Here is a 72,089-nt window from a genome sequence, read left to right as displayed (position 1 = left end):
AGATCCCTGGGTGGGGAGCGTGACCCTCCTGCCGGGGTCCCTGCTCCTGCCCCCCGGGGCGGTGGGAGCACAAGCAAGGCTTGCAATCCCAGTTAGGGGAGGTCAATCCTGTCCACCTGCGTCCTGGGAAACATTAACAACGATGGTGGTGGCCCAGAGCTAAATATTCAGGATGACGTTCCCTCAAATTCGCTTCGCCCAGTTCCTGCGGCCCAGAGCTGCTGTGGGCAGCGAGGTGGGAGCCCCTCGGTGCAGGGGAAGCTGCCAGGGATGTACGAGGTGTGATTACAGCTAATATTGGGAAGAAAGGAGCACAGGACAGTGGTATGGCTGCTATCTCCCAATGCAGAGCACCTCCTCTGAGGGATTCTCCAGATAACTCTCACTTAAACCAGCCGTAAGGTTTCAGCAACCGCTGCCTTGGCTCAAGACTTGTGGTAGGGTTGCAACACAGCGTAAATAACTACCCCACAGGTGCTGAGGATCCAACTGCCAGAGCGAGGTCCACTATTATTCTTAGCACCATGAAGTGGCTTTTATTTTGAGACTGAACTACTCGTGTGTCCATCCACTGAATTCCTGTTAAAAGACTAAACCTGCTAGGGGATAAAAAACCATTACAAGGGAGAAGAAATTTACAGTAGAGAATTGACCTATAAAACCAGCGCATTTCCATCGCACTAATCCAAAACATGTTTCAGAAAATAGGTCTGCACTCTGAAATAGTTCTTGTTAAAACAACCAACCTGTTAAAATTACGGGCTTAGTGCAGCAAGCCTGTATATTTTAACAGGATTTTCACGTGTTAGGCCATAGTCCTAGGAAACTTTCTAGGAAAGTGACCTCACTCCTCAAAAAGCAGTGGGAGATTTAAAAGCAAGGCACATCCCTGGGACTTCAGAGCAAGCAGCTTACAAGGCTCCCTGCCTCTCAGACTTCTTCCCCTCCTGCTTATTTCTTCATCGCTTCTCGTACTGTCCCTTGGAACATTTTGGCCTCTTCCTATCTGCCAGTTGTTTTCCCTTCTCCATTTTAAATTCCTCTTTCACTCACTAACTCACTTCCTCCTGACTTCTTGGGCCTGGGGCCCCTGTTCTCCCACGCTGAAGTTCCCTCACTCGGGGGAGAAATCCAGGCGGCCGGGGGAGCCCAGGAGATGTGCACGGATGCACGGCGGTGGGGCGGGTGACTCCCCGCAGTCAGGACAGAAGCATCTCGCATCACCCCAGAACGTGCCTCTTTTTTTTTTTTTTTTTTTTCCAGGACTGGCCCACAGTACTTGAACCGAGATCCTCCAGGACTTGCGTAGGAGAAGTCAGAGGCTCGGAGAGGGGAAGAGCAGCATCCAGCTTTTCAGGAAAGCCAACTTCAATTCCTGAGGGCTCCAGGTCCTGCTCCGGAGCCCACTGAACTCCATGGAAGGAATTCCGTGGGCTTTTGGTCACCTATGGCTGGAGGGTTGCATTTTGGCAGAGAAACAATGAGGTGCTCTTGTGTAAAATAATTCTGCCCCCGATAAACTATTTCAGTGGAAAACATCGCCATGAGCTGAAGAGGATCACAGCGACCACTGGGAAGCCACTGCATGCTTGTGCTTTTTTGTTTTCTACCAATACAGAAATACAACTTCAACTCAAGTCCACTCCTATTATTAAGTACATCTAGAGAATAAGAGCTGGAGTCAAAATAAAACTAACAAATCTTTGGGTTTTTTTCTCTTTCTATTCTCCTGCTTCCAGACGTTGCAGTCATGCGTGCAGAAGATTCTTTAAAAATGGTAAACATGAACAATTTTACAATATAACAATTCATGAGTGTGACAGATTACTTCATAGCAACATGTTTTATTATCATATGGATAGTAGCACAAGGGTCAGATTCAGCAAAGAGGCAAAGGCATCTATTTCTTCCTTGTCTGTGTCCACTGTCACTAAGCCACTTCTCCCATTCAGCAGTGGGCTCACATTTGCCTTGTTCATCATTTTACAACCAATGTAGTCATAGAAACCCTTCCCATGACCCTTGATGTCACTTGGAAACATTACCTCCAGGCAAGGTTTGTTTTCCCTGCTGCCATCCCTACATGACTGGGCCACATTTCTAAATTCTTCTTTCACAACATGTTCCTGCTTCCACCCCCTCTATGATGCTTTTTCACATTTGAGGTCTGCCATGAGCTCTGTTTTCCCAAAGGAGTCTCCTGATACGTCTCCTTGCCTTCATGAGGACCTTAATGGACTGTTCTTGTGCTTGGAGTATGCTATCCTTGAAAATTTCGTGAGGTCTTTTGCCTTTGGGAGCTGTGTTCTCTGGGACCCCCACCTACCAGTTTCCTTAAACGAGCTGCAATTTGCTCTCCTTAAGTCCAGGGTCTGTTCTCTGCTACTCTCCTTCCTCAATCCCTCCAGGATCTCCTACCTCACCATTTCACAGTGACTACAGCCAAGGCTGTTGCCAATTCCCACATCCCCCAACCTGTTCTCCCTTGTCAGTGACTAGCAGATGCGGCTGTGGGTCAACCCTGGTTGGCTCACCCAGTACCTGTTTCAAGAAGTTATCCCTGACGCACTCCATGTACCTCCTGGACTGGTGGTGTCCCACCATGCTGCCCTTCCAGCAGACATCAGGGAGGTTAAACTGCCCCATGAGAACCAGGGTCTGTGTTTCAGAGTCTTCCTCCAGTGCTTTGAAGATGGCTTCATCCACATGTTCACCCTAACAGTACATCTGTCATACCTTCCCATCATGATATCCCCCTTATGGGACTCTGCCTTGACCCACAGGCTCTCCACCAGCCCATCATCCATCCCACTGAAGAGCTGTTTGTACCCAGGCAGCTCCTTCACAAGGACAGCAAACCCCTTGCCCCCTCATCTTCCTTGCCAATCTCTACTGGAGAGCCTGTACCTGTCCATCGCAGCCGCCCCAGGTGTGCAGGCTGGCCCACCACTTCTCAGTTATTCCAACAACATTGTAGTTAAGTAGGAAAACCTCCTAGTTTCCAGTCTTGTTACAGCATCTTGGAGCCTGTCCGTTTTTAGATCTGTCCTTGCAGGCAGGGGCTCAGGAAGAAAAAAAAAAAAACAAAAACAAACCTGCATCCTTTGGGTACAACAGAAGGATGCAGCACCAGCCACAGCTTTTGTCGCAAACAGCTGCCCTCTGCCTTGCAGAACACATAGACACCGCTGAGCAAAGGCAGCAGCAGGGTCAGTTCCTGGGGCAGGGGGGGCTCTGCTGGGGTCTGCCCGTGGCTGTGCCAAGACGCGCCCATGCCCCTTGAAGCTCCCCCCACGTCTCCCTCGAGGCCTTGCTCCTGGCAAGGATGGCAGAAGTGTGCGTAAAGCCAGAGAGGTCCAGGAATTTCCAGAGGCAGCTGGAGAGGCCATTTGATGCTCGATGAGGGTCTGGGGCTGGATAATTCAAAGCTGAGCGGGCTGCTGGAGTCAGCAGAGACGTTGTGGAAAAGCGCAGGCCCCACTATCTCCTCCATGCTCCAAAGCACGTAGTATGCCTTTCTATCAAAAAGCTCTGAACTCCTCATCCATTCGAATGGCCAACAAATGTGTTTGATTATGTAGCAAAGCAGATTTTCATATGTTGACACAGCCTTGTTAATCATGAGAGCAGGGCTCTATCTACAGAGATACAGAATATACAAGGAGAAATTTCAACACCTCATTAGAAAAATAAATTAGTGTCTTTTCTGAGATTGTGGCATGGGCAAAACATGTCCTCATATGGTAGAAACACTTGGTAGAGATGAGCTTCATAACTTTACCATGATTTCACCACTGGAGAGTGAAGTGGCCATCCCAAACTGACGCAAATCAAAACTTTATGCTACCCTAGGACATGTTGTGTCTCCCCTTTCTTCTTATGATGATCTCCATCAACCATCAAATCATATAATTCAATATAACACAAAATCTGGACCTCTTGACACAGATCCCCTCCTGCATCCAAGGAGGGACAACTCTAATTTTTACCAGATGGCTTCAGACTATAAGAAATCCATTGCCAGCTGAGGGCTAGCCAAGCACAGGTGTGCCCCACCCTGTCTCAAAATGTCTTGTCCTATTCTTCTTTCCACCCAGGGAGGAACAGATGTGGGAGGGAGCTGGGAGCACTGCTCTGCACCTGCTGAGAATGATGCCAAGCCCCAGTGAATGCACCCAAGTGTCACATTCGAGACGCTCTGTACAGAGGTGAAAGGACAAAGAATCTGCTCTTCTACTTTAAGAAAGAGTCACAAACCAAGGGGAAAAAGAAAACAGCAAACTTTAGAATTAAATGCATGAGAACGTTTAATATATTGCCAGAATGTCGATGAAAATGAAGAAGTGGATTCCAAGGAGTCTAGAGAAAATGATCCCTTTGAGTCAAACATTAATAAAAGTTTGCAGTGATATAGAGATGATCTCATGCTCATGGTTATTTCCCATTTGCAACTTTTTTTCTCGGTATATTTTTTTTTTTCTCCCAGATGTTGTCAAGTTAATTACACAATCACTTGTGTATTACAAAAAAAAATGAATGAAGAATATTGGATGCACATGAGTCACTACAGTGCAGCACAAAATAAAGGAAAGTGATCTTCAGAAAAAGAAAATGTATACATAGCATCAGAGCTGAAATACTTCAGTATTCTTCAGCCAGATCCTTCTTTTTGCAAGGGAGAAATTTTCAGATCGGGTTGAAAATTGCTGGGGGACTCCTCTGTGCATGAGCTGCGAGAGCAGCACAACCCCAGCTGGAAAGTAGTGCTTGCCAGTGAAGGCTGGTAAAAATACAAACACATCTAGAGGAAAGTCTTTTCTAGACCAATATGTCATAAACCCTCTATTCACCGTGTTTCGTTGTGCCACGTGCAAGGCGAGATGTAGGGAGCCATGTCCTTTAGGGCCCACTTTTTTGGGGAAGCACAAGCGCTCTAAGTACCGTTGGCATTCACACAACTCGTCTCTGCAGTGCAGAGCTCTGCCATCAGCCTGGGGCTGGTGATACATCGAGTGACCCAGCGTGACTGCAATTTTGGAGGAACCGTGCATGTAAATATGGGTGTGCAGGCTCACAGTAATGTTTGGAAAGGGTAGACATTCCTCCTCCTTTCAAAAAAAGCGACGCATTAAAAGTTATTTAAATAGTACTTAGAGCTTGCTTCAAAACATGAATTGAGCTGCTTAGCCAGCTCTTCCGAAAACATCCAAAAATATTCTGGTCCATTTCCTCACTGGAAAGAGTATACCTGTGGGCAGAGACCAAAGAGATCAGCCACTAATACATTTACTTTAAAGAAAACACCATGCTTGTTGAAAGGCAAGCAGCCACCCTGGTTTGGGCTATTCTGTACACCAACTTTTTAGCTGTAGCACATGACCAAGACTCTTTCACAAAGATCTCAACTACACAGGTCCTTAATATCTGTCAGAGCAGGGAGGGGACGATTCTCATGCTGGAATGTGGTATCACCTGCCATCGATGGTAAAGGCACTTGGGTGTAAACTCCAAGAGAGAGGACTGACTTAATTTAAGGCAAATTCTGGAGGTAGATAACATGAATCTGACAGTAGTATCTGGCCTTCGGTGACTGCATTAAAATTAGGAGATACTTTGTCTAGTAAGTACTGGTGAAAGCCAAGAGGTTTATAGAAAAATAATTTATAGATTCAGAGAACAGGAGGCACAGAGTTTCTCTTGTCATTCAATTTCTCAACAACCATTTTCTCAGCTTTTTCCTCACTTTCTTCTGAAGGCTAATGGGTCATCTTTTAGTACAGAGGATGACAGTTCACTACTTCAGACTATTTAAAGTTAACTCTTTGACTATGTCATAAGGGCTTGGGGGATTACTTAGTAAAAGATATTTTTAAAAATACTTCCTACTAGATTTGTCAGGTGACAAGACATTTTATTAACTTTGTTGCTACAAATTTTTATCAGGCCAATGAGGAATATTCATTCCTAAGGGGTCTGAACTAATAAAATTGTAAAATGAAAAGCCCTAACAAGTGCTTCATCTCTTGATTGCTGTTTTTAAAACAGAATCTCATCCTAGTATTTCTTCTTCTGAAAATAATTATATTTGCTTTTGTTGCACTGTGGTTTTTAAAGCCCTGACACCTGGAATCCTGCGAATATGTAGGAAACCAAATTTCATCACAAAACCAAAATGAAATTCTCAAAGTGTTATACAAACAAACATACAAACCCGTGATTGATGTATGTTCCTAAACTGACCAGTTTTAGAGCCAAGAGGGACTGTTGTGATTGTCTCACTACTTTCCATATAATCGAGCCCCTAGAACTTCCCTCTATTAATTCATGCTTCAAGATTAAAAGCAGTGCTTGCAGCAGAGAGGCTCTTTTTAAAAAGTGTTTCGTTTTGATTTAAAAATCTCCGTTAATGGAGAATCCAGCACAATTCTGAGTAAATCATTCCAAATTATTATTTGCCCTTGCTGTTAAGAATATGCACCTTTTTTTCTGGTCCGAATTTGCCTCACTTCAGTTTCCAGCCATTGGTCTTATTAGTCACTGTACCTTTGTCTGCCAGTCTGAAAAACCCTGCGTTACCTACATCTTTTCCTTGTGGAGGTACTTACAGGTTATGACAAAGTCATTTTAACCTTCTCTCTTGGAAGTTACCTAAATCTTTTCCTATTAGTCATCCTTTAATCATTCTCAGAGCTCCTCTATGAACTCAAGACAGTTTTTTTACATTCTTCTTGAATTTTGGGCACCAGATCTGGACATGCGACCCCAACGAGCACACTGAGAACAGTGGAAATACCCCCTCTCCCTATTCCTTTTTTCATACTGGCAGGAACTGATTTAGCCGTTCTGGCCATAGTTCCGTGCTGGGAGCTTGTGCTCAGGTGATTTTCATCCTGACCACAAATACCATTTCCAAAATTTTCTACTTCCCCAAGCAGATCTCCCCTGGAAGGTCAACCTGCACTGTGTTGTTCCCAGACCCATCATTTCACATTCATCCACCCCAAAACACTTCTCATTTGACCAGGTTCTGCATTTTCTTTCTGTATCAGTGACTGTCCCCAGATTGCTGTCTCAGCTGTGAGGAGCGTCAGCCTGACCCTTAAGCTATGCTAAAAGGGGGAAACAGCAAGAAAACCAAAAAACAAGGAATGCAGCTTCTTGATGGAGGCTCCCTGTCTACAGTCAGATTTGGATGCACCATTGAACTCTGCTTCAGTCTATTTAATGTGTGACATTGATTTTGTAACATTCTGCTTTGTTACTCAAGATGTGCGGTCCCATATGCAATAACATTGGAATTTTATTACATTGCAAATACTATTACTTCTATCAACCAATGTTGTAATCACATTAAAATTTATTCTGAGCTAGTCTGACAAGATTATTCTATAAATAATTATTAATGATATTTCTTCCTTTAAATAATTATTAATCCGGTCCCATATCTGTTATTCCACTACTTTGTCAGGGAGTTATATCAGTCAGTTTTGATTATTTGAGGTATTTCTTCTGCTTTTTCTGAATATGGGTGCATCTGTATTTTTTTCTGAAGTCTTCCTGTTTCCCAGAATTTACTGAAACTCAGCATTAATGATCCACTATGTTTCTCAGCTCACGACCTGAAACTCTTGGACATGATGATCTGAAAAGGCCCTATTTTGGTATCTGTAATTTAACACCATCTTCTGTCACAGAGGAAGGGGGATGTATTTTATCATTATTGCATGACTTAAACACACTATCTGTTTTCTCCTTCTCTCTTTTTCCAGCCAGGGTATAGAAAGACTTATTGAATATTTCAGCCTCTTATTGACAGTTCTGCCATGTCTAATTAGTTAGTGAAACAACACTTTTATTGAGATTCCTTTCACTCTTTAGATACTCAAAAACTCCTCTACTGCCTTACATTCCGCTGGCTATAGCTTTCTCTTTGTGTCCTTTTTCTCCCCTTACCAATTTTCTTAATTTCATAATTTAGCCTTACTGCTATCCACTTTCCTTTTTTCCATATACTGGTTTTTAATTGCCATGCATTCTTTCTCTTCACATATGCACCTGCCTGGTTTTAAGCCTTCTTTCTTGCCTTTAGGTTTTTAGTTCTTAGATAATTCATAAAACATTTAAAAGCGCTCAGTCGTTCATATTTTACCATTTCAGTTCTTCCAAGCTAACTCATCTCTTAATTATTCCAGTTGTGTAAAACTGGACTCTTAGGAATTCTAAGTAAATATAATACTGGTATGAACTTTATATGGTTTTCATAAACAGACATAGTCAATCTAAGTTTAAACAACCACTGGCTTCTAGTTCTCAGCTCAGCTTCTATCTGTCAAGATGAGGCCCAATCCCAAATTGTCCTGTGCTGGTTGCCACCCTTTCTGAGCTAGAAATTTGTCATCTATAATTTTACAAAATTCCGAGGGTGTTTTAATACTTGGCAGCGTGAAACTTCCAAAATATGTCATTCAGACTGAAATCCTCCATGATAGCACAGCTTTTCTTTTTCTACACCTGATAGATGGGTGTTTAAGTAGCCATCCTGCTCTCTGGTGTGATTTGGTGAGCAGTAATAGGCACCAGCAGCCCCCCAACTTCTGCTTTATGTTTTGGAGCAGGAACACATAAGCATTTAAGAGCACCTGGCAATGATTCAGAGACAGTTGATGCCATTTTCAATGCAGACGGCCATTCTCTGTCCTTTTATGCTAATTTGATCAGTCCTTGAAGAAAAAAAGTTTTGTACCACTGATTTTAATGTTCCAGTCACACCAATTTTCCTTTCAGCTGCTTATAATACCAAGTGGAGTGTGTGTGCACTAATCAGTGAGTAAGTCCCTTTCCTTTTGCTTATCACCGGGCTCCTTGCAATCCTTGAAGGCAATCAGAGACTTTTCCTCAGGTCTCTGGCACCTTGATTAATTTTGTTCTGGGTATCTTGATTTTTCTGCTTTTTCTCTCCTTTGTCACTGTGTCCACAGAGGTCATTCCTTCCCAAGCACGCTCCCCATCTGGCTGCTCACCAGCGGGATCCCTGGCTCCTCAGTGGAGTCTCTGGGAACACCACGTGCAGGGATGCCGGGTTGCCCTCTAGGATTTAGGCAGCCCAAGTCCTCCCTGAAAAGTACGGCGCAAGTTCAGGCAAACATAGCTGGAAAATAGACTCCATTCCCTCACTCTCCTCCTGGAGCTATAGAAGATATTGAATCACAGAAAGACAGAAAGGTTTGTGTGTGTCCAGGCAGCCTCATGGCCCAGCTTCTGTAGGACCAAAGGTTGAAATCTTGTTGCTTTTGCAGCCTGACAGGTCATACTGGAGCAATGGGTATTCCTTGGGAGGTATGTCTGCAGCACAGCAGCTCCAAGTGAGACCTTCCTTAGCATGCAGGAAATTTTCTTCCTTGTTTGTTCACCTACACAACAGACAGCTTGTACCTTAAGATCATTCTTCCACTTTTATTTGTTTTCATTCTGCTATTTATCTGCTTAACATCATACCATACCACCTTCTATGTGCCTCCCTGAGAATTGCTGGGCTTTGCTGGTTGTCACTGACTTTCCTGCCAAGCAGAGTTGAATCCTAGATTCTTTTTGCCTTCTCTGTTTTTTTTTTTTTGTTTTTTTTTTTTTTTTGTTTGTTTGTTTTTTTTGTTTGTTTGTTTGTTTTTGTTTTGTTTTGTTTTGTTTTGTTTTGTTTTGTTTTGTTTTTTCATACATTGATTATATCAGTAGAGTGAAAGAAAGAATTACAGGGAGAGACAGTGTGGTAAGAGAGGCATTGGAAGGGAAGTCAGCATATATTTGTGCTGTCAGTTTTAATGCATCATTTGTTGACTCCGTATATTTTATGTGGTCCAGAAATAGTTTCTGCATATCTTGTCCAGCTTCTGTTTTATCCTGCAATTGGGATGTTAGTGTTCCATGTTCTTTATTGAGTTTAGATTCTTTTGATTCTTGGGATAGATACTAGTTTCCCAGGTCTGACAATTGCAGAGGCTCTGTGGAATGGCTAATTCCTTCTCCTGACAGGACTTTTTCTATAGTATTTTGAGATTATCATAATGTTGTTTCAACTTCCCAATTGTGTTTAGTAATTTCTTTCCAGAAACTGCATAGCACAACCAGCTCCAGAGCAGAGAAGGGGTGATTTTGCAGCCTAAAGACTGACAAACCCTACTTGTCACACACACGGATAGATCCCTTTAGTCATTAAAAACTGCTGCTCTGTCTCTTTTTAAATAGGGAATAAGGACTGGGACAGGAGGAGGCTTCAGGAAGTGAAACCATGAAAGTGGTTCTTCCCAAATAATGTTAAATCCTCAGCAAAAATATATTGGGGGGAAAAAAAAAAATAAATCAGACCAAGCAAACAAAAAAATTTTCCTCCTTCAACTCTTTGGAGAGCAGCTAGAGCTATTACTGGGAGAAAAATAATCACAGTGCATCCTGTTAACACAACTTGTTGACCACTGCTAGCAACGGCAAATATTCTCTGTGTGAGCCTTACCCAGCAGCAGCAGACAGATCCAACCCTCCGAGCTGCTGGCACCACGTCTTTTAACGCCAGTGTGCGACAGCCCATGGCAAGAGGGACCAAGATCCCCTCACACACAGGTTGACAGCAATGCTGTAAGACCCTTGTCTTATGTACACTTTCACCTGCCTTTTCAAGAGAGCCTATTCAGCGTTTTCTTGTAATCGTTTTACAGAGAGAGAAACCGAGGCAAGGAGAAGATACAGGATTTTTCTACACTTTATACAACAGAACCAAAAATAGAACTTTAATTTCCCAAGTTCCCTATAAGGCGGTCAAATTGCACTCCTTAATATTTCTGCTATTCGAATACCAAAAAAACTGCTCTGCACATGGGCAATGGGACAGAGCTGCACAGGTTGTCTTAAAAACACCAGCCCAGACACCCCTGTTAAATGCCTCTTTCTGTGTTTGCCGGTAGTCATGATGCTTCGACATGAGCATCACACCCAGCCCAGGTAACAGAAATACATTCCAGTTCCTGGAAAACCAGGCAAGCATTTGTAAAAGAAATGGTGGGGGCAAATTAGGTTTACCAGATACCTATAAGGATTTTTTTGGAATTATTTTGGAATTTTTTTTGGAATTGATGGAAAAATTATGTGTTTATTCTAATGGGCTGAGTGTTTCAAATGCAGCAAAACCAACAAAACAAGAAACTCTTGGGTGATGCAGCTCGCAAAATTACCATATGAGACTGAAATTCAGAAAAGCTGCTTCTACTGTACTTACAGTGCCCCAGTGGAGAGCTGTTGACTGGGGTAACACAGCTTAACAGATGTTCTGTAAGGGACTGGTTTGTAAGCCATCATGGGCGGAGCAAATATATTTGTCCCTCTCAGGGAAGGGCTAGAAGAAGAGGAATGATGTTTTACCTTTGCATTTCAGACAAACTAGTCACATCAGTCAGGTGTTGCTATGCAGCTTCTGTTGGCTGAATCCTGTGCAAGCACATGAAGGGGAAGCTGCCTGCAGGATAGATATACTGGTGGCAGAGAAGAATTTCAGAATTTTATTTCCTTTTGTTTTGTCCTGCTTTCTGAGAGGTAGATCTTGCAAAGATAGCTTGAAATGTTCACAGGCTGAAGTGGAAAGGAGGAGCGAGGTGGGTAGCATTTATGCCTGCAGAGGAAAACCAAGAGAATAATAGATGTCAGCTGTGGAAGTTGCAGACTGCCTTTGTCATCCTTTGAAATACATGACTAGCTGCTACACGAATGGACATCCAGGTAACCCAGCGAAGGAAACTGTGCAGGAAGGGAATGAACTCAGTAGAAACCCATCTCCAGGAAAAGCTGGAGAAAAAGAGTTGGAGCCAAGGCTACTGGTCCCTAGTCCCTCCTCTCCTTTTGATGCACCGTCTGACCCTGTAGAGATTAGTGCCAGAACCCCACAGACACCTAAGTGCTCACTTCCACTGATTCAGTAATCTGGAATCTGGTAAAGCCTCGCAGATCCATGTTTGTTTTTTTTTTTTTTTTCTGCTGTATTTAATAGGAGCACAAAGAAGCTCAGCATGAGTATTGTGGGTGTTGTTCAGAATTTAGAAAGAGCTTCCAGATATGGTAGATTTCCTCAGCAGAAGAAAAATAAAAAAGTCCCAAATTACCAACATGCCACTTTAAAATTATGTAATTAGGAGGCTTTCTTGATTTTTACAATCCTTTGGAGCAACTAAGCAAGATGTGCATTATCAACAAAACAAGAAACGAAGTGGGAGGAAGGAAAATATAGTATCTATATACACAATAAAAAGAAAGAATACAACACTGATATGACCATCCATTATAGTTCACTATTTGCAAATACACTTATGGAATAAATTCTCATTAAAGTTAAAAAAAAAAAAAAAAAAAGAGGAGGGAGAAGTGGAATAATTGCCATTATGTGTCTGAGAGAGTGTTTTTCCATTAGCTGCAATTAATACAGTAATGGTAAATGAAAATAATTTCCCATTTTGCACTTATTGTGAGGAAACATTAAAGAGGAAAAAAAAAAAAAAAAAAAAAAGAGAGAGAAGTGAAATGAAAGAAAAACAAAGCATAATAATTATTATATTGATGATTTGGCATCATCTCTGACCTGATCGATCATCATGAGGTTTTGGTTTTATTTAATTAACGTATGGTAATTCCATACAGAATCCCAGTGTGCCGACGAAAACTGGCGAGTGAAAACATTGACCTTCTGCTCACATATGCAACGTCTTCTCACAGTGCTAACAGCCTATATGCATCAATGCTAAAAGGCTCCCGTCTCACAGGAGAGCCCCTGCATCAGGGGGATGTCATTACCGCCTACAGCGAGATCAGAGTTTGGCTCTTGGTGCATAGGAGCCTGGGGAACGAAAGGGACATCGGGTTTAGCCAGAATAATAATTGGGTGCTATGAGATTATGGAGTGCTGCCATAAACCGAAAATGAACAGACAAGTTTCTTTCTGTTTGTTTTATTAAATGCTATTATTGTTATTTATTACGCTCTTGGTCATCAATTTTCTTGGAGTTGCTAACAAAGTGCTGCATAAATCCAGCCTGTCCCTTTCTGACCCTTAAAACATCATGCAATTCTCCTCATTCACCTTTAATTTGAGATCTAAACTACTGTGAAAGCATGCGTTTTATTAAATGGCAAGTTTTCTACAAAATACATTTCTTTTGCAGTAGGAAGCAACTGCATTAGAAATAAATATCTCAGCCAGACCTCCTGCATACTTCTCCCAATACATAAGCAAAAAAATATGTTGTGGTCAAACCTACATTGTTCCATTTGCCAGTTGCAAAATAATAATAATGTTTGATGGGCAAAAACTCAGCTGTCAGGAGAGAAGACAGACGATTCTGCTTATTGAATGCTATTGACTTCATGGGGCCAATAAAACAACTTGCAAATAAAAGAAAGAGGAACCGATTCATGTCCTAAGATTGTGTGACGTAGCCTTTTTCTGTTTGTATAATGTTGTGATTAAATATGGTGGGGCCCTAGGGAGTGAATTTTTTATTTGAAGGTTAAGCCAATATTAGCAAAAAATAAAATAAAATTAATCAAATGGCCCAGAGCATCACAGCCACAGTTGATTCCAAGAATGTTTGGTTACAAAATGAGCAACTGACTAATTGTGTAAATGCTGTTAATTAGCTGTGCAGAGCCCCTAACTGGGCTTTTCCCTGTAACTAATAAGAAATCAATTAGCTAATGAAGTGGCCATTAAATGCTATGCTAATCTTAGCTGGGATATTTTTAATGTTTCTTCTTCTTCTTCTTTTTTTTTTCTTCTTTATGATCCTTCCTAATTGCCATTGCCATACGGAGCTCACAGCTTTCAGCATGTCTAATGAAACATCATTATATCATAACTGGCATTCTTGGAAGAGTTAGTGGCAAACCTGCTTCCCAATTATTTTTAATTGCCAGACATACTCATAACTGGGCCTTTTACCAAGTAGTTCAGATCCCTGCACTGTCATGTAATATACCCAAAGACTGTGTTTCCTTTCCTTTGCATATGGAGAGTAGCGGTAGCGTTGGCCGCAGCAAGGGATGCGCGTAACACCCTAAACAAGGAACCCAAGTGGTTGCCTTTGCTCTTCCTTTGATTGGAGCCCGGGGAGACTCAGCATCGCCTTCCCACTGAACTGTTAAAACCAGACAAATCTCGAGGAGGTTCTACTTTCGTCTGAAAAATTCTTGTGCCCGGTAAATATTATTTGCCGCCAACTATTCCAAGCGAAAAAGGTAACTGTAGCTTCTGGGCGCTAATGCCAAAATACTGCGATTTATCAAGTATTAGTAGGATTAGCAATTGAGGAGTGTGAACGTCTTCAGTAATTCCCACAGATTTTGTCACTTTCTAAAAGAGTTCATGATCACCATTTATTTAGGCCTATAAATTCCGACTTAGAGAAGGCATAAAATGTATCTTTTCTTTAGGTAACATGGCTGCAAAATCAGCATCTCCTCTTTAACAGAGGTCACTGTAAGAGAATGGAGACATGACTGAATCCTGGTTTTTAAAACGCTCCTGTAGCTGAGAGTTTTTATTTACCAACCTGGCATCTATCTGGTAATGGCATCATATTTAAACCCTGAATCTCAATGAACTTCTCTAAATCTACTAGCGCTGAAGTAGGTTATGTGTCAGGATTAGGCTGGCTCCTCCCTGCCCCCCACAATACAATAGTCCTCAGGACATCTGTGCACAAAATACGTGCTTTTTAAAAGATTGTTTTCAAAAGGGAGACTTGTCTCTCTCCTCTCTTTTTTTTTTTTTTTTTTTTTTTTTTTTTTTTTTTTTTCCCCCTCCTCCCTCCTTTTTTGGATAACATGCAAATTGAATTGGTTAATTCTGCACCCCAGTTTCAGGAAATCTGCCACCAGCAGCTGCCACTGTTTCAGATGTCAGGAGGATGCAGATACACTGTGACATTTTGTTCATTAAATAAACAAACCAGGTTCAGGCTAACAACATTAGGTAGAAAGCCCCATCAATTCTTGTACATTTAGTTCACATAATGGGAAGTGACAATTGTTCCTTAGCTTCATAAGCACTATATTGAAGAACAAAAGGAAAAAGCATACATAATGTGGCAACAGCAACAACAGTTGCCATAAAATCCTGCAAGGTTGATTTAGATTAATGAGGCACATAACTTTTTGCCCAAGGCTACTTAAAATAAATATGGCTACAAACGTGGCTACTAGGGGAGAGAAAAAAAATGTCAGGATTTTTTTTCTCTACGTATGGTTTTGGTCTTATTTATTTGATTTGACTATCAAATAAGAAGACTACTCCAACAATAGCCCCTCTGTAGGTGAATGAAAAATATTTGCACAGTGTAATAGTGTAAAAACAAACAAACAAAAAACCCACAAAAAATCCCATTTCTGTACCTTTCAGTGGCCTGACATTTTATTAAAAATAAAAGTTAACTAATATGCTGACCATAGTTTAAAATGGTAGAGATATTAAAAACTCAAATTAAAAACCATACGTCTTTGCCATTGTGACAAATCAATCTATCTGAAATACCAACATTTCTGTCTTTTGCATCAATTGAATCTATTCTAGCTTTTACATCTAGGAAACATTAAATAGCCAAGACAACAAGTACAATTTGTCAGCTCTACATCATATAACATAAAAGTCACTAAACCAGGAAATTCAGTAATACAAAAAAAAAAAAAAAAAAGGATGATGCCAAAGAGGGAGAAGAGTGGCCAATCTAAAAATCAGATCATCCTAAGGCTTGGATATCATAGATAAGGCTGTCAGTCAGACTTAGACTGAAAGGTACAGACAATAGAAAAAAATCCTTGCACATTAATATGTATAGCACCATGATGTGGCTTTTAATATTCCAAAGGGACTTCAGCAACTCCATGGGAAAAAAAAAAAAAAAAAAAAAAAGCCAAACCTGCGAGTGGCTGGTGTAAATCCTCGCCGCCGGCGGCAGCCCCTCTGGAAGATGGTCTGAGTGGGCACGCCAAGGTCAGCCCTTCGCACCACCAGTGTTTTTTCAGGTCCCTTCCCCTCGCACGCCCACCCACCCCGGAGGCGGCTGCAGCCGGGCGCTCGGGGTGGCTGCCCACGCGGAGGCTCGCCCCGTCACGGGCAGGGGCTGCCGACCCAACAGTAACACCAAAAACCCCCTCCACACGCTACCTCCAGGATTTTTCAGGGAGTTCCTGTCCCTGTCCTCCGTGCCCTGGTCCCTGTCCTCCACGTTACCAAAACTCTGGAGCATCTCCCAAAGCCCACCCCACGCCTGGGAAGCCCGTGGGGAGATGGAGGCGCCGTCCTTAGCGTCTCCCTCCCACGGTACACGTGGGATGCCCTGTCCCACACAACCGGATTTGGTGCTGGCACCGCATTCAGCTGGTGGGTTCCAAAACACACATTCATCCAGACCACTGCCCAGTGCCTCCACCGGTGCAGAGGCTGGAAACATCACGTCGTTACAGGGCAGGCTGGTGTCAGTTTAAACGCGGGGATTTTTCGGCCCTTTGATTTCTTGCCAGCGTGTTCCTGCATAGCATCAGGGATCCCAGACTCCTCCACTTGCCATTTGGGCATCCCCTCCCCGCACGGGACGTGTCAAGCAGAAGGCCCACCTTTTCTGGAGGAGGGTGATACCTGGTGCAAGATGAGGAGGGGAGAAGTTCAGCAGCAGAAGTGCAGATCTCACGGTGCCCTGGGGGCTTGGAGGGCTCTTGGGTGCCAGCAGAACCCCAAACCAAGTGCTGCTGAGAACAGGCAGTGCATTTTCAGTGTCAGCTTCCTAATGACCTCAGGGTCAAGCAGAAGCCAAGGTGAGGTCCCTCTTAAACCTGCAAGTGGAGGACAAGCAGATGCAGTGGCTCAGAAATGGTGAACGCAGCACCTGTAATCTTGCCTCTACTTTCTTCCTCACTCACTTGCACGAAGGGTCCCCCTAGGTGAGGTGTGAGTCACAGATGAAGAACAGACAATTTGAAGAATGAGGTGGTGGGATTGGCAGCATAATAATCCCCCCACCTTGGACTAGCTGCTGCTGGGGAACCATGGAAGTTGTTTTTGAGGGTTTTCCATCGCCACAGACTGTAAACCAGCCTGAATCCTAAGATGATCTGTATTTTAACTGAAGAATGTCACGCATCCAAAATTTAAAAAGAAAAAAGCTAACAGTTATTCATTGGATCATTCTAGATTACATTGACTTTAGCAGTGATGGAAGGCTCAGACCGCATCAGAAGCAAGCCATTTCTTCATTTCTGTAGAATATTTTTCTTCGTGACAAGATAAACATGTTCTTAACTTTATGTATTCCCACCTCTTGGAATAATTGTTAAAAGGTTCCCCCTCTCCGTTCCCCGCCCCCCCCTTCCCGATTTTAGGATGGTGGGTATTCTGCAGCAGATGAGTTTTTTTCCTTTTAGATGAGCCAATTAATTTCCCTTGTGCCGCACTGCCCGAAAACACACAGTTTGTGTAAATATCATTCCCATAACAGTGACATGCCTATTTCCCATAAAAATATGAAGATAATTTTCATTTCCTTGACATGCTTTTTAAGTGAAGAAGTGCGATAGATGATATTATGCAAACTGAAATAAGTGCTTCAAAACCTATGAAAAAGGTCAGATACAATGACAGAAGAAATGGATCAAATTTGGAAGACCTCCTATTAGAAAAGTAACCATCATTCTGAGTGGCATTTCCAACAGACAATAAACTAGCACTAATTTTGCAGATATTCTCTTGGGTAGGTTCTTTAATTAACTGGTACTTCAGTAACAGATAGATGGACCTTCTTTCCCCTCTCTTTTCCTCCTCCCTTTTAACTTCCCCTTCCTCTTCCAGCATCAGGGGGTTTGCCAGGTTGAAGTCATACACCCAACCCTTGAATTTTCTCTGGCACCAAAATCTGAAATTTGCAAACCTTCATGAGCTTTTAGATCTAGACATACTTTTTAAATGTGGTGTTTTAAAAAGTCCCATTGGGAATCAGTATCGTAGGGACAAGGAACAATTTTGAACGCTACCTGTTTGGGAAGCCAAGTACCACAGAGTGGGTGAGGAACAAAGAAGGGAAATATAAAGGGGAGAAATTTCATCTGGAGAATCTGTGGAGTTTACAAAGTATGACTGAATGTCCCAGTCACTGTGGATAAAAAGCTGCCTAAGTATGTAAGGTCTCAGAGTGGAATTTATATAGATTTATCTGAAACTGGCAAAATACCAAATCAAAATAAACTTATTTAAGCAAGGTTCAAAACTAGTTTACATATGCCTACGTGAGGGATTTGCTCCAGTACCACCAACTGGATATAAAGTCATCTTAGTTGACAGCACTGCAGCTTTTCTAATGTAGATGGGTGTGTTCATCAAAAAGCATTGTGAACACAAACAAGTTAAATGAAAGTTAATTATTAATTTCAGAAACAGTTTTCACACTATGGGCTATGCGTCACTAGGAAAAAAAGAGATAAAACAGGAATACATGTAACCAACGATTTGTTAATTATTATTTCTTTTTACTATTAAAGTCCAGTCTTTGAAAAGTGCTGAAATTACCTCCAGAACAAAAGAAGGAGGAAAATTCACACTGGACCTGTCGTCGCCTCCCAGCAGACCCAGGCCACCGCGTTTCTCGCAAGAATTGCAGAGCTCAGCAGAGGAGACCTGGGACCTTTGAGACACGGCTAGTGTCTTCCCCGGCAGGAGGGTACCCCCTTCCCCACAGTGACTGCAAGTTTCACAGCCAGGTGTCTCCTTGATTCCTGGAGATCTATCCCATCCTCATTTCTCGAGAACCAATTAAACATATCCCTACTCTTTGTGCCTGTAAGATTTTTAGCTATAAAAGCTGCCTTGTGGTACTTTGCCTCAGCCAGCCTCTAATACTGCTCTTTCAGCAAGAATTTTTTTTCAACAGATCTGTGCTGGTGCTGTGTGCCTAGCTAACAGCTTCCCCCGAGCAGCTACGGAGATTGCCACAAACTCCTGGGGCTCGTGTGTACATGGGAAACACAGTCAGGAAATTAAATTTTCCCTCCCCATAATTAATAAGAGCTAAACATTTGTGGGTTTGTTGTCACTTTTTAAAGTACTGGAGCCAAGTCGAAAAAATACGAGCATTTCCAAATAAAAAGTAAATATTTCTTACTAAAGGAGCTAAAAAAATCAAATGCTGTGCTATCACGCAATCAAAAAAACACCCGTTTTTTTTTTTTTTTGGAAGTTTGGTTAAGGAATTCTTTAATAGTTGCTGTGGGCATATTTTATTGCCAAGGCTGATTCACTACAGTATGTAAGCATGCATTAAATGTTAAGCACATGAGTTATCTCACTGACTTCAACGTGCCTGTTTTCATTCTGAAAGCGAGCACAAGCTTCGGAGCTCTGCGGAGCGAGAGGCTAAGTTCGTTCTCCTCCTGCTAGGCATATTGCTAGGAATTGCACATTTTGCAGAGGTCATTACACAGAGTACCGTACTTATGAATAAACCGTGATTTTTACGAGAACTACTCTTACTCTGGAAATTCTGGGACCGTACAAATGCTTGGCAAAGCTGGAGAAACAATATGCAACTGATCTGCTTGACAGCATATTGCCAGCACATTTTTAGGTGAAATGCACTGAGCCCTGAAAACAGATAATCGACATTCTTTCTCTGAAATATCCAGAGCATCTCTCAGAGCGTGGCTTGGGCTATGCTGTGGAAGCAAATTCTGAGGACCTTTTCAGTTCACGTCTCATGTTGCTTCTCTGCAAAATCTTGCATAATATTCAGACTCTTTCAGGGAGAAAAAAAAAAAAAATCAAGTGTTTTTTTCATAAAGAAACTTGATTAGAGATTGGGGTGTACCTCATTCTAGCCACTCTTTCCATCATCTTAAACAACTGTGCACTAGAAGTTCCAAGTTTCTTTTATAGATTTCATTTTCTAAATCAAAATCTTCCTATTTTAGTTCCTATTAAGCCTCCATTTTGAAATGATACTATTTGTTCTCTGTTTTAAGCAAAATGAATGCTGGATCCTGCATGAAGAATTTGTAAAATCAAGTCTAATATTCATCTTTAACATCAGCTGCCATATCATTATGATTAAAATATGTAACCTACGGAAAGATGGACTATCAATTTGAACAATTCTGTCTGAACTCACTTAAAGGAGACAAATATCAGAACTGATAACTAAGATGTGTCAAGGGATGCATTTTAAAAAATTATTTAAAGCTATATTACACCATTGAGAGCTGTAGAGAACCCATCTAAAATTTTGGATAAACAGCCCATTATATGTCGCAAACATCATTTCTGTAACACACTGAGAAGAAAAAGTACGTTTTGTGCTTATCCTATTGATCCAATAAATTAATACAAAATTATTTTAATTACCGTTATTGAAGCACAGTGTACACCTAAGTCAGTGTGTATATTATAAACAATAAATAATAAGTATTAGAATTAGTTGAATTATTCACTGAGGATAAATTATCTGACAAATACAGACTTTTTCTCTGCTTGTGACTTGTTTATGAGCAATCTTGTCTTCTCTGAATCTATTCCTTCTTACATGTTTTTTGAATGAAGGATATTCAGCCAAGGACTGCCAACTGCTTGCTTAGATTGCCCCCGATCTGATTACGTGTGATTATTTGTGAGACGTGACTACGTCAGTCACGCGGGTCTGGTTCTGGATGAGTGGCTGGTGGGTTAGAAGAAGGTCCCCAGGATTTGGGGAGGGGGCCAGGCATGGCAAAGGCACAGAGGCACCTCTCTCGGAGCTACACCTCCACTGCTGCTCACCCAGCCTGTCGTCTGCGTTCGCAGAGTGTCATGTACAGTCTCCCTAGAAAGCTGATAACGCGACAGGGATCACAAGCTTAACGGAATCAATGTATAATTAATAGCTCATAAAATCTTCAAGGAGTGAATGAGGATCCCCACCTGGGGATGAGAGGGATGAAATGAACAATTAAGATGGGACATGGAACCCTTCACAGCCAGTGGATTTGGAGTGAAGGGAAAATAACCCAGCAGCACCCTGGGTGACACGTCCCTTGTAGAGTTGACGTGGGTGTTTAGACAGGTCACAAACTTGTTGGCTATTTATCCAGAGCTCATAAACACCCAAGGCTCCAGATTGATTGATCCCTATAACCAAATCCCTAACCCCATAAAAAAGGATATGGGGCCGGGGAGGAGGAGGATGTGAGGGTCCAGACCTCAGAGAGCTTGTGAGGACTCAGCCTGCCTCCATCCCCAGATGTCCCTGCTGGGATGTAACGTGCACTGGCCCTGGTGGGGCTCGGGGGAGCCCCTCTGCTAGGGCCTGGCGTGGATCTGATCCCCGGGCAGGATGTGCAAGCTGGTGGGCAACCCTCTCCCTGGGTCTCTCGCTTGCTAAACCCTCAGGTGGGCTGGTTGGGGTGGGTGAAGGGAGTCAGGGCGCAGATATCCGCCACAGCCGCCAGCCTAAAGCCGCGTGTGCAGGCTTGACGGGGGACCCCAAAACTGGGCAGCTTGAGGGTCTGCTGCCAAGGTGGCGACCGAGTGGCTGGGAAGGAGGTCCCTCTGGTGGGCATCGCCCAGCCCGGGGCAGGCTGCAGAAGGACATCCCACAGCTCTGGGCAGTCCCAGAGTGTCACAAAGACAAATGTTGGAAGGCGAACACTCAGCCAAGCGAAAGACAACAATGAGTGCTTCAGTTCGCTTGCAGATGCCTTTGTCTTGGCTGCTAACACGGAAGTTCACTGTAAGAAAGGCTATTGTGCTGACAAAAATGTGTGTGAGCAAATGTTTACACAAAGCAAGTAGAGGAGGGCAGGCAAACAGCAAAGGGAAGGCTCCCCTGGAACCGGGAGGGTTTTCAGGAACACCACCATTTCCTGCGAGTTTGCTCGCTTCTGATTTTACTGCACTGAACCAGTTCTCGTAGTGGCAGCGTGGCTCCATGCCACCCAGCCACAAAGCCGCCGCTCTCCGGAGACGTGGGGTGCAGGTGGCATGAGGGTGGCCCCAGCCCCCCCCCCCCCCCAGAGCCCTCTGGCGCGGTGTCAGATGTGCAGTCTGTGGGATGGAGGGAATACACCCCCATCCTGCACCCTACTGCCAAGGCCCCTGAAATTAAAAGCAGTGGGTCAAACCCTGCCTCTAGGTCCGCCTCTGATTTTAAGCAAAGCTGGATGCACGTGGATTTGTGCCAGATTTGGCCCTGCCGCCTGCTTGCTCCTGACGCGGCAGGAGGGATTTGCTGCCTTTTACAGCAGCTCCGGAGTGCCACGGGTCCGAGGGATGGGGAATGCAGCACAGGTGAAAACCTGCCAGTTCCCAGTATGTCAGGTAGCCAAAACCTTGAAAGCCACGTTTTGCTGATGTTCTCTTTCATTGAAGATTAAGCCTCCATTTGTTTTCCAGCATTTGATGTTTCATTCCTAATGATCTCTAGACTCGGTACCAAAGTTGTCTTCCTGACAGCAAATGCCAAGTGCGATTACTCGCCCGGCTACGGATCCTCACCTCCATCCGATGGCTGTGCTCAGGGAATGCATCCCGCCAGCCCCCACGCTCCCCTTGCTCCTTCCCTCCCTCCCTCCCTCACTGCTTCTCCTTTTTTTTTTTTTTTTTTTTTCTTTTTTTTCTTTGGCTTAATATAACTGCACAAAGGCAACACTAAATAAGGAAAATATGCTTCCCAGTAACCAAAACTGACAAAAACAAAGATGACATGTTTATATAATTACTTACACATCTAACTTTTTTCAGATTTTCTTCCTTTCAAATATCCCACAACAACTGCGCAGTCCAGGCTATGAGTGAAGCTGAAATAGATGTGGAGCAAAGAAATCGGTCTTTTTTTTTTTTTTTTTTTTTTTTTTTTTTTTTTTCCCCCCTAAAAACCATTATAGACCTTGGGTAACTCCTGAATCTTGGAGTCCCTCTGTGACTGCTTTCTTCTCTGAGAGCAATTCATTAAAAGTTAATTAAAAGGTGAAGTTCAATATGCAGTTTCCTTTAGCTAATCCTCCTAAGGCAGCTTCATATGGCACTAATGTATCCATTTTGTTGATGTTAGAAAACAAAAAGGCAAGATTGTCTAATTAAGAGGTTGGTGTTTACAAGAGAGAGGTTTTCTAATTGGTGACTCTGAGTCCAAATTAATCTTAACGCTGCTCATTTAAGCATTCTCAATCTAACTTGGACTTTTCCCCAACAAGAGCTTGCAAAACATGAATCATTTCCAGGACCTCTGATATAATAGTATTCAGCCCACTTACTCCTTCTGTGTTCATACCCCTTTGGGGCCCAATTCTGACCCCCCCTCACTGCCTGAGCTGCTTTCCTCTGGCGCCGGTGCCCGAACCTTCTTAAGGGCTTTGCTGGGCAGCCTGACTCCTAAAGGTGGAGTTTTATCTCTGTCTTTTAACATGTTTTCACTCAAATATCTAAGAATGTGTTTTATTTCCACACACATCAGTCATTTTTCTGGTAATACATTTTAAATGTTTTACAGAAATGAACATGCTCCATCTGATTATGTTAGTGCCAAACATATTTTTTGTGTCTAATAAAAGACAAAAGCATAATAATTGTATTCCTACTAATTCTGGTTTCTTTTGACAGTAGCTGCTGACTTCCTGTCCTTGCAGTGAGAATACAGAAAAAGAACACTGCCCCCCCCCTTAAAAAATATTAATTTACACTGCTCAGACACACTTATGAGAAACGGCAAAAATATCCTAAGCTGCTATCACTCAGCCAGTTTTGGCCACCTAAACTTTAATTTTGGAGACCATGCTTGTAGCAATACGTGGAAGAAATCTACAGACCATCACAAAAATAAAACAACTACCTCAGGAAAGAAACAATTCTAAAATATAGGCTGTCCAGGATAATTATTTCCTTTTCAAAAAAAAATGGAGATACTAACCAGGATGAAACTTGATATGTTCATCAAGGGCTGTCACAAAACCAAATTAAAATTGTAACTTGCTCAGAAAAAGAAAGTGCCATCTCAGGGCTAAAGAAGGTGCCTTTTTTTTTTTTTACAGTGTTTTACATTGATTTTTGTTTCTGCAGTCATCACTGGTTACTCTGTCCTCCAGTGAGCCAGTGTTTTTCTCTGCATATAAGACAATCTGCTTTTCCTTTAAAAGAAGTCATGTAGGCAGAACACTTTACGCTTTTATCTCAATGTACCTTATGTGGTAATCTTATGCTTGACAATAGCATCTAAAAGGTAAAAAAATACCTCTTGCCAACATGACGCTTTTCCTCGACATCTCTACCTCCTCTTGTTTCTTCCTTCTCCTTTGTTAATTTAAATTTCTGGGCAATGATAGCAAAAAAAAAAGAAAGAGAAAAGGGTGAAAAAAGCAAGAGAAAGGCCTAATTTCTTCGTAAAACCATGGAAGCCCTCGTATGTCGGTTTGCGCTGCTCGGAAGCTGCAGACATGTCGCGCCGGATTGAGAGTTGTGTGGTTGGAAACTATTTGCCGCCCGCTAAAAAAACTCTACTGGATACGCCCTTGCATTCAAGGTATGGAAGCTAAAAGTGGGACTGGCCCTCCACAATTCTAGCTTGCAAAGTACACCCAAACAAAATAAAATAACAAAAAATTAAAAAAAAAAAAAAAAAAAGGGAAAGAAAAATCCTTGATTCCCATGCAGGAACGCCCAAGTCTTCCGGTTTGTCCTCAGCGCACAAAAACTAGATGTACTACAGTATTTCTGGGAGCTGGAATAGAATTCTGGGTATACTGAAATTAAGAGGGCTGGGCATGTTTGTGAGCCTGCCGCATTCCTCGCTGTATGTTTTCCAAGACAGAAATGTGAAAGAGTTTCCCAGTTATAGCTCCCATACCTTTGCTGAGAAGGGATGCCACAAATCACGTGAATAATTAGTGACACTCTTAAGCGTCTAGCACTGTGCCCATTTATTTTCTTGGCACAAAATGTATTAGTTCTACACTATTCATTTAGTCTGCATTTAGCAAGAGATAAATTTTAGTCGGAAGCTGTACTGAAAGACAATATATACTGTATGTTGCAGAAAAATCTATTTTCTCTAGGACCATAGATTTCTCTAAAAAAAAAAAAATTCAGTAGACATAGCATGGAGTTAATTTATATGAAAACCTAGTTTTTGCATAGCTTTTGATTGTTCAAATCTCCTAACTAAATGGCCTGCAGTGACCTTTTCAGGAATGCCGTACTCAGAGTTAAATTCTCACCAAAAAATGCACATTTCTGTGATCCCCTCATTTGGATAATAGCTCTGTGCCTTTTGCTATAAATGTGGAGTGAAGGGAGGGAAGAAAAGAGAAAGTTTTTCTTTCTCCACAAATGTTAATGAGACTTTTGAACTATGCTGTTGAGTGGGGGAACTTAAGCCTCTCTAGGTGTTTCTGTTTTTCAGGCTTTGAGCTCTTGCTGTGCCTGGCTCTCTCCATCCCGCCTCTGAAAGGCCCTCAACAACCCATGGCTTTGTCTCTCTGCATTTTTCAGTTTAAGCTACATTCTACCAGGGCCACTTTTAGCTTCCATATTTCAGCAGAAAAACAAACAGAAGCAGAACCCGTTTAATGTATTTAAAGTAGAGAAGGCCAGTCAAATATTTTTTAATGGGGATACGAAGCCTTTCAGCCAACAGAATACTGGTTCAGTTCCAGCCCAGATGAGGAACAACTAAAAGTTGATACCTTCTAAAGGCTGTTAAAGCCTTTGTAAAGCAAGTAGCCTCCTAAGTACCGTTCCCAGTGCCCACATCACAAAAACACACTAACAAGTAAGTCTGTCTTCAGCTTCTTTCCTGCTGGTTTCCCAGGAAGAAGACAAGGAGTGAACAGCCAGGAGGACCAGTCAGCCTTTCAAGCAGGTTATCAACACTCCTGGAGGTTCATGCACCAAGCTGAAATCTGCCCAGAGCCTCTATCACAGCCTGGTATGACGTGCTGGCAGGTTAAATTGCATGAACAGATTGATATAAGTAGTCTCTTCTCTCTCGCAAGCCCTCTCTGACAAGTTAACGGGTGTAAATCCAATAAGAGACAGGTTCAGAAAGCCAGGCTCTAAGCGTGCCCCCAAGCCCACAAGAGAAGAGATGGCTAGACTTGTAGGAGGCGTGTGGTCCCGTCTACCCACGCAGGTACCAGCAGCAGGCGTGGGCAGTGCCACATCCCGGCACGGTGGACACAGCACCACCCCAGCAGGCCGGGAGCCGCTCTGCAAAAAACAGTGTTAGCCCCAGAAAGAAAAGGGTTGTGCCCAGGGAAGGCACGTGGCCCTGTACGGAAACCCTCCTCCCCAACATCAGCACGTGCTTCCCTCCCGCAGCTAAAGCTTCGTGTGCTGACAGGAAGGTAGGCAGGATTTTTCCTTCAAGGACTACAAGTTCAACTGGGTAAACTCCGTTTTACCCACACGCCTCTCTGTAGTGCAAAATGAGTGAGAAGGGAAAAAGCATGGAGCAGGAGGCTGATTCGGGAATATAGGAATACAAACTATGTTTTCATGCATACACACAGGCTTGTTTGCTGAAAGTTTCACAGACATCAAATTAAAACAGATAAAGCAACAAACCCAGACATCGTTTACCCATAGGGAATGCACTCAGCCTTTATTTAGCCACTGAAAATTTACTCCTGCTTGTCTGTATCGCTAACCTGCTTGGGTAGACTGATGTTTTGATGCCAGAATACCCGTAGGGTTTCCAGAGAACATATCATAAGATTCACAGCTACAGACACATCCTTGTAACAAAGCAAATTGGACTTAGATGGGAGCCTTGTGCAGAGCTGCTCAGCCTACAGAGGACTGAGGGCATTGGCAGAAGAAAGCTTTAGCACCTCAAGAAGTTTGCTGTCAAAACGTGGATACCTGAGGTCATGCAGTACTTCTAGAGCTCGGAAGAGAGAGGAGAGTTCGGGATTACATTCTGTGGTTTTAGGGCAGAATTCAGGGGCTACAAGTCACACCTGAGGCTTTTAATCCTTTTATGAATATGGCCCTGTATCTTTCAGTGCCTTTGACGTGTCACTGAAGGCGTTTTCCTGCCTCCCAGCAGTGTTATAAAAACAAAAATAAATGGAAGGTTGCAAAGCACATGCTAATCACAGGGCCAGGCTTTGGACCCCATTTCTGCATAGCTTGTTTTGTGCAGGGTAGTGGCTGTAAGATCCAAGGTGTAAAGGTCCCACGTTGTCTCTGTTCTTGTATGGTTATAAGGGTCTGAAAACATGCAAGTAAATAAACTCCAGCCACATAAGTGGTCCTGGAGAGCTTAGAGGATAATGTTCTTCCTACTGTGTCTGCACAATAAGACACTCAATAAAGTTGCCTCAGTGCTGAATGACCTGAGCAAGCACGACCTATAGAGGGATACACATGGCAAAGATGCTTTTAAGTTCTTTTATTTGAGACTTAGGATTGCTTTAAAGTTCTCCATTTTTTTTTTTTTCGTAATGTAGAACGAAACTTAAAAGTGGCCCCAACTTGTAATGAAATCTGCAATGAATTTTAGCAAATAAAAAGCCACTTAAAGAAAAAAAACACTACTGTCCTGGCTGGGAATTTTAATAGTGCTGCACTCACAGCCAGACTGCTTGTAACTTTTCTATTAAAATGTTAAATCGAGAGCATTAAACAGCTTCCAATTAAGGGGTATATTATCACCTCGATGCACAGGGAGTTTCACACGTAAATCCCTACGTATTAAGAAGAGAATATACCCTGTGGCTTTTTAAATAACAAATAAAAGTTAAAAGAGATTTTGCAGGAGGTAGAAGAGCCATGAAATGGCTTATATTTTAACACACTCTGAGTGGAAGAAAACTAATGTTTAAAACTCTATAGAAAAAATATTTATTTTCATTTTTTCCCCTACTATTCCCAAATATTTCCACTGGGACCTACTTACTAGGTATTCATATGACTGGAAGTAATGATTTTTGAAGAATTTTCATATGAACAGGCTGGAGGTGCTATTGGTCACGTCTTTTTAACACTGAGGGCATCCTTCTCATTGCCACAGTGCCTACTCTATGAGTCAAAACTAATTTCTCTAAAGCAAAGGCAAATCTGTTAATTAATTTGAGTTAAATTCATGGTTTGAGCTCAGAGGGCAACTGATCACCACACAGCCTCTCACTCCTCCCTTCCCTCCCAGCGATGAGAAGGGACAAATAAGTCAGGCTTGGGATTTGAGACAGGACCAGGAGGGGCAAATCACCCGTTATGGTCACGAGCAAAAGGCAGACTTGTTAGGGTAAGAAAAAACCCCACACATTTATTACAGACACTAACAACAACACTTAACAGAGTAAGAGAGTGAGAAACATTGCCACATCTTGAGAACACCTTCCCCCCACCCCTCCCTTCTTCCCGGGCTCAGCTCTGCTTCCGATATCTCTACCTCCTCCCCCAGTGGCGCAGGGGCAGGGAATGGGGGGTGCAGTCAGTGCTGCCTCTTCTTCCATCTTCAGTGGGGGGAGCTTCTGGAACTTCTTCCTCCTGCTCCAGTGTGGTCCCCCTCTCACAGGAGACAGTCCTCCACAAACTTTCTCCGACATGAGTCCCTCCCACGGCTGCAGCCCTTCCCGAGCTGCTCCAGCGTGGGACACCCCCGCATGCTGCAATCCTCCCAGCACTGAATTACAGCAGCAGGGCTGCCTTTTCCCATGAGACTCCGGCCTTCTTCGGGTACATAACCTTGATCATCTGAGCAGAAGCAACAGGCCATAATTCAGTGTCTGCTCCACCGTAGATCTTCATGGGTGGCAGGGGGGGCGCCCTGCCGTCTCCCCACAGGATACAGGGGGGTCTCTGCTCCGGCACACCTCCCCCCTCCTTTCTTCCTCCGTTCCTCCACTGACCTTGGTGTTCACGCAGCTGCAGCAACTCCTCCTCACCAGTCCCACTGCTCCTCACCACGTCCCTTCTTAAATACGTTATCGCAGAGGCGCAGCTGATGGGCTCAGTTTTGGTGCAGAGGTGGAGCTGACGTGGAGCTGGGGGAGCTTCGAGAAGCTTCTCACAGGGGGCCGCCCCTAGAGCCCCCTCCCCTTCTACCAAAATTCCCCACCACTCACTCAAACCCAGGACAGTTATATTACTAAAAAAAATCAGAAGCAATTAAGAAATCCCCCCTTATAATTTCTCATGTTCCTCAGGGTATTTTGAAGTCATATGTGAAGAGCTGCAAGCCTGCCAGGCTATACACATGCTTAATTTTTTTTACTTTAAACTCAGGGAATAATACACCCTTGGAAAAATCAGACAGTACTGACAAAGTTTGTGAACAATTGTTCATGATTAAAGCCAGAGGCAGTTCAACCACGATTGTTCACTATGATCATAGTGATACCAAAAGCAAGTCCATCAGCCACTTTGTCTCTTGATCTGTCGGTGTAGCTCAGTTGGCTTGGTCGGGTCGAGGCAGGGAGGACACAACATACCAGTGAGAAGAATTTTCAGACAATTTGCTCACAGATGTTGAAGCAAGAGAGACATCGTGCACTGACGCTAGGTCCAGTGAATCTGAGTGGCCACTCATTCCTGCTGGCCATATCACCTTGGTGAAGTCACCTCAAATGACTGCACCCTGATAGTGTCTGTAGTGAAAAATCCTAGCAGGAGCTGATGTTTGTGGACTTCTGCTAAGGAGCTATGGCAGTAGCTGCAATGTATGGGGTTCTCAGCTGTTTGAAGGAGACTTCAAATTCATGTAAGGTAATTTAAAATGTCATACGGCCTTCTGTTGCCAGACTAGATAGATGCACCTCTACTGGACCAGCAGGAGAAAGTTTGGTCAATGCTTTGAGCTCCTTGCTCTTCAGTTAGGCATTGCAGACAGTCAGGGTCCATGACACCTTGTCAGGTACCACCTCAGAAGTTCTAGGTGCAATCCCATTTCTGTTCTTCTCTGCTTCACTCGTGCCACAGTACAACATGTGAAGGACTCAGGCACCTACATGAAGGCCACTGAAACGAATGGTCTCTCCCAGCTGATGCAGGGGTATAAGTATTTTATGCAGAAAAACTGAAGTGTCCTTGGGCCACAGAGCTTCTAGGATGCTACAGAATAGGTGCCCATGGTATCCCACAGTGTGGTAGGGATAGTTGTGGGTTCCCAAAAGAAAAGCTTTCTTATTTACACCAACCTGGGGCTGGTCATGAGTGAAACCTTGTTGGCCTCTAACCACTGACAGAAACTACTGCTCCAACACTGGACAAATACGTGTAAGTGGAGGAGCCCACAGTACATTTTGCTCAATGCATGGACTCTTTTTAGTTCAGAGAAGTCAGTAACCTCCTGCACCTATTTGAAAGAGGCTTCCCCACTTTTCTGGAGTTTAGAGTTCTTCTAAAAGCTTTGATAAAAGAGTTTTAGGAAAGAGCAGTTGATGGAAAAATAGGCTGACAGAAGTTCACTCCTCGTTGGGGTAGACATATGACAACATTTGGCTTATTAAGGCCAGGTGGTGACCCCAAGTTTTCTTTCAGCTCTTGCCAGAAGGAACGGCTTGGATGCACGAGGGACGCAGCACTGAGACATCTGAGAGAGCTTACTGGGATGCACTGAGATGTGCTGAGATGATGCAGCTTGCTGGGAGGAGGGAGGTGGTGGCAGATGGCTGTCTCCCCTTGAATCCAGGCCCAGCTATGCTGCTGCACTATGGGAGAGGAAGAAGCATGGCTCCTTACTGCTGTAGTTGCTCTCCTCACTGCCCCGTGTTGTTCCCCCAACCTCGCTCTGCTCTGACTACACATCTCTTGCAGAAGTCAGTAGGAAGGAGCTACCACAAGCACTTTCCCTGCAACTCTTCAGCATCCCCTGCAGACAGATGGTCTGGATGAACAAAGGTAGGAGGATGACCACCTTCTGTGGCAGCATGAACACTCTCTCTGAAAGCCACTGCCTTCAAAGGGGATAGGGAGAGGAGGAGCAGCCTCTCCTCTTCTGACCCTTTCACCCCTAACAAGTGCCCTCCGAGCAGCTTCTGCACAGGAGCCCGTATTACAGAGCTGGCACATCTTCCTCTGCTTTGCCAAAGGCAGTATCCATCTGGTCCTTCTCCTCCCCTTCATGGGACCATTGAGTTTGGAGGTTGCATCCATGTTCCACCAAACAAACACAGCTATTGTTTCCATGTTAATGTGGTATTTCAGCAAATGGTATGACAAAATTAAAAAATAGCATTCAGGTGTAGGTCTCAGATGGAAGCAAAGGAGGCTACCTGATTTCATATTTGAGTACCATATACTTGGGAGTAAAAAGACCTGGAAGTTCCCCCACTCTGTTCCACTACAGACACCCAAGGAATATGACACCTCTAAAAGCTTTGGCATAAATCCTTGGGATTGCCTATATTATTCATTAAGAGTCATCGTTTATTCAACAGTCTTGAAAAACAAGATACACCAACACAGACTAAGGTAGATAACTTCAGATGCTCAGTTTTTCAAATCATGGCTTCAGTTTGTTTCCTTGAGATTTTTACTAAACTAGGCTTTTCCTTTCTTCCTTTTCTCTTTTCTCATTTCTCCTCCTCCTCCTCTCCTCTCCTCTCCTCTCCTCTCCTCTCCTCTCCTCTCCTCTCCTCTCCTCTCCTCTCCTCTCCTCTCCTCTCCTCTCCTCTCCTCTCCTCTCCTCTCCTCTCCTCTCCTCTCCTCTCCTCTCCTCTCCTCTCCTCTCCTCTCCTCTCCTCTCCTCTCCTCTCCTCTCCTCTCCTCTCCTCTCCTCTCCTCTCCTCTCCTCTCCTCTCCTCTCCTCTCCTCTCCTCTCCTCTCCTCTCCTCTCCTCTCCTCTCCTCTCCTCTCCTCTCTTCTTTCTCCTTATGTTGTTTCTTTAACAAGTAAATGCTGGCTATATCCTGTGAGTTTAGGGTGGACTGTTGGTAAACCTGTTATCCATCAGAGTAATTCACAGAATCTGGCATGTACCAGATGGACAATATTCCATTGTTTAAAGTGAGCTCTGTCAATCTTTGCCATTGATATTAAACAAAAGTCAGGATTATTAAAGCATATGGGTACATGGCCTCATACACTGGTTAAGCCTTTGCTTTGAGAATGTGACTGCTGTTGTTGAGCATTCTGAAAATATATATAGTGTGCTATGGTACACAGGGAATCACAGATGTCAAGGGGAAATCATATGTGAAAGCAGCGTACGTTTAAAAATGCAGCAATACTGTACCTTCTTAAAAGAAAAAGAAACTTTCCTCCTTCTCCCTCCTTCCCCCTGTTGCCAGTTAAAATGAACTGTCAGAGCCTGGATAAAGATACAAACAGGATTGCATACCTTACCAAGCCTACAGTGACTCTTAGACTTTGATCTAATTCTATTTGCTGCTTTATGATGCATGAAGCTGTCAGATAAAGAGGTGTTCAAAAAAATCCACTCGAGCTGTCAGGGCTGACAAACCCTGTGATGGATTACAGAGAAAACAAAAGGGTTATCACCTTAACCACAAACATTTATATCTTTTTTTCATAAGGGTGCTTCAATCAACATGTAGTTACCAGGGTGCAGGTTGTTGTGAGCCTGTAGGAACACAGATCCAATGACACATGTTGAAACAGCATTTAAAAAGTACAACACACATGCATTGGCACTAATATGCTGCTGACATGGTACAGTTGTGCTTACTTAGATCAAAGATAAGAACCCTATAGTTTCCTATATAAAAAGGATTCTTTTCTGAAGAACAGATTTCCCCCTCCCCACCCGTCTTTCAAAGATTAAACACAGTCATAACAGTCTGAATGGGGTTTAACTCAAAAAAGCCCAGTACTTAAATATGCCCATATGATTACTTACACAATAGAAACTTCAGCACAGAATGAAGAGCAGTTAGCATTTGGCTCATGTAGAAGAAACAAAAAAAAAAATTGCACTCGCTCTTTTTTCAACATCAGAAAGCAATCTCATGGCCCATTCATCTACCATCTCTTCCCCCCTCCCTCACAAAAGTCTATCAATTCTTAAAAGGCCACCGCAACAAACAATATTGGACCTGAAATTTGTCAAACAAAGCTCATATTTTACCTCTAGCACTGCATCTTTGACACTTTAGGGGAAAGAAGACAAGAAAATACATCAAGATTCTTACCTGAGCTGGTAATACAGGCATTTTACCTGTGGTTTACGCTCTGGATCAAGACCAGATATATTCCCTTTCAGTCAGTATATTCCATATGCAGAGAGTGACCAGAGGCTAATCTATAGGCTATTATGACCATGTTTATTTTTTCAGTGGTTGTTTTCCCCCCTATTTAGTGATTGTGATAACAAACTTGGCTTAACACTAGCCCTAACTGAATGGGATGAAAAAGGAATTTGACATTTTATGGTAGCTACAGAACAAGACGATCCTTGTCTGGGAAGTCCGGTAAATATCCAGTTACAGATTTCTTAAACCTGGGAATAATGTCAGGGAAAAAAATTGTTCTGTGATTGTCCTACTTCCTTATCTTTTCCCCCAAACCTGTTACTGGTTACCACCTAAGAAAGGAACTAGGTGGACCTTTGGTCCAACTCTTTATATCTCCCTAGTTCTAAACAAGGGAACTTGTATCTCCAGCAGGAAAGATTTTTGCCAGGATATATATGTATCTTATGTATATCATGTACACATATATATGTATGTATATAGCCTAGATGAAGTCTGTGAAATTAGTAATGAGCTATGGAAGTTAATTTCATGCCTTGTATATGGAAAGAAGGTTAAAGATGAGACATCTTCACACATCATCTTATGCACAGGTGAATTCCTGATGTTCTGGGTGGGAGAGGAGGTGTCATTTTACTTGGCAGGGCACGTCTAACCTGAGAAAATCACTTGGGTTTGGAGTCTGGGGCAACAACAAAACCATTCTGAAGCTCCTCAAAAGGTGGATTGTAAGATTATAATCAGCATGCACAGGCTGTTAGAAGGTAGAAGGAAAGAAAACAGAGAATCCCAATAATAACAGCACAGGGGCAAGTTCTGTGTTTCTGTACAAGACTATTGCTCCACAGTGCATCAACCTGGGCTATGTCCTCTGTGAAACAGAGCAGAATCTAACACTGGAACGGGTGTATCAGAGCAAGACAGAAGCAAAGAAAGATCTCACAGAGAAGTGTTTGGGACAAGATGAAGAGCTGAGAGGAAAGGACTGCCAGAAGGACTGAAAAAAGTTCTCTCACACCAATGTGGACTACATGACAATCCCAATAAATCACACCAGTATTAAAGTTCTCCTTTCTGATGGATTTCCCGTTAACACCTACTGCCTAAAGAGAGGGAAAAAAAAAAAAAAGAAAGAAACAGAAAAAGCTCCAAACTCATTGCTTGCAAACCAAAATTTAGAGGCACTCTTAAGCCTTTTCAACTACACCAAGATTGGACATGATCTTGGTTAGCAGCTGGTGGGGGGAGGGAGGAGACCACTTCTTCAGTAACTCTAGCAGGCTTTTAAGGCTGTTTCTCTTCTCAGCTCTACCTCTCTGGCACGACTTGCCAAGCATTAATAGACACAAGCGTTACTATCATTCATTAAACTATATTCCTATGCCATAGCCGTCTAACAAACCAATAAAATTCCTTTTCAAAAAGTTGAAAGGCAAGCTGGTTCAGATAGGCCATTATTAGTATGCATGGAGTGTACGTTCACAGGCAATAATACAGTGGGAATTCAGCTAGCCTGAGCATAGGCTGATGTGAAGCATATGATATTACTTATGTAGGCATGAAAGCAATCTGCTTTAATATCAGACACTTTAGTGCAAAGAATGTCAGGGTTACCAAAGGTTAAAGACAGGCCGCTGGATTTTTTCGTTGCCTTTTTTTTTTTTTTTTTTTTTTTTTTTCTTTTCAGTATAAGCTGAAAAAATGTGGGACAACTCTTTCCATTTTCAGTTTTCGGGGGCTGCCGAGTAAAACGGTAATAAATGATGCGAGTGAAAAGCAACAACAAAGTAAAAACCAAAAGGCGGAATGTGCCACAAAGCATGATATCCAGGGAAAAAAGGAGAGTGTGAGAAATGGCTGGCTGCCATTCAGCTAATGTTGGGAAGTGTTGCCCCAGCCCTGACGTCTCCTGCAGGGTTTGAGCACCGTCCCGTTGAGCCAGAGACTTCAGGGAGCGTTGGGTGGAGGCACAGAGCTTCAGGGGCCAGATTCCCACCCCACCGTGCCACCTGGAACCCCTTGGTGATGCTGGGAGCCGCCGATTTCCACGTCGCCCTGCCGTCACACACCCCACGAGCGTCTGGCCTGGCAGGGTGGGGGACAGTTTGCTGCGTTTCCCTTCCCGGGAGTTTGACACTCTGCCACACGGCTCGGCCACGGTGCCAGCCAGTGCACCCCACGAGGCTGGCAGGCTGCAGGATCAGGCCCTCCCCCCCCCCCCCCCCGGGTACCCCGCTGGCCCCTGGTCCCTGCAAGCCCTTGCTTGCATTCCACTGCAAACAGCTGCTGCAGCGCTTTGAACTTTCACTTTTCCTTTACTAAAATTAAAAACCAGGCACAAAACCAAGCTGAGAGCTCCCAGAATCTCAGGTGGGAAGTATTACTGAGAACAGAAGCCAGGTGGACCGTTTTTCAGAGGCTGATTGCTTTTTCAGAGTGTATTAGCATCTATTTTTCTCCCCAGCACTGGAATCCTTGGGTATTGGGGAGCCTGAGAAAAGAGGGAACTGTCATGCTGGAGGATAAGGAGCCAAGACAAAGAACAAAAAAGGAACAGAAAATGAAGATGTTTCTCACATTTTTCTCAAAAACACCGTTCTGTTTCTATTTGATTCCATGTATTACGGAAGATTAAAATTATAAATATTGAGGAGAAATAACGCAAGCCATTATGAAACCATTTGCTTTCACAACCTACTGTGAAGTGACTAAATCCCCTTTCTATACTGGTAGCCTCCTCTCAGGCTGCTGCTACCTGTCTGTTAGTCCTCATGCAGGACTGTGCGTATAGTTGACAGTTTATGACACATGCAGAGAAAGAAAGAAAGAAAGAGAGAGAGAAAGAAAGAGAAGGAAGGGGGGAGCATGCAGTGAAAGGAAGACAGATGGGCCTATCAGTTATGTATATTGTGACCCACCTGCCAGTCACAGCCCCATGGGAATGTGGCATAATAAATACTGAAAAATGGAAAGTAGGAATTAAACTTAAAAAAAAACCCCAAACCCAACAACCAAACATATTGAACAAAGTAAATTGTCTGAAAGGGAGAAGTGTAATAAAGATTTTTTAGGAGCATATAAATCAAAATTTCAAAAGAAATTTGCCAAACAGGGTCTCAGCTCATGTGCAGTCAGTGGTAGGAGGGTGTAAATTGTGGATGATTGCCAGCACGCCTAGGTATGAGGGGGTTGATTCAATAAATATTCATGATGGCAGCACGTATGCTCTAAGCACACACCCTACCCCAGCAAAACCAGCTCGACTGAAGTTCACCCCTCACACCCCAGGAGCCTCTGCATGTTCTTGCCTAGCCCTCAGTTGAGTCTCACTGCTTTTTGTGGTTGTGGTCGTGTGTGTACATGTGTGTGTGTGTGCAGATCTATGAGCCCAGAGCCTGCAGACCAGACCCTACTTATTCCTCCCAGCCTTATCTTATTACCTGCTCCCACAGAGCTCGGTAATAAATTCAGTTGTGAGACCCTCAGCTCATCATGACCCTCTAAAACATTCTCACCAAGCGAAAAATCCTTCTTGCTAAGATCAGGAGTAATCAAAACCCATTCTTCCTATGCTGAGTAAGTGTTTCATGAAAAACCTTGTTTCCCTCCTCAAACAATGTGAAGTCCCGAGGATCATCTCTTGCTTCTGTTACACATTTCCTTCACTCCAGGCCCGAAGGAGTTTCTACAGCTTCATGGAAATCCCATCCACTCTCATGCCAAGTACATGCTTCTCCAGACTCCAGAGTCTCCCTGATAATTCTGCATTTTGTGGGTATTTGCTTCACAGAGAATCCCTAGCCTGCACATAGACCTGTGAAAAAATGTGTTTCCCCCTTGGTAAGAGACTATTGTACATTCAGAGACACCAGCACCTGCCTACCTGTTTGTTGCAAAATCTCACATCGGTCCGTGGAGGTGACTCTTTCCTGCAAAATTCTTTCACCTATTTAACAAGGATGGGTGTACAGTGGCAGAAACACTGTTTTCCTTTTCCTTCTCTGCTCCCCTTTGCCATCTCTGAATTCATACTCATCCTCTGCTTTCTGTCCCCCTCCTGTCACTGAAGTCCTTCTCCCTCTCCTCCTTTCGTCTCTCATCCATTCATTCCCCCGTCAGGGAGATATGCAAATGAACTCTAATTCTAATTTAAGGGCCTCTTTGATGTAGGCTCTGTCTAACCAGAAAAAAACCCCTAGCAGTATCTGAGTTAGTTTCTGCTCTGACCTTTTCACTACTTTTAACCTTAAGAATTCTTTGTCTTCACATCACAGGCAGGGAGGCAGGGCTGTGATTATTTAACTGTTTTTAACAATAGCTAATTACCTAAGAGAAAATATTAGCAGAAAGGGTTTTTTACCTTTCTGAGTAAAGGAAACCGCCAAACCTTCCGAAGGAAGAGAAGTGTGTGGTTGGAGAATGCTTTTGTCATTACTGGGCATTCCCACCACGTGTGGGGGGACCGCTGATGGCTCACAACATTTAATGGAGCTCAGGAATCATCCAAATAAAGGTGGTCTCTCAGCGTGATTCTCCACCTGGGCAAGTATCACCTGGCTGAGCAGCCGTGGGCAAACCCACCTCTGATGACATCCTGTCAAGGTTTTCTTCCTGAGATCTAAGTCCCCACATAGAAATAAATACCTACTCTGGTGCTCGTGCTCATTCAGCATCTCTTTCCTCACAGTCTTTGCCATTACATTTGCAAAATAACATGTCTAGTTACTTTTGGCCCCAAATGTTACCGATACGTGAACATTAAATTTCAAGGGTTTTCAGTAACTCTGTACAAATCTTTGATCCAAACTCAGTAGCACAAAACCAGCTGAGTCAAATATATCTCTGAACTACTGTAGAATATGCCCACACACGAAGGCAGTTCCCACTTCCAACAACACATTGGGGTCCTTTGTCACACATTGGGGACTTTGTCTTGTGGCTTGAAGAGTCAGATCAGAAATTTGCCTAGTTGGCTTTTCGGAATGGTCCCTCCACAGGCCTCCACCATTAAATACAAGGACCTAAATATCAACTGTTCCATATCAGTGATGTTTCATACATATGAAATCTGAGGCTCAAAAGCATCCTACAGCAAACACATGAGATGACCACAGGAAGCATTTTCCCCTGCAAAAGGAATAGCTCAAACCTCATGGAAATCAATGGTCTTGGAGAAGATTGACAGAGCCAAATATGGAAACTGGAGAATTTTACTGGAAAGTGATTGCAGAAGCATGAATATAAAGGATATACAAACCTCTGCACGCTGTAAACAGAGAGAATGAAATTATATAAAGGCTACTTGAGTGAGGTGTGTTTTCTAATGAGATATAAACAGATACTGAATAGTGTTTCAACAAACACAGTTGAAAGCACTGAGGCTGTGGAATAGCTTTTCAAAGGAATTAAAAGAAAAAAAAAAAAAAAAACAAAACATGAAGTTAAGGCATGGAAAAAGCTCTGCTTTTGTGAAGGATGAATTAAACCAGCTGATGTTTCTCCTGTACACATTGCTCAAGCTTCAGGGGTCGAAGTTGTATGGGATGCACACTATCTTTTCAAAACATGAATTCTGTGGTGTACTTTGAAAGTAAAGTTACAAATATTGCTGTGTTTGTCACCAACGTGTGGCTCTCCCTTGTTTCATGTGGTTCGTGAATTATCGTTCCTCTTTGCTTGATCTTTTATACATAATCAGACATTGCAACAGGTAGTGAGACCTCCTCAGCTGGCAGAGAGGGTGCGCGCTCCCGTCTTCCCCCTGCCTTGTAGCAGCCCTTTCTTGATCAGCCACTTCAGTGTATGTCAGTTATGCCAGTGTGCCCCTGATGAGACAGGCAGATTATTGCATCTAGGGAAAAGGCGGCCCATAAAAAATACTCACCAGTGCTCCACAAGCCAATGGTTTCCCTATTGAGGCAGAGTGATTTACGGGTGATGTGTGCAGCCTGGAAGATTAATCTAAGTATCAGCCTGACAGTTTTCACACTGGATAAGAATAAAATTGATGGATGAAAAAATATAAAAATATGTGCTGCATGTTTAATATATTTTCAATCTTTCCAAAAATATATGTAGGAAATCTATATGCTCCTTCCTTGGAAGAAAAATATGATTTGATCCTTCTCTAAACTACCAGTGCTGCAAGCAGACATCAAGATGGACACGGTAGATGTGCAACGATTAATTAATGCTACCACTGGGACCTAAGGGACGAATGCAGGAGGCGAGGTCACATCCAATCCCACATCTCTATGATTCTACAATTAAATCCTGGCGTTCAGGAGACAGTGCCATGTGTGATCCTCCAAAGATATTTAAAATACAAAGTCTTAGGACTTAGGAAACAATCGCAGGGAAAAAAAAGGAAAGGGAAAAAAAAAAAATGGCTTGTCAGTTTTCAAACTTTTACATTAAGAAATTGTTTCAGTGAAGGAGGGTGTGAAAGTAACAGAGGAACAGGAAAGAACATTTACAGTGCTAATACAGCAAACCCAGTGACACCAAGGGCCGAAGATGAAAAAGTACAAGGCAATAGATCTTGGGACAAATAAGTCACTCTGTCACATCTACACTTCATTCTCAGGAAACAAGAGGAAAGGACTACATTTCAGATTTTATTGACTCTGCAGTCCACGCGCTGCCTCTGCTTCACAGAGGAACAATTCCTTTTGCAGGTCCATGCCGCTGCCATGCACTGAAGAGCGTGGATGGAGGCAGAGGTTATCCCAGCTGAGGAGCGCGGCCATCCCACGCTGGGTTTGTCTACAGTCAGCCCGGAGGCTGCCTGTAAATCCCACCGTGAAGGGTGAACAGCCAGCCAGTTAAGATACAAGAGCTCAAGCATGGCTGGAGCACACTTTTTGGAGCGCAGAGGGTTCTGCAGCTACAGGTCTAGCAATAGAACTTCACGCTACCCAGGCCTCAGGTCGTCCACAATTATGTCTCTGCAACCATAAAGCTGTTATTTGGGTGGGAAGCAGGGCAAGTGGGAGCCAGGTTATCCCATGTTCACAGTCACTTCTGAACCCACTTTTTCCCAGTAGTACAGACAGTCCTCAAGAACACCCAGCGAAAGATCCACTGGGCAAAAATTGCCTTGGGATCTTTTTGTGGGTTGTGGGTTGGTTATCATTTGGTGTTTTGGGGTTTATTTTCTGCAAAGCTAATTATTCATTTTTAACTTCCAGAAATCAGATTGGACAAGCCACAGATTGCTGCAGGAACCAAGGGCAACGCAGTTTGCATTCTCCATCGCAAAGACAATATTAGGCTGAAATAGCAGTGAGTCAAAATGTAGAAATATTCACACAACCTTCCGTGTGTTATTTGAATGTTTGTATTATTTTTGCAAAGTCAATGAGAAGAAAATGCACTTCCTCAGAAAGTAAATCAATATTGTGTGAAAGTTAATATTTCTATGCAAAAAAACCCTGAAAAATTATGAAAAATATCTTGAAAAATATTCTTGGAGTAAATATTACTCACATTTTTACAATTTAGACAGTAGTCAAAATTAAGGTTGAACAGGTCATTTGTAATTTTATTCCTCCTCTCTCCCCTTTTTCCTTTTTCTCTTTCTCTTTTCTTCTTTTCCCCTCCGTCCTTCATCCTTCACAAAACACCACCCATTCTGTTGATTGTAGAATAATAAAGAAAACAAGAGTTAAGAGGGGTAAGTACTGGTCAGCTGAGGGAAACACTGAACACCTCATTTCATTAAAATGGGAAACGTTAAAACCTAATTTTCATCATTTTAATTTCTGTCCTCTTTTCAGGCCTGATTCTGCAATTTTCCTCACATGCATCAGGTTTAAACTGCTTGTCCTTGACTCAAAAGCCCTGTGAGATGCCAACCCAGCCTTTATCTCAGTTCCTTGGAGGAGCTGGGCACTGTTCTGTAGAGAAAGCTCAAAAAAAAAGAAAAAAATGAGAGATCTCACCAAAAACATTTTAGCTGCATCAAGGCAGAACTTATGTAGGCTTGTTTATGCCCTTAATGAACTTCCCTCCTCTGTCAGTGGTGTTAACTTTATTCCTGGTTTGCTTTATTCTTTCATTCCCTCTTCCATGTTTTTTTCAGTGCAATCCCTTATGCGTGAAATAGTCTCCCTCGCTCTGACAAGATACTGTAAATTGCTCTGATCAATTACTGTACCTTCCTCCTTTGCTTCTTCCTAATGTTATAAGTGAACTAATCAAAACTTCAGGAACCCAAGTTTTTTCCATTGTTAAATAACTAAGTTACTTTTTCCTTCTCTACCTTCTTCTACGCCTTTGTCTTCACAGCCCTTCTCAGTTGAGTCTCCCATGCAGCTTGCTGATTTGCCTTTTGCTATTGATCCATGCATCCTCTTGGTGGCTGGACAAGGAAAATTTGTAAGGCCTTGGAGATTCACTTCAGTATTGCACAGAGCCAATTACATCCTGTGTAATTAAAAGAACCCCAACAAGTTCATATGTGGGGGTTATTATTAATATGACTGTCCTAAGAGGTTGAAGTGAAAGATCAAAAGAAAGATAAAAAATATGTTTTTTCCCAGCTTGCTTACTCTGTTTATCTCAGCTTTATGGCGCTGTTGGCAGCAGCCTTCCCTTCCCTAGGTTCAGCAAAAAGAGTTTTAAATGAAACATCAGTAGCAGAGCTAAAACAGAAAGAAAACAGGCTGTGGGCAGCACACAGTGTGTACAAAGAAACACACAGGAAAAAAGAAACCTGCACCACTGTGGTCAAGGTTTCTGGAAAAACAGAAGTTCTGTTACTCTGCAAATAAGTAAATCTGAAAGAAAAAGGTGCTTGATTTAGACAACTGGTTGGTTCAAAAATCGCCCTAATCTAGTTGGCACATTTCTTTTCATAAATTCTGTGACAACTCTCAGCACCAGCAGCACGCAGGTAACTTCAGCGGACCTGCTAGACGTGATAGGCTTCGTATTCCCCGAGTTGCTGGCACCTGGAAAGGGTAAGGAATTAATCATCAGGCACAGAGCCATACCAGTTGTGGTTTGCTTGGTTTTGTGAAGCCAGATCAGAGTGATGGGAGCTTCAGTTGTCTTTGCTCTTTTCCCATCCAGCAAAGCTCCCTCAGTTCACAGCTTATGGAGTATGACAGAAGTATGCCTTAAGTCTCTAGCTGAAGGATTAAAGCTTTGCAAACCTCTTAAAATCATCCAGATGGCTATAGCACTCATTAAAGCTTTTACCTCATTTCAAGCCTGGGTGCTCCCCAAAACTGGACTAGCAAAAACATGCATAAAAGAAATCTCTTCATCTCACTGTAATAGAGGGGAGGCCTGTTCTGCCTAAAGAAATTACTGGCACTACCTTGAAAAGTACAGGAGAAATGTAATGGGACGTTTGCAGCAACTTGCACGAGGAAGGTACCGAGGTGATTGCTATGTCCTGTACTGCACGCTAGGGAAATAACAGAAAAGGCTCTGAGCTTGTAAAGCTGAGCTGGTTTCCTAGTGAAAAAAAAAACAAATATAGCACTTCAACTGCAGCTAGCACCATAGCCAGGTACCTACAGACCGATTGCACCGCGCCTCCTCCAAACACTTCCTCCCTGCAGACCTCTCCCAGCTTGATGCAAATTGCTGAGTGCTTTCTTCTAACAGCTTTTATTGGTCTGATTCGTGTGCCACCACCTCCTGACTTGCAACACGGAGCTGGTTAGTGCATGGCTTCGTTTAAGGTGAGCCTGTAATTCCTGGCGTGGTGGGCCTGGCAGAGCCCCTGAGGCTTGGCACGTGCCGTGGAGCTGCCACGGAGCCCTGTCCTTTCCTTGGAAATCCAAGTGTCCCCCGATGCGACAACAGATGTGGGCGCAGCACTTCCAATACACCGGGTCCCTTGATCTATTTCCTTGGCTCCATTGAGCTTGAGCTGACAGTAGGGAATTTCTTTCCGACCTTTTGCCAAATTCATCACTGGAGGGTGGGGAGATTGCCCCGAGACTTGGTGTTGCTCCTGCCTTTAGTGCCGGCCACAGCACACCAGCACCCTGAGGTTTCTGGGGCGCTGCTTGCTTTTCACCGCCCTTTGTTCGTGTTTGGTTCTACTTCGGCAGCTCTCCCGTTGTTACCTGATGTCACCCACATCCCGCAGAAGGTGGAAAGGCTGCTGTTGGTCCTCTCCTTGGGCTTTTAACCAGGGCTGCTCCTCAGGGCTTCTCCCTGCTGCCGAAGCAAGCCGCCGGTTTAGCTGGTTGTTTTTCTTGTCTGCCTCCACCCTCGTTCATCTCCCCCATGCTGGTTTACAGCAAATCATCCTTATACCAGGCAGGTGCTTTCCACACTATGCTAGGCCAAAGCCCAGGCTGTTCACCTTCCAAAAACTAATCATCTACCATCATGTTTTCACCCTTTAAAGAGAACGAAAAAGATAGAAGGACAGTTTTTAGCTTTTCTCAGAGCCAAAGAAGCATCTCAGAGAGTCTTGCACCACTCCAGGTACATTCTCGTCTGGACATTTACTCCCTGACCCACAAACACAGACCTTGCTTATTTGAAATATGCCTCTGTCTTCAAGAGGGGAAGGAATCAGTCTAGCTCTTAAGGTCAGGTGTTTGGGGTCCCTTTTTACTGCCCCGTCCACTGTAAAAATACTACATCTTGTAGACACTTCTTATCTGCTGCCTGGTAGCAAGATTGGTTTAAAAACATGTATGAAAACAACCACTTTTGTTTTAATTGCATTTAAAAGACTCAGCATTTTGTTCCTCTCAATCAACCTGTTTACAATTAAAGTTGAAATTGTCCCCAGTTATCTTTAGCCCTAAATATAATATATGTAAACAATCAAATGTAATTAACATAGTCCTTAAACAAGCACACACTTGTTGCTGTGTTAAAGTCAGGTGTGTGAAATTAAGGAAGTCTCTGTCTGAGCATCAAAACCCAGCTGTTGTTGAAGCAGTAAACCAGTTCTTGGCAGGGCTAGTCTTTTCTGCAAGTGCCAAGAGAAGAGTTTCTTCATTTCGGCTTACTTCAACATCAATTCCAAATAACTGGCTCGTGCAAACTTGAGAAATGACGGAGAGCTGAAAACCAGGAAATCTAGTTTTCCTTTTCCCATTGAAGAATACAAGTAATATATAGAAGAGTATGAATTGTTATTTCTAAAATCTTAAAGGCCATGGATAAGCATAAACAATCAGTTCCAGAGTTTGAAATGCAAGACTTGCTGGCTAAGTTACCTTTTTTCCTCCTAGCTGTGAAATGTTTCATTGGCCGTAACACGGTCCGACAACCAGTCACCTTGATGGCTACAGCCTGGCTGGAATCACACCGATCCCTGACACTGTTTTCATCCCCTCCCTCGGCACTTCCATCACCTTTGCTGTTTAGAGGCATGTGTCCAGGGTAAGATGTGTTTCTTACTACAGTTCCGCGAAGAAGCACATCCCACATAACACTCATTTCTGACCAGGAAGCTTTTGACTTACACCCCCAGAGTTACAGGCAGACGTCAGAATCCACCACAATAACTCCTGGCATCGTGGGCCCTCGATGGTACCACAAGTGGAGTCAAAACATATCCAGAATAACAACGTAGTCTGTAGATTTATGGTATTTGAAAGGAGGCCAAAACCTGATATTGGAAATCTGTGTTGGACTAGGTTTCGATACACCATATTTGAGGAGACAGAGAAAATTTTTTAAGTCTGAATTTGTCCTAAAGGAGAGCCTTTAGTGGTTTATTTTTCACAGTTTCATGTGGAAAAAAAAACAAAAACAAAAAACAAAACAAAACAAAACAAAATTTGCTGATTATTTTATATTTTAGCTGAAAAAAACCTGCAAATCCATTTACTGAAGATGCTGAATGCTTTCCTGATGGTAAGAACTAAAGAATTTTAAGGGATTTCTTTCAAGGAAGACTTGAATGCTTTTTTTTTTAACAAAAATGTCCATAAAAAATTACATGTTCAAAAGAACATTTAATAACAGCAATCTTAGAAACTACCTGTTTCTGGCACCTCACCCTTAAATCCTCTTAAAACTTGCAAGACTTACTTCTGTAGTGGACCCGCCATGCTAGGAGGCCAAATTAAGAAGGTCTCAGTCAAGAAACTATAGTTTGGATGTTGTTGCAAGTAATTACTGACACAGTCAAAACAGCAAATTATTTCACACTGTGAATTAATTATCCTCAGCATCACTGGCAGCTCTCTTTGACTTTATATTTATGTCATTACCATTATTATTACTCTTTCCCATCTGAACTCTTCTTTGACTGAATTTGACTTCTAAGGAACATCTTTCCATGTTGCTAAAAATCCATCACTAAGTGAATCCCCAAGCAATGAATGGCACTTGCTCATATAAATCTCAGTGTTATCAGCCCTTGAGAGCTTATTTCAAGCCTTCTGGCAGTTAACACTTTTCTTAAAGGTTCAGTTCCAGGAATCAATTACTTATATGAAAATTTCAGCTTCAATTTAAAGAAAAGAAGCTTCTAGCCCTCCGGATTGTATGGAGAAGCTTGAAAGCAACACAAAGAAAAAGGATTAGTTATCATAAGGCAAATAAAAATATCCATGAATGATTACTTTTAAAAATGATATGTTTACGTCAGTCTCTTGATTTTAAGGGTCTTGGTAGGTGACATCTGGAAGGACATTTGTGCTGGAAGCTGTCTGTCACCATCTTCCAGGATACTCTGTGTCTGCTATTAAAGGGGATGTTATGAATAATGCACTCACCTATTTTTGCATTTGTAAAATTTTTATCAATGCCCTACAGTGTTTAGTAACCAAAACCAGAAGTTAAACCCACCACATTTTGTTCCACAACAGTCTTGCTTTTATTATTCTTGGAGTCAGCAATGTAAACCAAAGCTTCTCTCTTTTTTAAAATATACCCTGTCCCTAATATCAATTGATTCTTCTGTTCTTCATCTTCTTTAAATTATCTGTGCAGAAATGTGTTGTATTTGAGCATGGAAGATCAACAGACAGCAGAAATGTCCCAGGACTTTGGCTAGTAAGACTGCAAGGATTCATTTTTCTCCCTCCTTAACTGTCTCTTTATTGTCCCAATTAATTCCCTCTGTATGTTCTGCAGCAGTGAAGTATCTTTAGTGTCATTTATGGCCTTTGTCCATCTTGGAAGTGCCTGCTTTTCTTTTAGGAAAAAAAAAAAATAGTTAATCTCTGCTCATTATGTGCGATAATTGTTTATTTCTTGGTTATTGTTCACCCAATGGTAATACTGAACAAAAATCAGGTCTTTATTTAGCAGAAATCGTAAGTCAAACCAGTGACATATTTAGCTTCCAGGTGTCAGTTTGTCATTTAGTGAAACAAAACTGCTCTTTTCAAATATCGTCCTTCTGCATTATGCACTTTTAGTGCTTTAAAGTATTAGATTTCTGCCTAACACTGCAAATATGGATGTGCCTTGAATGCCAATGCATTCAGACATCTACATCAGCAGTAAAATTTGAATTCACGGTCCTTAAAACTACACTGCATAATTTGAATTTGTATACAGCTTCCATCTTCTATCTTGTGCACAATTTACCATGTATATCTGAAAGTAAAATGTAAATCCAAAATAGCTCTCAGGCTGCTTAGAGGTTTTAAGACTTGCCAGCACTGTTTTAGATAACAACAAATGGTTTTCTGCCACTTTTTAACATATGGGGCATATTCTGGATAGAGCTGAGTTCACTAGATAAGAAAAACCCTTGTGACTTACTATCTGTATTTCTTGCCTCTTTTCAGCTTCTTGAAATTAGGTATCAGCCAAACCAAAACTAATGTGGTGACTTCAGAAACCTCTGCCATTATATGTTTAATTTCCAGCTGAAAGTTCTGCGATTTCATTTTCATTCCAACAGGAAATCTCCAGCATTTGTCTACATTACTTTGTTCTTATTACTAAATTGCTTAAGTTTATCCTTGAAAATACTATTTTCACCACTGAAGAGAACAACATCAAAGTAGTAGTATTGTTACTAAGACCCTAAAAAGATCACTTACCACTTTCGGTCCAGTGCCCCCTTGACAGATCTATTAAAGGCATCAACTGGCAACACATCACTTTTCTGAATTCTGCTTTAAGGTTAATATTTAATGCTCTTGGCACTGATGTTTTTCCTCAACAAAAATCAGAATGAAGCTCTCAGATCATGTAAACTAACAGCACTATTGCCAGATCTGACTACAGATCCATCTGAAGATCTGTCCCTCTTTTATTGGATGTTCCTCATAAGAAATCCACTCTGTATATCGTTACATACATTTCTTTATACTATACTGTTTATAGCTCAAAAAAAAGATACCAAAGCAATGCCAAAAATCATCCTGTTACCACATGCGATGAGTCACCATCTGTAAACTTTTAATGTGGCCAGTGCATCTTCGTATCTGAACAATCTCAACCAGTTGCTTTTTCATTATCAGTAAATCAAAGACCCGCGGTAAACCTTCCAGCCTACGTGCACTGTTCGTTTTTTCCTAGGAGAAGCAAATGATGTGGAGATCGGTGCGTCACAGCAACAAATGGAGCAAGGCATCCAGCAATCAAGCCTGCTGGGTTGGGTAGCTGGCTCCTGCCTGGGCTGGCGAGCGCCGACCCTCCTTCTGCCCTGGCCCGCTTAGTCACTGCTCTCCGGGGCTCCAAGTCTCCCTGCCCCAAAGTCTGAACTGGGGTGCACTGGGCAGCGTGTTAATGTGAACTCACAGACGTGGCTGTGGCCACCTAGTCACAGGCCCGCAGCGTTCATCCCACGGGTTGCCCTAAAACTTCATCCAGCAAGCGTGAAAAGCAGCTCAATCCGCTGTTCCATTTGGATAAGGATCGGTGCTTGCAGCGACGGTTTGCAGCTGCGACGGTGCCATCGTTTCTTTAGCACGTCTTCGTTTCCATCAGACATACCACGATTTGTGGAAGCTGTGAGCTCACAGGCATCTTTGCTTTGGAAGGAAATGACTGAAGCTGATTTCAAGCTGTCTTTTAGCATAGAACGCAAGAACAACTATTATAGCAGTCTCAAACAAATTTATTTTGCACAAAGAATCTAAGATGGACCTTTTCTCCCTCTACCAAGGGGATTTCTTCATAAAGCTTAGAATTAACTTAGAAAGATTCATGAACTCATGAGACAATGTAATCAAAAAAGGAATTACCTGAACATTTACATGCAATATAAATATTTATCAAAAAACACCCATTGGACCAATATTAAACATGGATACTGGAGATCTGGAGAATAAAGGATTTAGGCTACCACATGAAAGAAAAACATTTGGAGCAATGCTAGCCTAGCCTCTCAAGGGGTAATACACAATCTGTTCTTGGTCCAAAAGGTGTGAGAAATGCACTTGTCATTTTGTCATACGTACTTTGACAGAAAGGTCAAAGGAAGAATTTATGGGAATAGTACAGTCATTAATGTGTGCTACAGAGAAAAAGTGATCAATCAAACCACAACCCACTGAAAACTCCTGAGCTCTGTGTTCTTCTTCTGTTTCAAATCACAAAGCCTTATATAATGCAGTACCTTCCCATCTTCATCATCTGAAGCAAAGTGGCAAAAATAACAAATTTTTTCAACTCCAAAGATCCCAGCTAACATTCTGATGACATTCTCAATCCAAAAGAATACCTTTTCCTGTTTTTCTCTGAACCATGACATATTGCCACTTTTAAAAGGTCATTTCAACTGACGTTCATGAGTACAAGAGAGACTTGTTCCCTTGTAAAACATTGCAGAGACTTGATTATTGTTTCACCTCTCAGCATTTTTTGTTGAAGATGGACCCACCAAGCCAGCTAGGTTTTCCTCTCAGGTCTTCTTATCCCAGCCATTTTTCAGCAGTGGCCTGTCTGTCAGAAGTTGCAAGGGATCTGATGCATGGATGAGCTGAAAGTCATTTTGTGTCGATAATCCTAATGACCTTTTGCAAGCCAAAGAAACCCTTGGTTCTGGGAGTCTGTGAAGAGCGAAGAGAATGAGCCTTTATCCAAAATGTAGAGTATCAGCAGAATTACACCCCTTTTCCTTCCTTTGGGAAGCAGCCATTTCCCAGGGAGAAGCCTTTAACAAAAGAAGAGAGGGATTCTGGTTGCTAGAAATGTAAACTAATCAGTTTAAAAAGCTCTGAACAAACAGAACTGTCGTGAGAATGGTAAAGATTACCTGCAGTAAAAAAGAAGCCATATTTTAAAAGTTTCTAACTAAGGAACACGTTAATATTTGCTGCTAAACGTTTTTCCTCTAACCTTTAAGCTATTAATTAAAAAAAAAAAAAAAAAAGAGTTGAAGCCTGCTTCACAGCCACCCTCTGGACTCTAAGCATGAGAAGTCCAGTGGCTTTTTACCCAGAGCTGCCCTCCATTCAGAAATACCAGATGCAATTGCCTTGCTATGCCAGACACACTAATGATGACAAGCGCTTATCTGGGAGTCTTTTGGGTGACATACAGTCCCCACCAAAGAGCAGCACAAAGCGTCAGTGCCACTGGTTTCCTTCGGGTTTGTACGGGAGGTTGTGGATGCCAGCAGCTCCCGTGACAGAGAGGAAAGGCAACGTGTCTCACCCGCCCTGCATTTCCAGGCAGGTATCATAATAAGTGCGTGAGTCTGGGAAGGGAGGTGAGGAGGAACAGAAACCTTTTTTCTTTCCCATCTTTGATGCCACACTTCAAGTGGTGAGGAAAGGGGAAGACCGAGCTGCTGTGTCTAACAGATTACTTTGTCTCTCCTGCAAACTCTGCTGCGCTGGGGAGCTCACAGTCTCTCTCCTTTCTCAAGGGAGCATAACTCTATCCAGCCAGTCAGTCTGTGAGGAGATCACAGTGACATTCGGTCAGTGACATGCATATGGAGAATGAATAACTCGAGCCAGATTTATAAATGCAGCATTTTTTAAAAAAAAAAATATACCTGTGCTGTTGGAAGTAAATTCAGTGGATGGGTCAGATGGAGATGATGACTATTCAAGCATAACTCAAATGAATAAAAGCCTTGTCATAAGGTATTTCAGATAGGCAGGTAAGGAAGAAACTATAACAGAGACACCAATGTTTCAGAAGAGGGCTTGTGTTTTGAATCCTCGTGGCTTACACCAGCACAAAAATACATAGCTTACCTTCAAGAGTAAGAAGAAACCAGGATTAATATGGGGAATTGGCCTGGGGTTTCAAAAAGGCTATTTACTGACATTGGAAGATGTGATGAAAAAGGACAGCTCCGCATAAGCTGGGAGTGAAAAACATGGGAGCACGGGACTGTTCACGCATCGGCAAGTGGGCCAGGAATGACTTCTGAGGAGCAGCTCTGCTGGAAAGAACTGGAGAACCCCGGTGGGAAGCAAACTCAGCTTAGTACCCACAGTGCATCTTAGTAGATGTGAAGCTTGACAGCACTCTGGACTGTATGAACAGCAGCATTAGAATGCATCTACGTACTTGCATCCAGGTTTGGTCCTCCCAGAACACGACAGACATGGTGCCGTGGTTTGGGCCTGGTTGGCAGCCAACCACAATGCAGCAGGTCTCTCTCCCTTCCCCTCCGGCAATGAGAAGGGACAGAGAGCCAGGCTTGGGGTTCGAGATAGGACTGGGATGGGGAAAAATCCCCCTTTATGATCACGAGCAAAAGGCAGACTCGTTAGGGGAGGAAAAAAAAGAACATACATTTATTACAGACACTAACAACACCTAACAGAGTAGGACAGTGAGAAGCATTGCCACATCTTGAGAACACCTTCCCCCCACCCCTCCCTCCTTCCCGGGCTCAGCTCTGCTCCCGATATCTCTGCCTCCTCCCCCAGTGGCGCAGGGGCAGGGAATGGGAGGTGCAGGCAGCGCTGCCACTTCCTTCATCTTCGGTGAGGGGAGTGTCCGAAACTTGTTCCCCCTGCTCCATCGTGGTCCCCCTCTCACAGCAGACAGTCCTCCACAAACTTTCTCTGACTTGAATCCCTCCCACAGGCCGCAGCGTTCCCCACACTGCTCCGTCATGGGTCACTAACTTCCTCCGACTGGATTCCCTCCCACGGCTGCAGCCCTTCCCGAGCTGCTCCGGCGTGGGACTCCCCCACATGCTGCAATCCTCCCAGCGCTGAATTACAGCAGCGGGGCTGCCTTTTCCCATGAGACCCCGGCCTTCTTCGGGCACAGAGCCTTGATTATACCAAGCAGAAGCCACAGGCCATAAATCAATGTCTGCTCCACCGTAGATCTCCATGGGTGGTGGGGGGGGCTGCCCTGACGTCTCCCCACAGGATACAGGGGGGTCTCTGCTCCAGCACACCTCCCCCCTCCTTTCTTCCTCCGTTCCTCCACTGACCTTGGTGTTCATGCAGCTGCAGCAACTCCTCCTCACCAGTCCCACTGCTCCTCACCACGTCCCTTCTTAAATACGTTATCGCAGAGGCGCAGCCAATTGGCTCAATTTCCCAAACAGAGGTGGAGCTGGCTTGGAGCTGGGGGAGCTTCGAGAAGCTTCTCACAGGGGGCCACCCCGATAGCCCCCTCCCCTGCCACCAAAAAACTCCACCACTCACTCAACCCAGGACACATGGACAAACAGGAGAGGGCTCAGAGGAGTGGGTGCTGGGGAGTGGAGTACTTGTCCTGTGAGGAGCTGGGCTGGGTCAGCCTGGAGAAGGAGTGGTTTTGTGGGCACCTAATAGTAGCACTGCCTACCAGTGCCTACAAAGGGTCACCAAGAAGATGGAGCTGAGCTCTTTGTAATGGTGTATGGGGAGTGGACAAAAGGCAGCGCGCAAAATTGCAACGAGAGAGATTTAGCCAGGGTATAAGGAGAAGTTTTTTCCCTATGAGGACAGCCAGGCAGCAGAGCAAGTTGCCCCAAAAGGCTGTGCCATCCACATCCCTGGAGGTTTTCAAAACCAAAGCAGACACAGCCCTGAGAAGTCTGGTCTGGCCCCAGAGCTGGCCTTGCTTTGGGCAGAGGTTTGGAGTAGGGACCTCCAAGGCCCAAAGTGAATTATTCTGTAATTCTTTGAAAGTTAATGGATCAGTGAATCATTCCAAAGTTTCATCTTGAGCAATATCAAAATGTTTTAGCGAAGGTTATATTAGAGTAAAAAGCTCTTGAGTGCAAAAAAGAAACTAGGCTCTCATTTCAGGACTATATATGCAAACTTCAATTTGAATTGAATATACTAAGGAGCAAAAAGTGAACAGAAATAAACAATAGCTGCTGCCTCTTTCCCTTCAGTTTAAACTTTCCCAGATGTTTAGGTTAGAGGCTACAAGCAGGTACCTTCACTACAGGGAGAATGCCTTCTGCTTTTATTCCCTTTGAAAACACCTCCATCAAAGCTTCTTCAAAGCCCCAAAATGCAAAAAAGAGATTTGACAGGGAAATGTGAAGATGTCTTTGCTTTCCTAGAGAAAGAAAATACCTGGCTTCTCTGGTCTCTATAGCAACAATCTGTAAATATGATTAGCATTAGCAAGAAAGCATATCATCTTGGGTGAATCTTTAATCCTAACTTACTCTTATAACTCATTTTAAAAGCCATTCCTGGTATTATTATATATAAGACCTTTATTGCACTTTTGGAAAACTCTGTGATTCACACTCATTCCTGGTATAAATCTACTGATTCACACTAACAAGAATAAATATGCCTCTAAGTCTATGACCAAAGAGACAAAAAGATTTGCTTTAGAGTTGCACAGCAAGGGCTGCATGTTTATGAGAATATTCGGCTTTGAGGGTTATTTATCACAAGCAACAGACTTCCCAGACTGCTGAGCAACTTTATTACAAGCGAGTACACACCAGTCTATTTCGGTTCTACACATTTCTCCCACATCGTAACAAGACTAAAATGATGTGATAAACCTGGGTTTGGCACGCTGAGCCATCAGGAAAATCCACAGCACTGTGGTGCAACATCTCTTTTAGATGCACTCCTGTGACTGTGTGGTTCCTCCCTGGTTTTTTAACTGCCTTTCCACAGAAGCGGCTGGGTCAAGCTCTAGGGGTGAATTTCAGGGCCAGGCAATGGGGTGTGTAAAGGCTCTTAATACCCCAGGATACAAATCCAGTCACCATCTTCCCTATGCAAACACAAAGGCACTTTCCATGGGAAAAGAGGATTTTCATCCTGCATTCAGGTGGACAATCTTTTAGAAGGACACGTGCTGGATTGTCAGAGATCTCCAGTGGGAAGGAAAGCATCACACACTTTCCACTTTAGAGAGATTGCAACGCAGTTGGATGCCTTCCCCTCTCTGTTACAATAAGTGTGGTTTAATTACACACGCACAAGTATGGATGAGCAAATAGATCCTCTTGTTTATTTTCTAGGAATTTATACTATTACAGGTGTTCCCAGTGGAAAGCCATTTAAGTCTCGCTGTTTGTGAATTTGAGTCATTAAATCCTTATTTATACAAAAAGATCTGCTAAAACACAATGGGAGCTGCCTGTGTGAAGGGGGCTGGCGAGATCGCTGCCTCTACATGTCTTGAGAAGTGCAGCTTACATTGCAGTTGCTCAGACTGAAGCACTGGTCTTTTCAGTTTGTATTAGGCTGTGCACTGTTACGCATCGTCAAAAAGAAGGGCAACAGACAGGGCAGACTTCACCAAGTCTGATTGGCATTGCACTTTGTGTTCTGACCACTCTTAATAGAGAAACATCACAAATTACCAGTTAAGCTGGCAGCATATTAAAGTCACATGCAAATAGCTACATCCACTTCAAGGCTGTAAAGAATCGGGCCCTCGTGTTTCCTACTAATCAGGCTATGTATCAGGTATCCTCTTGGCAGCAAATGGATCATGTAACAAAGAGAGAACATGCCTAGTATCTGAGATTAAAAAAAAAAAAAAAAAAAGTAAGAAAGCTCCATTTATAACATGCATTGGCCCTTTTGGACAGTCTTTGGAGCATTACTGATGTCAGTCCCATGTGCTAGTTGCCTTTTGAAGACCTTCATCTATTTGAAGCTTTTCAAACACTTTTGAAAGAATGTCTACAAAGTCCTGCAAATGCCAAGAGCAGTTGATTTAACACGACTCTAACTAAGGCAAAATGAACTGAAGCAATTTCTCCTGTCCCTGCAGGTACTGTGTTGAAATATTTTATCTGAAGTCTTCAGAACTATCCCATTGAAAATATCTTTTAAGAAGCTTCAGTCTCTTCACACATCAAAAAAGTGTGCGGTGTATTTGGAGGGAGGGGAAAATCCCTAAAATCAATGTTGTTATTGCGGTCCTAATAGGCTCTGCCATATTCTAGGCAGTCTAGTTTTGATAGCGGCAAATTTCATTAAGATCTGTCTTGAGACACCACACAGTTTCAGAACTCTTTAGAAGTCAGGGTTTTCCTTCAAAAAACATTTCAAGTAAAGGCTATAAAAATAGTACTAGGGGTCTTTTCCTTGATCGCAGTAGTACCTCTGGGAAAGCAGTTATTACTCCCTTTGTAGTTCAGTAATAAGGGGCTACTGTCCGTCCTTTAAAGTGATTTGAGTCAGACCCTCATTTGTTGCATTATAATGTGGTGCGTGGGATGTCTGTTTATTGTCTCTATCTCCTCCCACATACACCTCTGTTGTTTCTGCTGATACTGTATTTTGTTCATTTTTAAAGAATCCTGTCAGGTAAGGATGTAAAAAATAGAGAAAGATATAGTCACAAATGTGGAATCTTCATGAGAACTAAGCAATTTGCGATTCACATGATTGAATATATATAACATAGTCTAAAGAACAGTATGTGCATTTCTGTGAAGTGTGTAGTGTGTAGGGAATGGGAATTGCTGAGAAAACTTTGGAAAGTCACATTAAAAATGACAGCTTCTAGGCAGAATAGGAGCAGTCTGCAAAAAGTATGTTCTCATCCTGGAGGGGCGAGAGGGGTTGTTATTAATTTACATCAGCTTAGCAAGATGAAGGGTCCCATAGAGGAAACAGACCAGAAACCACTCCTTTCCAAAGGGCTGTTATTCAAAGCACACTCCAGGATATTCCAGAATAGTTTTGAAAACTTTTTACTAAAGCAGGTAACTTTCAGTCAGACTGTTGACCAATTGTTGTTGTATTGTGCTTTCATAACACTGCAGTAACTATGCAACTTGGGAAGATTGCATTATGTCCTCAATTTACTATTAAAAAATATTTCTCTACTAACTCATTACTCCTTTCCTTAATGACGAAAACCCCTCTCAGTTAACCTCTGCATATCCTATTTTCCAACGAGGATAAAACCATCTTCCCACCTGAGCTCAGTCCTTAATTTCTTTGCTGTTGGTCTAGTATGTCTTAGAACTATGCTACTTCCAGGGAATCACAGCCTGCCTGTAGCTAATGCTCCACTACTGAATACTAGCCCTCATCTTTTTCCAAATGAACTCTCACGCATACATCTTCTCCCAATATTTATCATTTGCAGGTGTGACAGTAGCTTTAAGGGGTCAACTGCTGCAGATGAAGGCAAGGTCAAGGAAGGTAAGGTTAAAAAAAAAAAAAAATCATCACAGTAAAACACCTTGCCAAAATTTCTGGTGGAGAAACAAAATATCATATTAAGTCCACACTCAGCATGGGATGCAGGCCAGCTTTGGCCACAGATGCTAGCCAAGAGCCCCCGTAACATTGTTATTTGCCATGAAGAGGCAAAAATGAAAAGGCATTTGCCAAGGAAGATTTATGGTCATAGTGATGCAGTGAGTTGGGAAACGTGCACCAGGTTGCTGTTTTGTGCCACCCTCATCCCCAAGGCAGTGCCATCACAGAGATTCAAAAAAAGAGCAGGCATCCCGTGTGGGGTTCAGCTCAGTAAAGGCGAGGTTTGAACGGATGCTGTACAAATAGAAAGTAGAGAAACGAGGAAGCACGCAGCATCGATGACTCCTTCATAACAGATACTCCCCCTCTGATCTCAAATGAGATGCTAACGTGATTCAGATGGAAAACCAGAAATTTTGTCAGAGGGGCCCGCGAAGTCTTTATGGGATGCAATAGACAGCATCACTAGCTTACCTTTTTCTGTTAACTGTGGGGAAGAGAGCAAAATAATGCCCAGTTTTTCTTGCGGCAGACTTTAGAGTACCTCAATATTAACATCTAGATGAAATGACTTTAGAGAAATTGTTGTTTTATGCAGGTTGAATTGTCAGAAAATCTGTATTAAAATCCTAAGAACCTGTTGTTGGGTTTGTATCTGTTGTTTCAGAGGCATAGGGTGTCTATAGGAATAGATGCTGAGAAATGGCTCTCAGTGAGCTGACTGGAACAGAAACTGTTGCATTAATGAGCTGCAATTTTTTAAGACGTGCCTTGAGTTGTCTTGTCATACAATTTTGCTGATATCATTTGCTATCTACCTAGATGAAAATTATTACAGTGCGTACTTCATTTTTTTCATTCAACTTCTTTCACATGTTCTTTTCTATATCTGTTACATAGTCAATTACAAGTTGGAAGCTGTATTTCTCCTTTTTTTAACCGGTTCTAAAAAGTGAAGTCATGAACTACATAAACAACTGAAGAGCTGCATTGTGCATGTAATTGAAAAATTATTTTAAAGTCAACTTGCTGTGGTAAATGGCAAGTCTATAGATTGAGAGCAAGAAAAGCTCATTCCACTTTCAGATCCTCTTTAATTTTACTTATGAAAATTGCCTCGTAGCAGTTCTTTAGTAATTTATCTAATTAGATATATCGATTTATTTTTTTTGGTGGCAAGGAAGAGAAATCATGCTCTTATGAAGTAATAATGAGCTCAGCAGAAAGTCTTAGCTATGGTTATGTCAACAGTTTAGAAGTAATCTGTATCCAAACTCAATAGAGGGTTTCATTTACCTAGAAAATATCCGAGTGGAAAACAGCTTGGTGAGGGCATTAGTGAACACCCAAATCTAGGGTGGATTTGCATACAGTTGAGACAATTAGAAAAGTGGGTCCTTATCACTTTTATGAAATCGAGCCGAATCACCAGAGTACCCCAAATACACAGGCTGGCACTGGGCACCCTCTGTTCTCATACTTCACAGGGTTTGAAGTAGGTTTCCATTTCGTTTTGCTTATATTGCATCAGACAGCTTTGGAAAACCAGAGAGAAATAAACCACAATGCCACAGTAGTGGAGAATATTTTGCTGCATTTTTTTTTTTTCAAAAGACAGTCTCCTGAGCCAGGCATTTGAATCATAAGGACTTCTGGGATGGGATTTTCACTCGGAGATCTCCATTCTTACGTGGATTAAGAGGATTAAAAACCATTAAATGACCATCCTCCAAGTCCCTAAAGCAGATTTGCCTTTTTCTATCCTCCTTCAACCGGGGCAGATTTGGGGGTAACAAAGTACTGCACAAAAGACTCCCTTAGCATGACAAAAGGTGAAACAATCCACTGAACTGCCAATGTACCAGACAATGAAGTCGGTGCAGTCTACTCAGCTCATTTTCATCAGAACAAATGGTATCAAACTTGGCAATGGCATTGTTCTTAAACTTGAACATGGGGCTCTTTTTTTCCCCCTCTTCTTTTTTTTTTTTTATTTTTTATTTTCCCATCCGAAGCTCAAGGTGTCATATTAATTATTTAAATCTTCAGAAGATTTCAACTGTATCCTCCAAGGCTCTGCTCAGTGCCAGAAGGTCTCCAATCTGCATTAGCTTTTGTTAATTAGAGCTGAAACAAGGACTTTGATCTCAATGAATATAATAACAAAAAAAAAGCAAAACTTCCTGTGTGATTTATCTTTTACCTATTTTCTGCCTTTACTGTTTTTCCACTCTATTAGACTTTGATTTACCTTGTCTGAGTAACATTAAACAACTAGGGTACAAAAGAACTTAAACAGCTTCAAAAGCCTGACTGAAATGATAGATAAATGCTACATGAAGTAATCCCAAGCCTTTAAACTTTGAAAGAAAATGACACAATTTTACTTTATTTTATTTTATTTTTTGTAAGCAGGGGCTGGCATGGGGGGGGGGGGGGGGCGGGGTGGTGGTGGTTTGTACAGCATGGATGCTTGTCTACTGATGTCAGATATCACAGGTTTTCCTGTTGGGATTGATCTTTCCTCATTAAGAGCCTTGTTTCTAGAGCTATAGCACCGATAGAACAGAAGGCCAGTGATATTCTGCAAGATGTTCCTCATGCATCAGACTTGCCCTGAGTTTGTAGCGCTGCTTAGATCCGAGGGGGTCACTGCCAGGGCTTGCCTTGTTAAAATTTTTCTCATTAACATTTATCTTATTGAATAGCTCTGAAAGGCAAATTTTTTGAGCCCAAAAAGAAAAACTAGCAAATTTTAGTGTCAGATGAGGTCTAGTTGTATATTCACTTGAGCGGGGACTTATCGTTATGGCCCCCTAATATGAAAAAAATAATCAAAGAATATCCAAAAATGCTGCAAGTGAAATCTACATCTGAGTTTTAGGAGATACGTGAGGGTAAATTTTCATTGTGACGGACAAAGAGTTGCGCACACAGCCTTCATTAATAACAACGCACAGTGCTGAAAATGTGCCCTGTGTCTTTTACATAAGGCTCACTACAGAACGACGCAGCCCCAGGAGACTGGTCACTCGTGGTTTATCTCATTTTAGGGAGAATAAATTAAAGGATATCTTGTGAATTCTGGACAGAAAGTAAGAGAGCTGAAGTGAATAGTCTTAAAAATAATAGCTAAGAATTATGATAGCCTGATGGAGGTACCAAATGAGACAAAGGAAGTTTGTCTAGAAAGGAACAGGATTTTTTGGGGAAGTTTAAAATGGATTCAGTGCCTGAGACAGATGCTGCAATGCCAAGCTCTGGCTTCATCCATGGGACCAGGACAGCCTGGGCAATGGTAGCACAGACCCCCTCTGTTCACAGCTTCAATGTTCTTCAGCTACAGGTCTGTAAACAGGTTTGGAACTGAATCATAGTCTGATCCACCCACTTCCAAAATCTATGGCAGACTTTAAACCAGCTTCAAGAGTCTCCCCGCCAGGCCCTGCCTCACTAGGGATGCTCCCACTGAGTCCTGGTGGATTTGTGATGTGAACATCCATCCCCTGGTTGACTAAGACAACTTTTTCCTTATTTCCATGCCTTTTTTTCTCTCTTGCCAGCCCATTTTGCATAGGTTGGTGGTGGCAAGTAACAGGCATGTTTCTGGTCACACGTTTCGGCGGGATATCATAAAGCTGCGCTGAGCAACAGTTTTGGTTAATGATGTAAACCACGAGCCCCATTGGTTTTCATTCCTGCACCTTTTGGAGTAGAATTGAGGTTTTTGACAAAGCCAAAGAATGCTACCAGTCAACTGAAGGCAAAGTTTTATATAAAGGCAAAAGCTTCAGGTCTGGACCATATCTTTGTTTCCCATGTGGAGGTGTGCCTGGGACAGGGAGGGTCCTCGTGGATCAGTTAAAAGGGATGTGAGAGTAATGATGTTGCTTCGCTATTCCTCTTCCATCTAGAATCTGGCCAGGGAAAAGGGAGGAGCAACAGATTGCCTACAAACACGGATATTCTGTTAAACCAGGATTTTTCATCCCACCATGCTGACCTGCTACGACCACTCAGCACACATGCCTTGAAAATCCAGACGAAACCTGGTAATGCCCAGCATCTTCTCAGCTGCCTTCCTCCACCCTTCATACCATCAAAGGTTCATGAGTTCTGGAGCTTCTTTAAAAGTGGGGGATACTTCAAAGTAGGAAAGATAGGGTGGAGTCCAGTAGCCCTCAGTGAGGGTGTGTAAACTGCCACCTTCCTTGGCGCACAGTACCCAAACACAGCCTGCATGGTTTTGCTCAGCAGATGTTGCCTTTTACGGGACTGAATCCTCCTTCTGACACAGTCTTAAAAGGTGGGAGCAACGACTGAACATTTTAAGCAAGAAATACCAAAAGCATGTAGCAACCGTGCCGAAGCTACTGCAGCGCAGAGTGATGGCTGAGTCCAGGGCCCTGCTCCGTACACCTGGGCATCCCATCTCCCTCGCTGCCTCTCCTTGCTCCAAGAATATTGATTCTGGATTTGCTTCACTTTCATCTGTCAGCACAGGTTAGTTTAGTTCATGTCAATGCTATCATAGCCATATGCTGATTTTTTTGCTCGCACAGGGTTCTTCATTTGTCCCTCTCTCTGGGCTCAGTACCAGTGCCAATTGCTGCTCCATGCTGTGCTCCTAAGAGAAAGGGGACTAGTGTCCCCCACGCACAAAGCCAAGACCCCTCCTTGACAGTCCAAGAGGGCACAAGGGTGCAGGAGGGTGAGGCAGCCCGGCGGGCGTGGGCTGGGGCTGTGCCCACTGCTGTGGGTGTTAGCAAGATGTGTACGAGCCACTATCCCCTCAAAGCCTGTGATCTGCTACTGTATTCTGACTGGAAAAGTCCTACAGTAACTAATTCTCAGAGCTGTCTGCTGCCAGAAAGGACAGGAATTCCAAAAGATTGAATAAACGTCCCCAGTACTGTTCAAAACTCAAGGGGTGCTACCCACTGGCCTTCAAAAAACTTTCCTAGAAACAAACAGTTGAAGTTTGCTTTGAGGTTTAGGTTTTGGACCAAGTATCTTTGCTGTTTACCCCAAGCTGCCTTCTGTTTGGCAGAAGTCAAAGCTGTGATGATAGGATGGGTGGTGACAGGCCATGGAGGGTGTAGAAAGTGAGGACAAGTAACTTAAGTTCAAGGCAAAAGAGCAGAGAAGAGCAGAGAGTGCCCAAGGAAGGAAGGAAATCAAAGTCATGGACTTGGAAAATTATCGTCTCTGCAGCAGTTTTCTGAATGGATATAAAGGCAGGGAGATTGCATTCATCGATGCCAGAGAAAAGGTTGTTGAAGCAATGGAGACACAATATTATCCCCATGAAAATCAAACGAAAAATACTCATTGACTTTAATAATAATAGCATCAAACCCCAAAGCATTGAAGGTTTCTCATAGGCTTTAAGACTTCTGATGTTTTACATAGTCTACTTTTTAGCAGTGAAAAAGATAAGCAATTGTCTATTATTTTAACATATTGATCTTACATTTCCCCTAAATTCTTCTTTGGAGGGAGAAATGAATAATAGTATTTAATTACTTGATTTCTTTTACAGATTATCATTTTAAAGCCTTATTTTCCTATATTTATTCCATTTGAAACTCAGATGATATATCATCTTATTATGACTTTTTACAGCTATTCTTTTAGATGGGCTCAACAGCATTCTCAATTTAATTCAGTACACCTCCATATAAAACAAGTGTGTTGTATGTGCATTACTTTATTTGAAAATGATGTACACGATAATATGTTTCTGTCTGCAGATTGTGTCTGATTTAGCTGACAAATGATTGCAGCAGTCATTGTGGCCAGAAGCTATTGGAAAGCAGCCAGCATTAATAACAAAATAAATACAAAGCAGAAGCAAGTGATGCCATAAAAGACAAGGACAGTGAGTTACACTTTTCTGCATGAAGTGGCATTGCATCACGCATGCAGCATATTCACCAATAGGGCAAAAAGCAACCTCTGGCTTTGAAATTCTCACACCACTAAAGTGGCCACATTCTAAGGGGACCCTCTGGACTCAGCATAGCCCTGCCTCAAAAAACAAACACTTCGAACAGTGACAGACATCACTGTGGTGATAAGACAAGTTAGGAAGAAAGGATGGTCTAACTAAAAGCTTCCATGTAAATAGGATGGCTGCAGAAGGAGAAGCACCTTATCCACGAAACATTTAATATGAAGATCTGCTGTTTGGACTCTTTTGCTGTTGCCACTTATTGTAAGTACTTTTTTTAAACTGGGAAAAGCCTGATGCCTTGAGCCTTGATAGATCCAACAGCACTGGCTGAAGCTCAACTTAAAACCTAGGAGGTAGGAAAATGCAGATTACCTTCTAGACCCCCAGAGCAGTGGACACATGGCAGAGGAGTGGATGGACTCTCTCTCTCTCAGTCCCACAGGGATTTTTTCCTGGGTACATTATGAAATTTTCTAGTGATGTTGTTATGGGGGAGAGGAAAACGGGAGTCCTACCAACACAGGCCCTAGTGCTGTTGCACGACCTACTACTGCACCAGTTCCCTCTACTTACATCAGTGGTTTGTAAACACCAAAGGTAGACAGAAAAAGCTCTTCTTGTAGTGAGGGTCTAGTCCTCTGCATACTTTGAAATTGAAGTTATCTGCAAATGCAATGTAGTGGGCTGCCATGGTTTAAGTCAGCTACAACTTTGTAATGTCTTTGACTGCCAGACTAGAGTATGAAGCTTTGCTGCAGTCTAGTCTCAGAAGATGTGCATAGTTGCACTCAGGTCTTTTTCTTCAAGGACAGGAGTTTATGTATTTTGCTCAAGGTGATAGACAAACACATTTCTTTCATTAATGTAACCCTACCAAACAAAGTGTAGCAACTGCACGGCTTGGCACTCCACCACACCTGCTAGGAGCATCCTACCGACTGCACGGCTCTCCCAGGAACTGGTTTTGAAATGCTCCTCAGTGCTCGAGGACATAACTGTTTTCTCTGAGCTGCATTTGATCCAGCTTCTCTTCAACCACATCCTTCTGTTTCCATGATAACTGGAGTCAGTGTCTGCTTCAAATGAGAACAACATACAACATCAGCACACTGTCCTTATTTGTGCCTGCAGCATTCCATAAAGTCTTCTGGAGGTTTAATGTTGATATGGAGCAGATGTTGACTTCGTTGGGATTGCTCAGTTGTAACTGGTAGCACAGTTTGGACACACTCCTTTACCTTGAGCAGCAATAGTCTACTGAATTAACTATTAGTAGTTTATTAGTTTTGAATTGCAATGGCTCCTAGAATAAGGGACGCTCATTGCCCCACAAAGTTTGCAGTTGTTGGATGTAGCAATTAAAGATGGAAGAAGAAAAAATGAGGAGGACAGGGAGATGAGAGGAGACAAAAAGAGGAGACACAGTAGTTTGTTAGGATAAAGATCACCTTCAGGATCACTGTTAGGACAGCCTGATCAATTCCTATTGCTTTGAAGGACTGTGGGGAATCTTAAGGAGTGGTTTGAAGAACTGCAATTTGTTAGGTGCTTTTATTGCGGGCACAAGCATGTGGCAACATGCAAACAATCCAGAACATGTTAAAATAAAAGGATAAACCAAACAAAGTATTAAAATGAAGACTACTGAAAGAGAAAAGGAAAGGGTGGGCAGCATAGCAGCATGTTCGGTTTGCTTTGGACAGCAAATTAGTCAATAAGTCACCTTCGGGTGTTGTTTTTCCTCTTATTTTCAAGCTATGTCATCAAATCAAGACAAATTCACCTTCATTTGAACCACATAATGAATTTTATTCATCTTAAGGCAAGTTTTCTTTCAAAGTATCCTGCCTACTTGTTGAGCGACTGAAATTAAGAGCTATTCCCCCTTGTTTTCCCCTTACCTGCAGATTAAGCAGCAACAGCTCCACCACTCTACTTCATTTGCCTTTTTTTTTTCCCTCAGATCTCTCTAAAAGTAGAACAAGTTCTCAGCTCTACCACTTTTTTTTGCCTCAGAAAGGCTTCCCTCCCTCCTCTCCTTGCTGTCTTGATCATTCTGCGTCCCTCAGCTGACCCGACAGATTTATTATGGCATGTGTCAGTGATCAGTCAAATCAGCTGCCATGGGAACATCTCTGTAGTGTCAGATCTCTCTGAGTGAACCACAATTGCAAGTGCCATTGCTGAAAGACCTACAATGCTTCTGTGCTGGTTTACGTTCAGGATGCCAAGCTGTGCCACTTCCACTCATGACTCCTTTCCTGAGCCTCTAGCCATGCTGGGCCAGATGTACGTTTCAGTACTAAATAAAGTAAAAAAAAAAAAAAAAAAAAATTCTTCATGCTCTTCTCACTTGTATTGGGTACACAGGAGTTCTCACCAATGAAATACACAGCTCAGTAATTACATCAGAGTTGAAGTCAGAAGACTTTATCACCTTTTTCCCAATGATTTATTACTCATAAGGTGGTAGGGACTGGGAGTGTCAGAGAAGAAATGACTCCCCTCAGGTCCTCCACAAATGAGAGTTATGGGAGATAGAGACCCTTCAGAGGGTACTTCTTTTGGGTTTTAGCTCGTTTTACAATGGGAACAATCATTGCCTGGAAAATCTTATTCTGTATATTCTATGTGCGGTACACCTTAAGAGATTCTTAAGTTGCTCCTTCTTCTAATGACTGAAGAGATGAACAGACATATCAAGCAGTGAAGGGACTAAGGTCTAGTCAGTCACTTGCTCTACACAGCCATACATACAGCCAGTACAGAGAAGGCTAGAAATGTCAGACACACAAAGTGTTCCCCTCCACCCCTGCCACCAGCCTTTTAACAGGCAAATAATCTCTCACACATAAAGCTTTTGGGAAAAATTATTATTCTGTGTCTGAAAGTTCTCTGCAAAGAGCAGGAATTTTCTAGAGTGAGGATTACATCCTTGGAATACATCACTCAGCATTTTTATCCTGGTACTACCTTGAAAGCCCAGTCAACAGCGCAACCCTATTATATCAGCTCTAGGCAAACACAGAAGAAATCACTGGTCCCTTCCCTAAAGAGCCTCTGATATTATGCAACAAACCAAGATGAAGACCACAAGGAAATGTTGTATAACTCTGCTGTATCTTCTCCAGGTTCTTTCAGCGTCCTCACCGCCATGTAACTTACATACTTTTCAGCAGAGTCCTCACCACCAAGACGGTCATCTGCTGCTGATGGACACGTCTACATTGCACATGGCTTATTCTTTCTCTCAGACGTGCGTGACTTTTGGAGAGGAGCATGAAATTTATGATAGCTCTAAGTTCCTCATGGAGATTGCAAAGAAGTTCTCAAGAAAGCTGGTTTTAGTTCATTGACATGCTTCACCCTTACGGTGAACAGCTCCAATTTTACTTAAACAACAAAACTACCATCCTGGAACATAAGTGCAGACTTCTAAGTATAGTGAGCCCAAGACTTAATTTGCTATGGACATAAAGATAAAGCAGTGAGGAGGCAGAGGGCAATAAATGTGCTGTCTTAGAAGGTGATTACCAAAGTTTAATGAACTGGGATCACAGCATAACAGCTACTAAGCCACTTTTTTTTAGGTTTAATTTTTTTTATATAGAGCTCATTCTGTCTGGCTCATCCATCCATCCATCCATCCATCCATCCATCCATCCATCCGTCCGTCCATCCATCTGTCCATCCATCTGTCCTCGCATCTGTCTCCATGAAAATACAAAAAGTGGGGTGTGCAGCAGACAAGATGTTTGGTTAAAGCCAAAGTAAATCCTCCTGTTTGACTTTTGCATGTTTTCATTGTTCTGTCCCTAAAGATCTGTTTGACTGGGTATTCCCTACCCTTTCTTTACTGAGATCAGCAGGCACCCACCCAGTGATCTGCTCTGCTCCTCACTCTGTCCTCGTGAGTGAAGATCTAGGCCAAAAAATGAGTGGATTCACCTTCTCTTCCTGTAGCTCTTTGTGCTCCTAAGCAGAGGGAGATCCTCTCTCCTCTGACATGAAAGGGTCGTGTCAATCTCCATCACTTTACAAGACAGATTAGAGAGAGTAAAATGGCAAGGGTGTCAGAAAATCAGAGGATAAGAAGCTGTGTTGAAGCCAAATGGGAGCTCCTCAAGAGAAGCAAATATGGTCCATTCACTTCTCACAGTCCTAAGGTCCTTTCTTCTCACTTTTGCCAAAAAAAAAGTATGCAGTACTTTTTGCACTGGTTGCTTAACAACACTAACACTGTTGCTTCCCCAGCTCACCATACCCACACCCCAGTCTCGTCCACCCTGCCACCTCTGAGTTGGGTTGCATATTAAACTGTTGCCTTCACGTTGCTTTTTTTGGTTGTTTTTTTTTTGGTTGGTTGGTTGGTTGGTTGGTTGGGGTTTTTTTGTCTTTTTGGAAGGGGCGATGAGCTGGGGTGGAAAGATCAATTATTCCCTTAGTCAATGTTCTTATCCAAGAGTTCATTTAACCTGGTTTGAATGTGTTGCTGACTCAGAGGAATTAAGTTGGAAGATAGCCAAGGACCAAAGAGAAAGTTAAGACACAATGAAGTTAATAGGCTCCCATTGGCTGCTATTGTTAGAACTAGTCTTAAAAACAAAAACAAACGCACATGCAAGTCTGGTTTCCTGTGTGGTAAGCTGAGTGCTTTACAGGGACTTCCATTATGTCATGATTCATTATTTCCTCCTCTCAGCCTAAATGGAGCCTGAAAGTAGAATTAATAGCAATAGGATCTTCATTAAACCAGCTCTTCTGAAAAGGAGCAGATGAGGATAGTGCCTTTAATGGCAGGGTTCTCGTTTTAGCACTGTTTCTTTATTTATGGAGTACTGTACCTGCACACAGCACTTTAGAACATACCCCTTTTGAAAACGCCTGGTAAAGATGGAGATAATATAGTTCAGCTGTAATTAAGTAGGCTTCTGTAGGAACAACGGTGGCAATAGAATAAAAAATGGGAAGTTTACATTTCTCCAGACTTGTAAAGCAGTTCTGTAAAACTCAACCGAGAAGTAAATCCCTGCTGTAAACGATACACAGAGCTCAAAATTATTTAGAGAGTTTTACATTCTGTATTAAATTCTTCTTCCCATAAGGAATGAGACATGATCTCTTCATCCGGGAGGGTTACAGTCTACATGTAATAACATTTAGGCTTTGCTTTGTAAGTCAAAGATACGGCACTCCCTACAAGTACTCCAGACCATATGGAGCACTGTCTGGTAACGATTCATACTCAGCTCTGCTTCCACTTAGGGTTCAGACCCCAGGGTGGGAGCTTTGTCTGATCAACAGGATTTTCAGTTGCTTCCCATTTGGAAATTCATCAGTCCGAGGTGGAAGGCAGAGGGAGGCTGAAATCAACAGGATGTGCCACTGTCACAGCTGAGGTGTCCCTTCTTTTCCCTCTGCAACCAGTTGACAAAAACCCCATTTTTTCAGATGGTCTGTATGCTGTGCAAGCCCAAGAACTGTGCCCCCAATTAGCCTCTTGCCAATTATAAAGGTGTAAGGACTACTAAATGCATTTGTTTCAAATTCCCATCTCAGAAGAGTGCTTTTCTGTACGTCGCTTCTCAGAATCCAGATTTTCCATTTTTGTATTGCAGTTTCCCTAAAACATTTGTAAGCTTTTTCCACATCTCTTTAAAAAGAATGGGTCGCTGTTTAATCATAGCGCATTTTCCCTCATTGTTGTCTGCCTCAGCCAAGCCCGTGTTATGAAGCACTGCTGGCTTAGTACGGTAAATAAAGCAAGGTTTGGTTGCTTTTGTCCCACCAGTCATCAACCCACTTTTCAGTCCCACTCAAGCAGTTGTGAGTGAACTAAAGGATACAGAAGATTATCTTGCAAGACATTTGGCCAGCATTGCTTTCTTTTGGAAAATTAGTTTTGCTTGTTGGATGTGCCAGTCCCCTGCTCTAGGACCCATCTCTACAAGGAAATCTTTTAATTACCTCTTCCCCCCAAATGACAGCTTTCACCACTGGAGTTGAGTTCTTGGACATTAGCAATTGAATAGGAAGCCTTCATACTGTATATCATTTTAATCTTTCATGTTTAAGTAAGCCAGATGGCTTATTATTACAAGCTCTGTTTCAAAAAGGCACAAACTTTCTATCAGAGGATTTGTAAGATGATAGTAAAAAAGGGAGATTTTGCATCACACAAAATAGCCTGAATTTTAATTGCACATCATAGTTTGGCAGCAATTTTCCCGTAATTACCATTCCTGCTAAATGAATAGGTGGATTAAATGGATAACTAAAATGGCATTGAAACTTCCTAGAATGGAGATTTATCCTCTAATGTATGGAATAGCTAAGTAAAGTTGTCAGTTTCTTGGGTGTAATTCACGCAGTTTTAACGTTTCTCCTCAGCAGAGGACCTGCTTTACTAGTAGTAAAACCTTGGCTGTTACTGGTTGGACTTTTTTGCTATTGGTATTTTATCCCAGCATTTCAGATATGTCAGATGTCATTTAGCATGTTACACACAAGAGCTTTTGATCGATGAAGTTGAAAAATAAAAGATGCTTTCATTTGGGCCTTGGCTGTGTTTCTTCCAAACAGATAAGAATATCATTCCTGTTCTCCCTACTGAGGATATAATTCCACAGTAATTTATTCTTTAACATAGCTCTTGTACACAGTTATGTCTGTAATCACAAAAAAGCCAAAAAGGACAGCTCTGATGTGTCGTGCTCCTCCTGTGCATGAGCAATGGCAACCTGGAAACCTGTGTGCTTTAAACACATGCAGAAACACGCTAATGTTGCCACATCAAGTGTGGAACAATTAAATCATTAGTGAGACCCCTGGGATGACAGAATATATTGCTCAAATGCATATGGATTTTTTAAAAAACATGTACACTGAAAAGACAAAATATAACCTAAAATGTGGATTCATGGAACCATGTTATATCTATTAGTCCTAACCAAATATCATGTGATTAATAATAAATGCTACTATTATTCATCTGGTCTAACCCTCACAATATCTGTGATCCATCCTACATCCTTTGAATTCAAGGATAAAATTCTCTGGGCTTCATTTTCTCTTATACAAGACCAGCGTTATGACGTTCAAGCAATGCTTAGATGCCCTAAGGTCTCTTTAAATGTTATTTACATTGTCTGTGTGACTTGTTGCCACCACCAAAGTGGGGTAAAGGGCATTGCATGTCAAACAGAATCAGGTCATTTGACAGAATGACTGTCATTGACTGTCACTAAATTTGTGATACATGGTGTGTAGAGCCAGGTATGACAGCACTGCTGAGCTCTTGGTCTGAGATATTAAGTTCTTCTTTCACTGGGAAGATGTGACAGTGCTGATACACTTGCACAAATGAAATTTGTATCTTAATCATTACATCTTATAGTTAGTTGGGTGGCATTCATCCGTTTAAACCAGCTGTGTGGACAGCCACTAGAGTAAACAGAGGAATTCATACCTCAAGTCTAAATTGTAGACATCACTTTTAGGATATGATGAATCGTCCTGGGTACATGCTAAGTATAGAGGCTGCCTAGATGATTGTCATAGACTAGTTTCCTATGCCTTAAGTAGCCAAAACAGGCAAGAAAGTCAGATATACATCATACCAGGTGTGCTATTTTAGAACTCCGAAGGGGTTGGAGTTTTGCACTCCTCCTATGACTAACTACAATCAGTTCATGAAGAAATACATATCCTTCTCTCAGCTGAAAGTCAATGATGAGTAAAAAGGGTAAGTGCCCCTAATTTTCTGTAAAATTATAGGCATATTACTTCCACTATCTGAACATCTGCCATTCAGCATCACTGTTTTACTTAAGGGAAAGAGGGAAAGGGGACTTAGCAGAAAATTCCAGGCACAGTTAAAATGCTTCACTGAAAGAGCAGAGATTTTTAACAGGGCTTCCGAGGGACTCAGTGTTTCTTGTCTACCACCTCCTATTAATTTTGGAGTGTCTGGAGTAATTTGAAAGGTATTTGACAGAGCAGGAGATAGCAGCCTCAAAGATACTGTGTCGCTGTCAGTGCCACAGAGGTTGGTGGTCAGGCAGAAGACAAAAAACTAAATCAGCAGCCCCCCCCCCCCCCCCCCCCGGAGAGCAAGGCTGGAGGGGGAGTTCAGCAGCAGCCCAGCATGCATGGCCGGCGACAGTCAGCCCGGGGGCATCCCCAGGGCCACGCAGCACAAAACAGGGACCTGCCTTACCCAGCTGGGGTGTGTTGGGCTTGCAAGGGGCTGAGGAAGGCCCATGCCAGGATAGGAGTCAGTCTGTGCCTCAGAGCAAACCCTCACTCTCTCCCACCATCAGCATCGTTCATCAGTACCTGGAGAAACAGTGGCTCTGGATAATCCCACGCTGGGCTCCAAAGAAATGAGCCCATGATGGACTTCCTAGTACCTAAGGCATTGCAGAAATAAAGCAAAACAAACTAGCTGTCCTCCTTTATCTTAGGCAAAGCAGTCCATAAAGTCGTTAAAACACCTGGACTGACAAGAGCAATTTTTTTCCCAATTACAAACAGTTATTAACGTAACACATCATATCCACTGTTAACAAATTGCCTGAGCCGCTGATCCGAGGACGTGGTTGCAGTCTAGCAGTTTGGGTTGTAGCTTTGTAAGGACTCATTCTGCTTGAAAAAAATAATTGATCACAGAAGCGGCTTACACAGTCAAAAGCTTAATGTAAATGTTGGCAAGCCATCCAAAAACTGAAAGAAAAAACTTTTACGAATGTGTTTGAAATGATGTAGTTAATACTCTCGGCTGCCCAAGCCTTATTGTCTTAAGATGTTTAAGTGGTCCCGAAGTCTATTTTCCGTATTAACAAAGAGTTTATATCACTCCCAGAGACGGTGCTTTCCAAGGGAGATACGGCACTATAAAGTGAAGCTTATTACTGCACCTCTGGGAACAATGACACTATCAGAGATTTCAGCTCCAGCTCTCTCCTCTTTCCAGACAGGCACACTGGCTGTAACGCAATCGCGGCAGTGAAGAGGCAAAGCTCTCCTAAACTAACAAATCCGAGAGCAGCCGCTTTCCGCCGCCACCTCGCGTTGTCACGGCACAAGAAGTGGAGAGGTAGGTTAGGTGCTCTCCACCACGGCCACGCTCTCCTGGCCTGCCAGCCGCTGCCCGTGCGACGGGGGTGCCGCACACGCGTGGGCACCGCTCTTGTAAATGCCCCGGGTAAGCTCTGTGGGGGGGTGTGGGGGTGTGCGCCTTCCTTTTAGAAAAACTTTAAAAATATAATCTAAAATAGTCTCTGGACCTCACTCAGCATATGAGCCTATCCGGGACTTACCGTGCAAGCCTCAGTGGGGAAAACAAAAAAAAAAAAAAAAAAAAAAAAACCCAAACCCAAACGTGACTCCTTTTTGAAACACTGTACAAAGTATATGGGATCTTTTGCAAACCGGCTGATCTTCTGGATCCACTGACACACTGGATCTGCTTGCAGGACCGGGGATAGAGTCTGTACACAGACTATTTGCCATTTGGAAACTGATACAGTTAATGAGTGCAGTTCCTTTACTGCGGGTGCGGTTATGCCAGAAGTAACCCTGTTATGTGGTTATGCTGGTAGAAAGTCCTGTAATAACAAGATGTGAAAATTCAGGACACCCTTCAAAGGAGCAGAACAATTAGAATTTGAGAATTTTAGGGGCTAGAAATACATACGGTTTGCAAATCTGAGAGTCCACAATTTCTTGAAAATACCTATTAAAATAGTTTTGTTAAAACCAACTAAGTATTCCCTTGCTGTATTTGCCGTCCAAAAATCCATCTGTCCAAGTGTTTTTAACTTCCAGCCGTCACAAGGCTCACTGAGTGCCATCCACAAAAAAACCTACAGCAATTGCAACCTCCTGTCAGTGCATGGGAACCAAAGAATGAAATTAACTGGTGGTGACCAGAAACGAAATTAAGTTCAGCAGTCTGTAATATTTTCATTGTCCAATTAGAAAGATGTGAAATTGCAGGTGTACAGCACACAGTGAGAAAGAACAAAATCTGATTTTAAAAAAACTATTTCATTTCTGATACTCTAAGATACTGACAGTGGTTTAGGTGAAAGAACTTGAGGGGGTTTTTTCTTTCAAGCATATATGTTTTCTTTAATAAAATGAAATCTTTTATGTTTTCTCCTTTAAAAAAAACTTAGATCCAGCCCTTCCTGCATGTAGTACAAATTCTTGCATAGAGTACAAATTTGCACACAAGCCAGGACCCTTTCTCGGATGAAATAATTATTATTGAATGTGACTGTACAAGAAGATAACAGGCAAAATAAGTTGTTGTAACAAATTAAGCGTACGTACCTGCATGGAGCGTTTGCCTAACCCACTGCAAAGCTAGAATTATGTGCCCAGAGATCTGCTTTTATCTGCATTTTTCTCTCAACCTCAGAGAAAAAAAA

The sequence above is a fragment of the Tyto alba genome, unplaced genomic scaffold, assembly GCF_018691265.1.
Source record: "Tyto alba isolate M040663 unplaced genomic scaffold, T.alba_DEE_v4.0 Super-Scaffold_14, whole genome shotgun sequence".
Classification (NCBI taxonomy): Eukaryota; Metazoa; Chordata; class Aves; order Strigiformes; family Tytonidae; genus Tyto; species Tyto alba.
This window is presented reverse-complemented; position numbering follows the sequence as displayed.